The 60,948-nt window shown below is 41.9% G+C and overlaps 1 protein-coding gene across 2 annotated transcripts; it reads right to left on the bottom strand.

Annotated features, from left to right (window-relative positions):
• Positions 1-10,434: 10,434 nt before the first annotated feature.
• Positions 10,435-52,082, bottom strand: prox1a (prospero homeobox 1a). Of its 2 annotated transcripts, XM_040038602.1 has the most exons (7): positions 51,667-52,078; positions 48,306-48,727; positions 47,492-48,115; positions 45,908-47,134; positions 41,681-41,788; positions 31,369-31,563; positions 10,435-12,555 (listed from the first exon to the last, which is right to left on the bottom strand). In XM_040038602.1, the coding sequence occupies exons 2-7, from the start codon at positions 48,654-48,656 to the stop codon at positions 12,370-12,372; spliced, it is 2,691 nt and encodes an 896-aa protein (XP_039894536.1). In that variant the 5' UTR covers positions 48,657-48,727; positions 51,667-52,078; the 3' UTR covers positions 10,435-12,369. The 2 variants fall into 2 exon arrangements, with proteins under 2 accessions (XP_039894536.1, XP_039894592.1); XM_040038658.1 differs by lacking the exons at positions 10,435-12,555; positions 31,369-31,563 and adding an exon at positions 34,557-41,322 and having other exon boundaries at positions 51,667-52,082.
• Between the last annotated feature and the right edge of the window lie 8,866 nt (positions 52,083-60,948).

The raw sequence follows: 60,948 nt of genomic DNA, 5'->3' as shown, positions 1-60,948 counted from the left end.
AAAAGCATATAGAGAATTTTTCCCCACGCACCAGATATTGCAGAATTGGTTCGGTTTGTCCCCAGTATACCTATTTTACTTTCTTCCGACCACTACTCATGCTAGGGCCTTCATTTGGGTTGGAATTTTCTCCAGGACCCATGTCAGACTGATTACTTTTTCTTTTCAGATATTTATCTATTGCTATTACTCGCTGTGTCGTCTCACAGCATGACTATTTCTTCTTCGTCTTCTTGTGTTTTATTGGCAGTTGGCAACCCATTTAATTAGAGCAGGTAGATGCACTGCCCTCTAGTGGAAGAGAATGTAATTGTTCTGCCTGCTACTCACGCCGATTAGAGTACTAATCAGGTGGAACCAGATAATCTTCCACTGCACACCTGATCATTTCTCAGGGCACACCTATATGCCACGGCACAGTGGTTGGGAAACACTGCTGTAACCATATTTGGATGGATATATGTATTTAGAATGAGTTGAAATGAAAATATAGGGATAGGTTTAATGTGTATGTGGCCCATATTCTGATTCAATGCGATCCAGTTCCTTACAAACAACCTCAGTTGGGTTTAGTTGAAGTGAATGTGGAGGGCAGGTAATCAGATACCAATGTTTCACTAAAACACCACACTACCTCTTTGCTTTACGGTGAGAGATACCGGAAATTCCACATGAAAGCATGATTTAGTCTTTTTTTTTCTTTACTTGAGCCATAGCGAGTGTCTCAGGGGAAATTATATCAAGAATTTCTGTTATTTCAATCATACTCTTGGTGATGGTGAACACTTTGGAAATCTGCACCTTCTGTGGCTTCCTCTTGGGCACGATTGTTTCAGTTTCTTCAGTCAGACTTTCTCCTGGTTTCTCGCCTTAGTGGTGCTGACTTCCCTCTTACAACACCTTACAACATCACCACTTTTTGCCCTTTGAATACGTGTTTCCTTCGAGAAATATTTTAGTACACAAAATGTTTATGTACCTATTAATCAGAATGGTTGTGATTAGGGGTGGGTTTTGATTATCGATTTATCGATTAAAATCGATTCTAGCTTGGATAATGTGATATCGATTCATTAAACTCCTGAATCGATTTTTTTAATATAAATTTATTTTGCCCGAAACGCCAGAATCTCAGGTTAAACCTCACTAAATTTCAACAACCACCAAACAGCTAAAACAGTAAATGAGAGCAGGTACACGGATTCTGCACAAAGATGTAAACACAAAGCGCGGACCCGCCAACGGATCAGAATCAGTGAGATGTCGCCGTTCTTACCCGACGGCACTTACACGGTCGGGGCTGAAAGCCGACAGCTCACTGATTCTAATCCGTCGGCGGGTCTGTGCTTTGTGTTTACGCCCTTTTTGCACTAGATTCTGAAGCTGCAGGTTTTTATCTCTCTCCAAACAACATTGACTGAACCAGCAGCAAAAGAAGATCCAAACTATGCTTCACATAAACATCGTCATGGACTCCCTTTGACTTTTGCTGTTTTGCTTCCGCCACGATAAAGTCACACTTCATGCACAGCTCTCTCTCTCTCTCTCTCTCTTTCTCTGTATACTTCAAGAACAGTTTCCCGTCTAAAAATCTGTTTTCTGCATTATTCGCTTGCTTGTTATGCACCAGTCTACCGTTGTTTACAGCGCTGTCGGCCGCTGTTTTTTTTTTCCTTTTACTTACTTCCGAAAAGAAAACCTAATTTCTGCTGTTCAATAGGCTACTGAATGTCGATTAATGGTTTTCTTTCGTTTTTGATCTACTGCAGAATATTTTTATAAATCCCAGGCCAGGAAAATCACCTTCATGTTTTTCTGTGTTTTATCCTCAGCTACTTTGACACAAAGGCATCTGCTGTGATGCTACCACCTTTGATAAAGTCTTGTGTGTGTCAGCTTTCTTTTTATAGATATAAAAATATGGAAATGTACTGATGCATGATCTGAATTATAATATTTCTGACTGTCTGAGGCAAAATTTCCCCGAATCGAATCGAATTGAATCGAATCGTGGATCGAAACGATTCAGGACCTTGTGAATCGGAATCGAATTGATTCTAGAAATCAGTGACGATACCCAGCAACATACACATGCTGGTAAAAACAGCATAGACTGACGCGCATGTTTCAGATACACAACAGTATTTTTGTGTACGTACTTATTTGGTCTGTAGAGTAAGTATGTTTCCATGCATGTATAAGTAAATGAGGGCCAATGTTCTTTGAACAGAAGAAACCAAAGTGGAGATGTTTGACCATAAGTGTTGGCAAAAAACAAAAAGCGTTTCAGCACAAACTCCTTATAGCAACTGTCAAGCACGGTGGTGGAGGGGTCAGGATTTTGGCTTGTTTTGCAGCCACAGGACCTAGGAATCCTTTGTATACCAAAGTATTCTAGAGAGAATTGTGAGGTTGTGTGTCTGACAGCTAAACTTGGCTCGAACTGGCTGAAGTCCAGACCTCAACCTGATTGAAAAGCTGTGGTGGGCCTTATAAAGAGCCGTGGATAAACGTATGCCCACAAACCTCAATGATTTGAGGCAGTGACATGCAGAAGAGATGGCCACAATTCCTCCACAGATATGTGAGAGACTGAAAAAGTCATACAGAAAACCATTTTATTGCTGCAAAATGGTTCTACAAGCTACTGAATCATGGGGTGTACTTAGTTTTTCACACACTGTTTTGGCATTTTGGTTTAGTTTTTTATTTTTATGTTTTCTACTTTATTTTTTTAAATAAATGACACTGTGTAATATGTCATATGTTCATCTGAGGCTGCATTTACTGTAAATTAGTTTAGAACATAGTAAAGATCAGATTTTTTAAAAACTTATATCCTGAAATGTAAAACTTTAGAATTGAAAGATGGTGTACTTCTTTTTCCACACGACTGTAAATGTTAAACTAAGATAAAACTAACAGCCTAGCTTAGACTGGGGTTGTGAAAATGTGGGGGTGTTGTTAAAATGATGGCTCATTCAGGGAAGGCTATTAAACGTAGAACATTTTGTCAGAGTAACATCAGCGATTTTCATCACAATGAGAATTTCAGATGATGAGAACTTATTGCAATCGATCTGGAGACCTTTTCAATTTTGTATCTTCATTTCATTTCATGTCTTCAGTTTTGTACAACAATGCAGAAAATATTAAAAATACAGAAAAAAAACCTTTAACGAGTAGGTATGTCCAAACCTTTGATTGGTACGGTTCACTGTAATCATTAACAGCTATGAGGCTGTACATGAACTTTCCTTCTTGGTGGTATGGAAAGGTATTAGCACCTACCTGAACGCTCCACATGAACCACTGCATCCGTACTTACTAGTAGGAATCTTTTTCTCTTAATCCTTTCTGCCTTTGACTTCTGTTTCTTAGACTTCTATTCATGACTATCTCTTAAGGTTTTCTTTCGTCTGTCCTATTGTTGCCTCCTATTTTTCTCCCCTTAAACCCATTTTTCTCTTCCCTTTATGCAATGAAAAAGTGCAGCCTTGGCGTTTCAGTTTCATTTCAAAAGCTCGTATGCGTAAAGGGAGACAGACAAAGAAGCCAGTGAATGTTACGCTGTGTATAAATGCATGTGAGTGCCAGGAGAACATTGCATTGAAGCACCAGTGAACATCTGGCCTATGTGCCAATGATTGGTTGGGGAAGTTCCTCAGGATATAACACTTGAAAATGTCTTGGCATGTTCACGACAACAGCAGTGCAGTTTGTGCAGCGCGTGTGCGTGTCTGTGTGTGTGTTCTGGGTGAACATGTATTGTTAATTATATTCAAGATGTGTGTGTTTGTGAGGGATGATTGAATTGTTTGCGCGACAAGACGTGTTTGTGAGTTTAAGCTAATTGCGTTCTTATGCCGGTGCGTGAGTGGTGATTGTACAGTATTTGTGTGTGAAATTGTATTCTTGTGTGTGAGTGCTGGGAGCTTTTACTTCCCACCATTAGCTCTAAACTCTTTTTTTTGAGCAGGCGGCTGATTCTTCCCTTGATTACTATTTGGACTTGCACTCGTTTACTGAGCACCATCTCTCTTTGGTTTTATCTGTCCTTTATTCCTCTTTCTCTGGAATTTTATTTTCTTTGCTCGTGCTTCATAATCATCTCACTTAGGTTCAATTAGAGGTCAGTAGGACTGATTCTTTGTTCACCTTTTCATTCACCTCCTTTTTATTCTGCTTAATAACAGCTTCTCTCCTCTGCGAGTCTCACACCCTGATCTCTTAATAGGTTACACATGCGTGGTTTCGCACACCACCGATCCTGTCGTTTGCGGTCGCGTGCGCCCGTAAAGGAGGCGGTGGCCCTCGCTGGCGACGTCTGCCTGGTTGAGGTGGCGGGCGGCGGGCTGTGGAAGATGCGGCAGGGTTGTTAAAAGTGTTGTTAAGAGAGCGGCTGGCAGCTGTTCCTGACAGGTTGGGGATGGAAGGACAGATGGTGTTTGATTAGCGAACAGACCGCTGATGGAAGGAGGGATGGAGGAAAGAATGAGGGAGGGGGAAATGGATTCCGGTTTGTAAGGAAAGGGGGAAAAAAGGATGGATTGCATGACTCAAGTATGGATGGGTGGATTACGATAAGTGTTAGGCCCATTGATGTAGAGATGCATGCTTTCAACTTAAAGTTTTTCCTCTAAGTTTATGATAGACTAGGGTTGTTCAGACACAATTCATGTTTGACAAAAAAATGCTACAGGAAAGGTGTACAATGGAAAAGAGACTCAATCTGGGGTTAAAGGGAGCCCAACCTAATGGAGAAACACAGGGATGCGGTGCGTGTTGGGAGAAGTCAAAGTGCTTTACAGCAGCTGTTCCAAACAACAATTAGCTCCATTCACCTGGGTGCCATCTTAAAGAACTGATGCAAATAAACCTGCAGAGCTGGCTGATTAAAGTCTGTTCAACAAGCTAACAGTGATTGTTGTATGCTGTGATGGTCCGATTAAGTCAGCCGTTTATTTGAGTGATGCTTTCATGTCAGTTTGTTAAAGTAATAATTAGAGTCTGATTTTGGCTTTCCAACAGGTCAGACTGAGGTCAGACGGTGCCGAGGTTCTACCTGAGTTGCCTGAAAAGACAATGAAACGAGTATCAAACAGCGATGGGAGAGCCACCTCTGTTCTGCAATGGTGCAGCAGAGACAGTTTACACAAAGAAATACACTTGTCAGTTTCCAACTACATCATCTTTATTGGCAGCCGTGATCACAGTTTAAAGGGGCTGAGAGCTGAAGTGTTGTTCTCCATGCTTATGATCTATTTTCAAAGTTCACTAGATTGTGGGGGTCCAACTAATAACCGGATTCATTATTTATGCTACAGAAGTTACATTTTTTGTTATTATATACTGAAAAAATGAACACAATTATGTAATCAAGAAAGTGACTGTATGAACACTTGTAAAAGTCATTATTGGGTAATTTTACTCAGGCTAAAGAGAAAAGAAGAGCTGTATATTGTTTATTTCTAAAGGTAAAAAAGATTCTCTGTCATTACATTTTCTGATTTTTCAAATCAAGTCACTTTATTTTGAAAGGTAAAGACCCTAAAACCATACAGAGAAAACTCCAACAATCCGACAACATCTTATAAGCAAGCACTTGGCGACAGTAGGAAGGAATAACCCCTTTTTAACAGGAAGAAACGTGCAGCAGACCAAGGCTCAGGGAGGGGCGGCCATCTGCCAGTTCGAGGTTCAGGGGATTGTGTTGTCTCTGAAATGCTGGTCTTTCGTTACTGCTTGTGTGTCTGTCTTGGTTGGTTGGGGTGATTCAGCAGTGGTGGTGGTTCTTTATCTGATCTGAAAATATAAGGACAGACATTTTAGGTCCCTCACCAGCTGTATAACATGGTAATGAAATGTCTGTGCTTTTTATGTTGTCTCCTAGAGCACTTCTCAAGCAGCTGCTGTTGTTAAATCCCTCCTTGGAAGCCCTCTTCTGCATGTGTGCACTCGATCTGTTCCATCGTGTCAAAACTGCAACCTCTTTGCTTATGAGACAAATGCGGACAGTAAGGTGGTGATGAGCAAAGACTTTTTAGTTATGTAGAGTGTGATGGCAAGATTGCAGCCCTCATCGAGGTGGTTTGTGCCACATTTTCTCCCTCAGACACCTCAGAGTCGAACTCCACACTCACAGTCAGAACATGGGGGGAAATTCATGGTCCACAACGCTGTGATTTTGGAAACCAAAAGCAATGAGCTTGTTCCTGGTAAATGGACTGGTACTTATACAGCACTTTTCTACTCTAACAGAGCACTCAAAGTGCTTTTTACTACAAGCCTCATTAATCCATTCATACAAGTGCTTTTTTCTATACTTAAGCTCCTTGTCTAGCATGCGTACACACCCACACACACACATCAGAGACAACTCAGGGCTTGCTCATGGATACTTTGACTAGTTCTATCCTTGTCCTCCAGTTGGTAGATGGCCTCCTCTACTTCCTGAGCTGCAGCTACCAAAGACCTCAAAGCTTGCACTCTTCAGACTCTTCCAGTGAAAACGGCTGTTTGGCCTCTGGGTTCCGGCTGCAGAAACAGCTTTTGTTACCAGTGATGATCCTCGGCATGAAGGTTACGTGGGTTTGACACATACACACACGTGAAAGTGGTCAGCAGAGCACAACCAGGGACCGACATAAACATGAATGAGCAGTGGGAGCAGTTTATTGCTGCTCCCTGAAGGTGGAGTCAAAACGTTTTGATCATAATTCAGATACCCACATATAAAATCTGGTATTTGATCATTGTTAAGCTGAAATATGCACACAGTCATTGTTATAACAACGATAAAAAGTAATAATCTTTCATTTAATTTTGGTAGATGAAAACAGAGTTTCTCTCCATCTGTATACATCAATAGTTTTGAGTTAAATGCAAGTGAAATATTCCAGAAATATATAAAATTAAAGGTTTATTTAGTCAAACAATTAAAGAAAACATGCTTGGTATGAACTGAATGTATATCAATCAAATACACTGTATTTGACCAGATTCCATTAAATTAAATTTTTAAAATTGTACTTATGCAACAAAATTACTTGGAAATTTTTCATTTTCATGTTCTCAAATAACTTAAAGTCAGCACTTTGGGCACAATTTGGGTTTTTCGTTTTTTTGGAGTGTAAAAATCTATCTTCAACTGCAACTTCAATCTAAGTGTTGCACTTTTTATTCCTCTTACATCCCAGACTAGTGCATCCATCTCCCAGTATTGCAGTGGATGTGAATAAACACACACACGCACACACACTGCAGTCCACTTTAATAGCAGTTAACATAGAGAAGATGCAGCTATTAGAATAATGTTGAGGAGAGATTTTCTTCATAATAAACTGTCTCCCTACTCCATAACAGCAGCTATTACCCAAGATGAATCACTGTCATGCCATCTCTGTGGACAGTAAGTGTGTTTGTGTCTGCGTAAGTGTGTTTGTGCTTATGATGGGGTGATTGAGAATGAAACAATCATCAGGCCAACACAAACACAGCTGTTTTATTGTTGCGCTGCTCAGATGTGCTTTCACAGGCAGACGGCATGTGTGCGCGTACATGATCATATAGAAGAAAGAGTGACCCCACCTCCTGTTCAGCTCCTCCTGTTCAAATGAAAAGCTTTGGCAGAGTAAGCTAATGCACAAGATACCCTTCGCCTTCTTGCGCGTGTATCTGTGTTGTGCTCTTTTTAAGCTGAAATCTGCAAGTTTCTGTTTAATGTGTCTTTATTAACCCCATCTGCGGTGCAGATGCTGCAAAAGCTAAAAGAAACTTGTTTGCATGACACCAACCTCTTAGCATTGCTAAGGTTTGAATGTGCTCAAAGTATTAGGATGTCAAATGTTTATGTTGTATTTGCTTTGAAGCTCTTTTTGCCCTCAACAGCCAGGATGGAGGGTAGCTGGACAACCTTCCAAGATGTCCTAGCAAATTGGTTTACCAACATTTTAATAAACCTACTAACAGAATTTTTTGTTGTTGTTGCAAATTTCAGCAATAAAATGAAGAAAAAACATCCCCTGCAAAGTGGAATCAAACTTTTAATCTCATCTCTTGTAACAACACATGTTGTACTGAGCAAACCAGCCGTTGTGCACAGTGATAGTGCAGGGGGGAATGTGACGGGTATAACTGACATGTTAACATGACATATAAATGACAAATGTGTTTGATTTTTTTTGTTTAATATTTAAAAAGATGTCATCCAACCATTCATTCATACATCTATTTTCTGCCATTTATGTGGGTCCGGGTGGCAAGGGTAGCAGTCTAAGGGTGTTTTTATGCTCTCTGAATGTTCCACCATAATGTGGCATGCACCACAGTATTTGAGGTGCTTTGGCTGGTCGTGCACCTCTCGATATTTGGAACCTAGCCATCGCACGACACGAGTGTACGATTGTGTCAGTTTTTATTGCCATTTTAATAATATTCCAGCACAAAAGCTCAGAGACATACAGATATTCAGAGTAGGATGTTGCAAGAGTTTGAAAACTTGAGACTTTGAGGGAAAAGAACACACTCGGTAAAGTCTTTTCTTGGCTTCTTCTCTTCCTTCATCAGCGCTCATGTGGTGGTATTGTCTGCGTGGCGACACCTGTTGTTCAGGAGAATACTGCAGCGGCTTATGATGTATGATGTCATACTGGCACTTTAAGCAGAGACCTCTACCTGGACCCTCCTCCTCATTCTTTCTTTTTGTAGGACTGTAGCTAGACCAATAAATCGGCAGATGTGCTTTCACACTCAACTCTCTCTTCAGCACAACATACTGGTACATTGTCTGCATCATTGATGATGCCCCACTCATCCTTCTGCCAATCTCATACTCTACTTATGAGCAAAGCCCCTAGATATTTAGGCTTCTACACTTGGAGCAGTAACTCCTCGCTGACCCAGAAATGGCACTCCACCCTTCCATTAGGACCTCAGACTTGGTCTCATTTCCGCCCCTCTGACATTCAGCTGCAACCTGGAGGTCATCACCTGATTAAGCCAAGAGAACCACATCATCTGCAAACAGCAATGAGGTGATCCTGCAACCACCGAAGTAGAAACCCTCTGACACTTCCTGAGGAACCTGGTCAAATGCCCTGCCCAAGTCCACTAAAGAATGTGTAGGCTGGTTGGTCCAACTCCCACAAAACCTTGAATATCCTTGAAAGGATTAAAAAAATAATCTGGTAGTTCTAGTTTGTGTTTAATGTGACTGTCTGATCAGATGTTTCACAACCAAATTGTCAATTAAATGCTGTGCTAAAAAAACAAAGACACGATTGTAGAAATGACGTTCCCTGCGGCTGAAGTCTCTGTTGTCGAGCAAGCGGCCATTTGTTGGCAAAGGACACAGCGTCCCCGTCACAGTGATGTTTGATGGCCTTGTTTTGTGGCTATTCAGCCTCTTCTTGAAGGTACTTTTGGTTTTGCTGAATGCAAAGCAGTCACATTAAAGCCAGCGACAGCCACCTCCGTGCTCATCTTTGTGGTTTCAGATTTTCATGCTTGGCAAATGTTCCTGTGAATTTTTGTTTTGTTTAATTTAATCCCCTCTGACTGCTACATAGAGGCAAAAATGTTAATTGAGACTGGATTATTACAGGAGACATAGCTTTACAGAATTATAAACTGTTTTATTATGCAGGAAGTCTGGCAGTATTTATTTGTTGCGTGTGTGCGTCGGTGAGAGAAAGAAAGAAAGGGGGGAAAAAAAGAAGCACATTGAGTGCTGGCACTTAATCCCATGCTGGTGATGGTGGTTGGCATTGTGTGATGCCAGTTAGTGTTTGGCGCCAACACACAGAGGGCATGGTGTGTGTTTGTGTGTGTTAGGGAGGTAAGTGGCGTTAGAGGAGGGTAGATGAAATAAAATCTGTGCGATAGGAAGCGAAGAGGAGACAGTAGAGGTATAAAAGAGGGGAGGAGGAGAGTAATATCAGCGATGGAGTGATGGAGGGGTGTGAGAGGATGAACGGAGGAGAGAACAGGGGAGTGAGAAGCAGCGTAGGGCAACGAGGGCAGCCAGGCCTCGTCCCCGTGTTTTTGTGTGCGCAACTGAGAGCCTGTACCTATGTCTTTTTGTGTGTTGTGCGTGTGTGTCCCTGCGTCTTTGTACTGCCTAATCTAGGCGTCAGCAGCTTTTTGAGGCTTTTGTGCTGACAATAATCACATAGCGCTCCTCTTTTCAATTCATCAGCAACAACAACAAGGGATCACATGTCCCCCCTATACAGGATCCAGAGAGCGAGAGAGAGAGAGGGAGGGAGGGGACGAGGGCATGGACCGAGTTAAAGTGGCCATCGCGTTGCCTAGTTACTGCTTGGGTTGACGGTGAGCTGGTGCGTTCAAGCGGTCAACGCCCTCCGCACCTCAGCCGAGCGCAAACAGAGCAGGAAGAAAGTGGCGACGAGCTTACAAACGACCTCCGACTGATTTTTGTTCAAAGAATAATTTATTTCATGTTGCAGTTTGATGGATAAACAATGATTAAACCACTGGTCAAATCTGTAGCAAGCATTAATAATCATCATCATCAGAATAACATTAAAAGGAATAATTATTTCAGTTATAAATAATAACAATATCAGAGTGATCAGAGCATTTATTACATCTATACAAGCTACAAATATCAGCATTTTGTTGTCTTTTTTTTCTTCTTTTTTGCTTTGTTTTTTTTTTTCTTCTTCAGCTGTTAAAACCTTAAACACTTCACACATGACCCGGTCGGTGCAGCTGCCCCCTCTCAGCTGTCCAGAGCAGAGAGGAAGTACCTGGGGAACTGGTTTGGTGCTTATCAGGACATTTAATGATTACTTAAAAAAAAAAAATTTTCATGATTGTGTAACACAGATTTCAATTTTTTCCAAAGATTAGTCTGTGGCCAAAGCACCATCTGAGACATACCGTTGTTTTGTTTGCATCTATGAACATCTTCAACACTTTTAATTAAAAAGAAATGTGACACAGTGGCTTAAAGTGAAGGCCTTAAGGGGGGCATCATGGACAAAACCAAGCCTCAAACATATCACAAGAATTTGTTTCATGAATCAGTGCCACGTTTTTTAAGTATTGTAAAGAAAACAGTGACTCATCTTATCGTTTTGACATTGGTGCGTATGTAACAGCAGATTAGGAAACGTGCATTATATCATTTGTCCCCCAGAGGGAACTAAAATGATTATTTGCCTGTTCAGTACAGATCATGTACAGATCAAGTAAAGACAATGTAAGGAACGCCTGCGCAAACAGCATATGGAGATACAGGGTTGGTCCAAACAAACAAATAAAACATTTTTAAAAAGCAGCAACATTTCAGTCTGCTGACATTAGGACCTAAATGCAGCTGCTGAATTAATGCATGAGAACAGATTTTTACTTTTTTTTTAGTTACTGTGGATTTTCATCTGAAATTTTTGCAGCTGTCAATTCTAGCATCTGCTAAAAAAACCCAGTACTGACGAATCTCTGATGCTCTGGATATGTGAAGAGAAGGGGGCAGCCAGAGAGCGATGGGGCAGGGAGAGAGCCACACAGTCAATATAGACACTCAGTAAGTCTCAGTACAATAAGAGGAGGCTTAAGTAAAAACAGGAGGGGAAATGAATCAGATAAACAACAACTAAGTGGTTTTTTTGCCCAGTTTGTCTGGATTCAGATGAGGATTTGGGAATGCTACTGTGCTTTCCTATGAGGGGTGTATCTGTGTGCATGTCGTAGAAGAGAGGATGTAAGCTTATACAAAGGAAAGAAAAAAATACACAAACCACTTTTTTGTCTCAAAAATGTCCATGTAACTTAAAAACATCCACAATAAAAAGATCTTTTTTTCATATATTATCTTCTTTAATTTTTAGTCTGCCCCCTGACTCGAAGTCACAGGTCGAATCGTCATCTTCATCGCACCTTTGTTCCTCCGGAGAAGGATGGAAAAGTTTAAACAAGGCGGAGGAAAAAGAGAAGACGAGGGTTTTCAAGGACGAGGAGCTTCTCTGCCAGTTCGATGCGATTCTGTTTCTCACCATTTTGCTTTTTCATTTCCCCGACAAAATATGTTAATTTGAGCATAACCGCACTCTGGGTCGCAGCCCGGCACCTCATGTAAGAGGAAAAGCTTTTTTTCTTCATAGAACATCTTGTTTTTAAAAGACGGGCTGACCAAATGATAACCATAAGCGAAGCTCTCTGGCAGCCTCCGAACAGAACTGCATCAAGAGTCTGCATATCTTTATGAACGTCACAAACCTTCAATCGCATTTCATCACAGACCTCCGACTAGTCTAACTCCGAGCCTTTGGCGGCATTTTCCTACAGTCTTCTCACTGTCCTCGGAGGTCTGTCTTGCTTGCTTTGCTTCTTCCCTTGGCCTAGTCAGTCATGGAGGAGCTCTTGTAGACAGTTGGGGGATTTGAAGACCTCAGGAACCTCGCTGTCCAGTTTGCAGATCACTTTGTAGATGGCCTTCTTCCAGGATGGGTCTGCATCCTTTCCAGCCACGATGGCGTTGAAGAACTCACGAAGGGTCACCTGGGCCACCTCCAGGAATCGATCAGGAACCTGAAAGGAGAAAAAATGAAATCATGGGTGATATCACCACTTTGATCTTTGAAGGAAAAACTTCCCACTTGTGTTTCTGCATTTCTTTCTGCACAAGCACAGCATATTTCCACCTCAGAAAACCTGGAGTGCAAGAGGGAAAGTAACTGAAAAATGATGTGGACATTAGAACATTGCAGCCAGATGTGACTGTAGTATCCAGTGCCAAAACTATGGATATTAATCTGCCGCTGTAACAGTCCTCACCAGATGTTGGCGCTCTGCTGCAGGAACAGCTACAGGAGAATCAGGGGCGTTAATATTGTAGCTGATCTTAAATTCATATTAAATCCTGTTACATCACAGGACAACTTGAGACGTGTCTTTGGAAAAATATGTAAAAAATACAGCAGCACAAAAGGAGGATCGTGTACTTGAACTTGAAATGTGCTCAGAGATTCAGAGTAAACACGTACATGTTGGCGATTATTGCAAATTATTTATTTAATGTTTTTATTCAGTTTAAGTCATGCGCATACTTTATAGTTAATCAACTAATTTTATTTTTGCTTTATAAATGAGATCATTTTATTTCCGTGGCCATAAAAGTCCATAAAATAAATGAAGAAGAACTCAAAATAAAAAAAGACACATTCTTGCGTAACTGTTTGAACAGGTTGGTTTATGCCATATGACATGATACACATGTGCCGTGACTAATACTAAACAATACGCTGTCAAAAAAGGGAGAACTGAAATAGAGAAAAACAACACACAACTGAGATGTATAAATCTTTAAATAGTGAGCAGGCCGGCTTCCAGAATGCTGATGACGCAAAATGATGAAGAATCAAGTGTGCGGCTGTTTCAGGTGACCAAATATTACTATTCCTGTCAGTAAACTGTTCTTCAGAACTTCCCTTCCCTGTACTTCCCCATTCTTAACAACTCCCAGATGTGTGTGTGTGTGTGTGTGTGTGTGTGTGTGTGTGTGTGCATGCTCCTTGTGGACACGCACACACTCTCACATAATGGCAGATCACAAACACGCAGTCTTTGACGATGGCAGGTGAGCAGTGGTGTATGATCCGTCAGACTGTGTGTGTTTGTGTGTGTGTAGATTTTAATGCTGTGTGTGTGTCATTGTGACTCTGACAGCAGAACAATGGCACACGGAGAGGTACACACACACACACACACACATACACACATTTTTCAGTCTTTTTTTCCTGCCCTTTCTCCCGGGGGCAAGATCATACAAAGACACTAAACAACCTGACTGGGATACTCCCCCTTCTCCCTCCTCCCTGTCTCCTTTTATTCTTCTTTTTTGGCTCTTTTTCTTGCATGCAGATGCAAACACACACACACCCAAACACACACAGCTGACTCTTCAAGGCAAGGTACACCCACCTATACACCCCAACAAGCTCACACACACGTGGAGGACGGCACAGAGCTGTCTGGGTGTAACCCCCGTCACGCGTGGCAGGACATGCCAAGGTTAGCTGCCACCAGAACGGATGAATCACTCCACGCACACACACGCATACACAGTCACACACACTCGCAGTCTAAATGATTCCCTGGACTCTCATATACTCTGTCTACCCTAACCTACCCTCTCTCTTTTTTAGCTGGCCCCCTGAGACCACAGTTATTTCAATGAGACCCTCTGTCATTGTCTTAGTGTAGACGCTACTGTACACACACACACACACACACACACACACACACACACACACACACACACACACACGACATACAAGCTTACTCTCACACACATATAAAAGTTAAAACTTTCTAGGATGGTATCAAAAGTTTGGACACACCTACTCAGTAAAGAGTCTTCAGTAGATTAAAGCTTGGGTAGTCAAAACTCTACTGAGGTCTTTTTCAGGCTTTAGAAAATGTAGCATATAGGTAAGACTTTAGCCAATCACAGGTCACTTAAGACCATATCAAGTAATATAAAGAGCAGAGAGAGAGAGTCTGTGTGGGAAGTATGGCCTCAGTCACACAGGCCTAGAGACTGTTTGCTATGGAATAATGCTGATATTTGGCTTCACAAATTATTCCAACTATGCTCTTCTGGACGATGGCCATTTTTTTCAACCTTTTGAATTACTACAACTTAGGCCACAGTAACAGAGGTCAGAGACCACCTGTCAACCAACCATTCCCCAACTGGTTTGCAAGTGGTTGCAAGTTGTTACCTACACAGAGAGTCTGCACTGAAAACTTTGGTCTCCCGTAGTTTGCATAGAAGAAGCTAACTTGTCTGCAGACACTAACTAATTACTGAGTGTGACACTCAACACGAAGGAAGATTCACCTTTACATTTTCACTTTGAAGGCAGACAGTCTCTGTTTCTGATTTGTGTCTAACTTGACTATTTAGCTTGGAGACCTTCGCAACTTGCTAGCTTTCATCGCATAGAGGTCTGAGGGTATGTTACGATATTTATCTTTCAGACCAGTTTTACTTCCCTGCTGCCATTAATCTCCAGGAGTCAGTCAGGGAATACACATTTTTCCCTAGCGACCAGTGGTTGCCTGGTCTGTTAGGCCTGTGTGATTGGGGCCCAAGTTGTAGTGATGCTATTGGTTGAACAAAAGACTTTGGCACAGTTAGCACAAGCCAAATATCAGCATTACCCGTTTAAGAAGCATCTACCAGTCCTTACAACAGAGTGAAGGAGTCTACTTCTAAAATCAGATCTGCTTTTTCTTTTTTGATTCTGGTCTCCTACCACCTCACTGTGGAAGAAATAAAAAGTGGCATAATGCACAGAATTTTGTAGGAAGCAAAATTTTTAGGCAAAATATGCTTTACATCTTATTCTTCATAGTAGCTGCCTCCATGTTGATAACTCTTGGCATCCACTCAGAGCTTCATGAGGTCATCACCTGGAATGCTTTCCTTACACTCTTAAAGGAACGTCCACATGTGTGGTGCACTTGCGTTGGATGCTTTTCCCCTCACTCTGCAGTGGAGGCCAGATGCAGTGCACAGTCACTCTCTGTGGTTAAACTGTCCTTCAATTCAGTGCTTAATTCATAAGTTAGAAAGCCCTGTAGCTTAGGGAGGGTGAAAACGTCTTGAGACCCATAAAAACACACAGTACACTGGACAGCTGGAGGTGTGTCCTGTTGGAAAAACAAATGATGGCTCCGCTTAGTGCAAACCTAATGAGACGATGTGTTTTTGCACAGTGCTGTTGTGACCAGTTTGGATGAGAGCCTATTGAATTCTTAATCAGTCCCCAGCAGTGTCACCTGCAAAACAGCCCAAAACATCCCACCTCCTCCCAAATTCATGATGCATCGCATGCAGAGATGGAACAAACTCTCACTCTTGCTTTCCTGATGTGGTTCCATCAGGCTCATCAACAACTGTTTAAAAACTCCGCTTGGATAAACTTTGGAAATCCTTGACATTTTCCAGCTTGAATGAAAGTCAGCGCTGTGCGATAGCACAGATTTTGATATCGATCCAATATCAAGCGAATACAAAGCCAGTATTGCTGATACCAGTACCGATACCTTTAACCTATAAAGGCAGCTTATGTAGGTGAGAGCAGTGGGTCATGGTTTATGAGCTGAATCATAATCAATCTGCAAATTCTGAAAACATTTTAATAACCACTTAATGACTGGGTTTTCCACATTAATTAGTCAACACAAGAAAACACTTTCAGCTTTTCATGTATCTTGAAACAGTTTTTTTTTCCAGTTCTGGTTTGACTTTAACTGCATTTTATTGGCTTTGTAGCAATACTTTTATTAGCTGACTCTAATCTAATCTGCACTAAAAAGAAAAGAAAAGTTTCTCCATCTTCATTAAACATGTACAATTTGAACAAAATGCAACTGAAAGACATAAAATCAAAGGTTTTTTTATTTTATTTAATAATGAATCAAATATGTTATTAATGTGCTTGTATAAACAGAATGGATACCAATCAAGTAAATTTCATTTGACTAGATTCTGTTAAATCTCACATTTCACATTACTTACATTACTATGTATATAAGTATAACAGAAATACATGGAAACGTTAATCTAAATTGTTAAAGCCAGCATTTTGGGAATAATATATTTATTATTTTTTGTTATTTTTAGTGGAAACTGTGTAACTGGGTAAAAGCAGTTCATTAAAAATATTATTAACAAACTCTTAGCAGAACTTTGTGTCTTCATGTCTTAAAAAAGGGCAGTAGATCAAACTTTATGGACTGTTTAAAACTATTTTTGTTATAACTTTAAATTTGCTTTTACAGCTCCTGTACAGGCTTAGCCTCACAGGTCTAAAACCATCACATCATCTTGGATTTCTTAGTCTTTTTAGCCACATTAATACAGACAGACGCTATAACCATGACATCATTTATAAAGAATACAATATAATTCCCTTTCATAGCAAAAACTAGATTATGCTTAACCATCAAACCTCGGGAGGTGCTACAACTACACACTCGCTTTTTAGCTCTGCAGGAAATCAGAGAAAACCACTAAGTCAAGATGCTGGTTAATGGTTGCTGTGAAACTGCCCGTGGGACAAATAAAAGTTGAAACCTGAGCTTGATCTTTAAGATGAATGTGCCTTTGAGGCGTCCTCTCCCTCCCAGAGCACATCCCTTCATCCTTTACTTGTTAAAATCGGCTCTTATCTTAAACCAACACAGATCCCCTCCGTTTCAACATCTCCTTGCATAAATTGCATTTCCGCACTGACATTTATATTCTCTGCATGTATGTTAGTGGTGTAGAGCCTGTCGTAGTCTCCGATGCACCTTTAGCACCTAATGAAATGTTTTCCCACGTCTGCTGTTTGTGACTGATGATCTGAAATCGCAAAAACTGTCGAGTTGCACACTTGCACTGCGAGACATTCGCTGACCTTGACCTATAAGTGCCCTGCTGCGGGCGCCTCTTCAGCGTGATGATCACCGTGTGTTTTTTGGGATGACGCGTGTCATCGCGGCAGCGGTGAGAGAACTCAAAGTGCTGAAGCAAGACGACAAAAAGGACACCGCTGACTCAAAGAGAGGCAGGGGGAGAAACGCAGGAAGAAAAGAAGGGAACAAAGCAGGGAGGATATTGTGTGTCCGGTTTGGTGTCGGCTTAACTGGACAGCCCTGCGCGCACGCACGCACACACACACACACATACAAACACACACACACACAGACACATACAAACACACACACACACAGACACATACTTCGGTCCAGATGCCCAGATTTGTCTGGCCATCGTAAATCAGTCCAATAAAGAGATCTAAATTAGGCCATCATCAATACAGATGGGCATGTTTTCCCTGTGTGTGTGCGTGTGTGTTTGTGATTTACTCCTGGCTAGGATCTTGATTTGGTATCTAGTTGCCAGGAGAGAGAGAGACGGCGGAGGATTGGGGGAAAGTGGGAAGGAGAAAGAAAGCTAAAGAGGAAGAAAGACACTTCGTTCCCAGTAAACATAATTCGCATGATTGCTCCGGTTTGGTGGGTAAATATTGGATGAAGGGAGGCTCAATTACTCTCTCTTCACACACACAGACACAGATGTGCACACACACACACACACACACACACACACACAGAAGGACAAGAGCCTGTAAATCTCTAAATCGCTGCCCAACAAAGAGGCCTACTGGGACGCCCTCGCTCCTGCTTTCTCTCTTTTTTTGTCTCCTTCCTTTTTCTCTCATCCACTCGCTCTATCCCTTCATCATCCGCCTCACAGGCTCATCCTTTCCTGATCTCTTCCTGGAAGTTTATTCTTATGAGAAATCAGAGTTTTTATTGCCAGGCAAATTCATCACCCTCGCTTATAGACTCTAGTGAATATCTGAACTGCTGTTTTTCTTTTGTTGACACATTTAATCGCAGTCCATCTATTCTCTTCTTTCATTTGTACATTTCTATACTAGTTTAAAAGTAGGGATTTCCCAAAATTTTTTTAATTTTTTTTCTCCTAAATCTGATGCGTTTTGTGTTTCTAGTAGCGGTAAAAGCAACTCAGTTCACACTAGAGATGGACCGATCCGATATTACGTATCGGTATCGGTCCGATACTGATATAAATTACTGGATCAGATATCGGAGAGAAATAAAAAAATGTAATCGATCCATTAAATATCAAAAAAGCACCTCACAAAACTTGCGACATGGCGTAACTCGGCTCATAACCGTAGCATGTCGGAGCAGTGTGCTCACGTGATAGAGCGGCTGTGTGTATTTGTAGCCTCGCTACCAAACCAGCTTAAGCTTGAGAATCTGTTGTTAGAATTTATTTAATATTACTTTCTACACCAGGATCTTTTTCTACGTAGCTGACGGCTGGTAACTGTGCAGGGGCGGATCTAGCAAAGTTTAGCCAGGGGGGCCGATAGGGCATGAACAGGGAAAAGGGGGGCACAAAGACATACTTTTCTTTCTTATTCTCGTTTAAAATGTCTAGCTTTTAATGAATAATTGTCTGAATCTTACACCCAAAGTTTTAATCTTATGTAAAATATATAGAAGTCCATTACTATATATAGTAACTGTTAAGTCTAATATACCCTAGTAAGCTATAGTACTTTTTCCTTTGGGAAGGTACAATCTGTGCAGTCTGCAATTCTGTAGAAGGAAGATGTTGAATCTATTTAATTATTCTTGAAAAATAATTTATTTCTGTGCATTTTTTTTCACACTGCATCAAGTTGCAGTTGAAAAAATTAAAGTTGATTACGTCGATTAAGCATCATGAGGTGGGGGGTGGTTCCCTATTTTTTTTTTTTTTTGCTGGGAGTTTTAGAATCCTATTAGTTAGGTTGCTTACTCTTTAAAATACCAGAATAGGAAGGATGGAGTAGGTTTAAGTTTATTAGATTGATCAGTATTGCTGAACTATGAAATATTTTGGGTGCAGTGTATTTTTTGCATACAGGTATAACAGAATAGCTTTAGTGTTGTTGATTTTTAAACTTGAGTATGAACTTATACAAAATGCAGCAAGATATTAAAAAACAAAAACAGTTTTATTGATTAAAAAACACACTATATCGGATTCATATCGGTATCGGCAGATATCTAAATTTATGATATCGGTATCGGTATCGGACATAAAAAAGTGGTATCGTGCCATCTCTAGTTCAGATTGTGATAACTGTGCTGTTGGCAAACATAGTGGTGGCTGCTGTGGCTGAAAACACAAAGGAAAGATCACCAGCGAAAGAAAATGTCAGCACCCCGGCCTGAAAACACGAACACGACCGGTAACCACTTAGCAACAGTGACGCCTGTTTACTAATTTAGTCTTTTTTAACAGTGCGGGCCACGAGCACAAAAGGGCAAGGTTGCATTCAAATATTTTTAGAATAAAGGAGAGCCCTTCATAAGTGGGTTACTTTTTTATGTTTATTTTGTCCCATTTTAACACATTCAAAACATGAAAGCTTCAGGGTCACCTGGTCCAGCCCCAACTATATGCTTTATTAAGTCTTAAGCCTACCCATATGGAAAAGATATATATAAATCTTATAAAGTTTGTATCTGTCTTGTGTGAAACTTGTATGAAAAGCATATAAGTGTGAAAACAGATATAAGATCCCTTGAAAAATTATATAATGAAACTGTTTTGGATACTTACTAAAACAATGTATGAAAGTAATGAGAAAGTGGCCACTTTCATGAGTAAATCATGTAAGCCTTATATGATTTACTCATGAAAGTGGCCACTTTCATGAGTAATCACATATAAGTTTTTACTATTTCTTTTCCATATGGGTAAGCTTAAAAGTAGAGAGGGTGTCTGTCTCCTGAATCTAAACTGGGAGCTGGCTCCACAGCAGAGTGGCCTGAAAGCTGAAGGCTATGCCTCCCATTTTACTTTTAAATACTCTAGGAACCACAAGTAACCCTAACCCACAGTTTGAGAGTGAAATGCTCTAATGGGGCGATATGGTACTATGAGGTCTTTAAGATAAGGTGAGGCCTGATGTGACCTTGTGCTTTCAACAAGTGGAGAAAATCAATTTAACACAAACTATGAATCAAAACTCCGACATCCAGGCCTCTACAGGCCATTTTTGTGTTAAGATGCTACATTTGCACCTAGTACACCTACTTTAGGGCTCCTAAAAGAAGTTTCGGAGATGCTGTTGAACAGGAAGACCTTTGGTAACAACTGTTCCTGCATTTGCTTGGTGACGGGTGGCCACAGTGACAGCATCAGAACAACGAGAGCGTCACGCCATTGTCGTTCCAAAGAAAGAAGTCTTTGGCGTATTTTACCAGCTCTAACCCTCTGCTTCCTGTTTTTTTTTTTCTTTTTTGTTTTATGGTCTGCCATCCTCGTCATCTACAATGTGCCGATGTTTATCCATATTTGGCAAAATCCACCGACCTCCGCTGACACAAAAGGATGTGATCCTTGTTTCGAGGGTGTGCTTTTAAAAACAGACAGTACTTAGTCTTTAGCATAAAAACTAAGCAAGATAACATCTAACTGAGGTAACAAAAAGGCAGTTGTTCAGAAAATTATGAATTTAGGTCACTGATTTGATATCACTGATGTTGTCACAGTACTGGGACATCAGAGTCACTCAGCAGCAGTGATGGCACCGCCTCCCTCCATCCTTTTATGCTTTCCTCTGCATCGCTCATCACCTGCTCACCTTCTTTTCTCTCCTTTTCCCTCCCTCTTCCTCTGAATTTAAGCCACTCCTCTTCCTCTGACTCCCCGTATCCTCCCAGAAGGATTAATGCCTTTTCTCTTCATGTTGTCACCATGAGACCCAGAGTGATGCATACGCTCTGTGTGTGTGTGTGTGTGTGTGTGTGTGTGTGTGTGTGTGTGTGTGTGTGTGTGTGTGTGTGTGTGACTGTGTCTTCATATCCTCAGCTGCCTCTGCTTTCCATTTGTCTTCTGCTCGTCTATCTATGTTGTTTTTTCCTTTCCATCCTCACTCGCCGTCTTGCATAGAAAGAGGAAACAGACAGATTGTGCTCTTAAGAAATCACTATACAAACACCATATGTTTGACTATGAAGGTGTGCAAACAGAGACTGTGTGTGTGTGTGTGTGTTGTTCCTTCTGTTTTCTGTAAGTCTGTCTGCTTCGCTCCGTCAGTGAAGGAGATGTCTGTATTTGTTTCAAGATTCGCTTGAATGCTTTCACTTGCGTGCTTTGCTTGATCATTGATCATTTTTGACCTTGCTTGTCTTTTTCAAACCTCCTCTTTAGTCTCTTTAATTTCACATCAAACACACAAACACACACTCACGGTCTTCTTCTTCTTTGCTATTCACTCGCTCTGTGGCCTTGAGGTCCACTGTGCTGTCGGTCAGTGGAGTATTTCTCTATCATGGAGACAATACTGGAACTCTTTCATGTGCTGCTCCTTCTGTGGACTGAGCAAATGCTGTTATATGAGTGTGTGTGTGTGTGTGTGTGTGTGTGAGGCACTGAGTGGACGTATCTTTTTTTGTGCCAACACACAGGCATCTGCTTCCTTTTTCCTTCTCTCTCACTCTCTCGCTTTCACTGCTATCAGACCTGGCTTTGGTCACACACACCCTGGCAGGAAAATACACACACACACACACACACACACACACACACACACACACACACACACACACACGTGCAGGCACACACACACAAACACACAGCTAGCAAAGAGAGTCCATTCTCCCTCTACATCTTTTTCCTGTCACCCTTTCTCCTTTGACAGGAACATTCTGTATTTTAGCTCACTGCAATTTTCTGTTGATTAGAGGTCTAAGAGACATCCAAATGACACAGAGCTGCCCTGGTTTTTTTTTGTTGTTGTTTTTTTAAAGCGTTTCAATCTAGTTTAAAAGTAAAAGTTTGGTAGATGTATGCATCACCGCTAGCCATTGTTTCAGCATTTCAGCAGTTATATGCTGAGGGGAGAAAGAAAAAAGTCCAAATCAAAGCAGGTAAGCTTTAAAGAGGAAGTGGTAAGACGCCTGGGAGCCCAACACATCACAAAGTTATGTTACTTAATGTTAGACAATGTGACCGTCCAGAGCTCTGACCATGTCACGCACGAGTAGAATCTCCTTTTCTTCTACATATAGAAAAAGATCTAACGGCATTTTTAAATTGGAAAAATGGGCACTTGGTAAGTCTGAGTGTCAATCCAGTGCAATAGAGAATAAATCTCCTGTTCCTGATGAGCTCCACTGGTGCCCCCTTCTCTATCAGGACCCACTCGTCAACTATTCAACATCTGGAAGGAAACGTGAATGCAGACGGACACATTTGCTGGTGGGTATTCCTGAATCTTACCTGTTAACTCTGGCTCAGTCTTAAAAAAATCTTTTTTATTTCATATTTTCCTGTGGTGGATCTTACAGCGGTCTAGATTTAGCTTGTGGTGCTTAGTGTTACAGCGTTCAGCATAGTTGTAAGACTAACGTTTTAATAAAATATAATAAATAATAAAAACAAAGGTCGATCAAATGGACCAATACGGCAATGCCACGATGATCCATTTGGCAAAATAAATCCATTGGGTATCCTTGTTGGTCTTCAGACAACAATTCTGATGGCTAAAGAACCAAATGGGACAGGCAAAAAAAAAAAGACTAACGTTTGGTTAAACGCTGAGTCAGAGATTTTGGCTGGAAGATAAACTTTTTGACCGAACTGTGCAGAGAGTGAAACAAAGGGAACCACACATAGTAAAGGGTCCCGGCCAGGCTTGAATCTGAGCCTACTGACATATGGGTCACCTGCACTACCTAGTGAGCTATATGTGCCCCAAGATGTTGACTTTTTATCTCATCCGTGTCTGCATTCCTTTGTTTTCCTACATTCAAACTCATCCGTTCATCATTAAGAAAGAAGCCTCCTAAAGCTCACCTGCGTCTGTATCTTGCCCTCTGGTTGCATAATTTTAGCGTGACACACCTTAGAAGCTGTGAGTTTGGGGACCCCGAACATTTAGGAGCTTTTGAAAAAAAGCCACACACCATTCAGCCTTCCAGCCACTTCACATAAATAACATAGAGCTACCTAAGTCGCTCTTTGACACAGTCACTGACATTCGCAGTGGGCACGTAGCGACCATTCCCACGTAAATCAGGAAACATGATGCTGATTCACAGCTTCCTCACACACAGGTGAATAAATATCAATTTGACAGCATATCGATGCGTCTCATCTGTTTCTCAGCAATGTGAGTGCCTGAGTGTGAGCTTTTAGTCAGTAAGTGTGACATTAGAAGTCAGAGTGGAGACTGGAGGCTCCTCCAGGACATCGGCAATATGTTTCCTTTCTCAGCTGCTCTTTTGTCAATCAGTCACTGATCTCACTGTCAGCAGGACAGTGACAATAACGTTTCTCTTTGTTCAAACGGCATGTGACTGAGAGGAAGGGTCTGCGTCCTGAGATTGGGCCTGTGTGTGTGTGTGTCTGTTGTCACTATCTCATCAGTGTCTGCGTTTTGCGTGCTATCATTACAAGCGTCTTCGTTTCTCCGCCTGCTCCGGTTTCGCGCGTGCCTGTTCACACACGTGCTGTTCTTCCTCAGATGTGTGTGTGTGTGTGTGTGTGTAGTCTTCCTTGTGTGCGTGCGTTTATGTGTGTCACCCATAAAGAACAATAGCCTTGGTCATCTGACTGAGAGGCTGCAGACCACTAGCATCACATGATAGAGGCTGAAGGCCACGTCTTTGTTACCAGGCCTATTGTTAAAGCTAAGGAGACAGCTGGGGTAGGAGAAGGGAATCACTGCATGCTCAACACACACACAGAGTTACAGGAAGACCATACACAGTCACACACATGCACAAACACACACATAAACCGCCCCTCGTGACTCCAATCAGGCTCAGTGACAAAGATGATGCCTTCTTCTTCTCAACTGGAATACTAAGACACACACACACACACACACTGCAGGCAGATAGCTATAATTATAGTGACAGAAACTGGCAGGTGGCATTGTCTGCAGCATACCGCTCTCTGTCAACCAGCAATAGAAAGCAAGAGATGGCGGGGAAGACTCGGAGCTCATTCTCGGAATGACAGCAGCCTCGAGAGTGTGTGTTCATGTGATTTATGGATCTGCGTGTGTCGCACAGAAACGCAGTGTCACATATACAACTTATAACGAGTAATTAAAACAATGCACCTTTCAAAACTTCAAGGCTTTTGTAGAGAAGTGAAGTCACGAGGAAACTCTCGTTAAACTGTGTCTGCTCATAATTAGACACACACTCCAGTGTTTTGACTTCACCTTTTAGCACGACTCAGATCTTTTCCTAAGTGTTTCAATAGCCTGCAGTTCACAATGTGTTACAGGATGCTGGTGTCAGGTGTCGCTGTCCCGACCTCTGTAGTGCCCATCCCCCTCCACCCTGACCTACGCAGGCATATACACAGCAAAGCAAATAAGTATGGTATAACAGCTTCATAGAGGACTAACGCTTGTACTGTTAATCTGAGCTGGTTCCCTTACGCCCTTTTAAACATTTGTATTTTAATTTGTTCTTTTAATATTTTTACAAGGGCGGGAAACATTAAATACCTGATGGTGGTGTCAAATTAAAAGCTGGTGTCTCTAGAAGTGCTCAAAACCCAACATCACATGAAGCACAGCGAGCGTACTTTAAATACCAAGTCCAAAGCTCTGAATGCAGAATGAGGCCGAGATCAGAGCTGAGAAGAAAAAAAAAAGAGGGTGGAGAGCGAAAGAAAGCAGGACAGGTGTAGTCTTTGAAATTCACCTCCTCTCAAAAGGGCTGATGAATTACTGTGTGTGTGTGTGTGTTTGCCCCTTCTGGGTAGGTTGTGACTAGAAGAGGTGAGGACGGCAGACAGACTGATTAAAATTAAGGGAACAATGACAAACTTAAGGTTGACGCTGATACGGAGAACGCATATTTAAGAAATGGGGGAAAAATCTGCACTCAGGGTTTTGTTTTTATTATTGTTACCAGTGTGAAGAGAAACACGCCTCCCAAAATCGATTCCTGGGAGTTGAGCTCAGACCCCCTTTTCACCGGGCTCATGTGAAGAAGAAGCGGAAAAGACGATTGAATAGATGAATAACGAGAGCGAAAGGGTAACAAAGAATCTAAAACGGCGGAGAAAGACATGAGGAGTTTAGCCTTTCATGAAGTGCACAGCTTATGAAATCGGATAGCCCTGAAATGTGAGTGTGTGACCAGCCTGTGGCCTCCAGGTGTTTGTGAGTGAGTGTGTGTATGTGTCGTTCAAAGTCAAAGGGTAGATTTTAGCAGAAACCACACCCACCCTTCAAGGGAGGGCATCTCTGCTCCTTTCAGACAAATACAAATGAGTATCTGTGTGTATTTGTGTGTGTAGGTGTGTGTGTGTGTGTGATGTGCAGCTGTGCTGACAGAGACAGTAAGGATCCTTGAACTGGAAAGATGAGAACGTCCTCTAGAAGGCTTCATAAAAACATCTCATTGTACATCTTATCGCTCATTGAATTCTCACACATGGAAACGTAACAGCCTCGTCCCCATCCACACACCAGGTCTCCATTTTTCCACAGTTAAGTGTAATTTCCACTCGACTGGACTCGACCCAATTTCCAACATTTTCCATTTCAACTTCAATACAGCAATGCGATTAAAGTCCTGTGACATCATTTGTATGAGACACAAACACAGATATCAAGGCGATGCTGTCATTTTTCTTGTTGCTCTCACGACTCATCGAGTGGCGCCAATCAGTGGCGAGCAGTCTGCTGACGCCACATTTTCAGACCGACTGAGCTCGCTTGGAACTCTGGCCTCAGCCTCCAAGTAGATACGCCTATGGTATCAAAGTCCTATGTGACTTCCTTATTGAGTTATCGTGTTCAAAAGATTTTTAAAAAACTTGACCTCTGACCTTAAGGTCAAGGTCACTGAGATTCAAGCTTGTCTGAGATTTTTAGTAGATACACCTGTGGCATCAACTTGAAACGCCTATGTCACTTTGTTCTGGACTTATCGCATTCACCAACTTGGGTGTCCAAGTCACCCAGCTGCCCGCCCCGCAGGGTGAGAAGAATACCTCATCAGACTTTTATGGCTGAGGGGTAAAAATGTTCCTGGTACCAGGCACTACCACCTAACGGAAGACCCTAAAGCATGAGCCGAGATGAGCCGAGCTCAGCAGGTACTGGTGGAGTCAGTCTGCATGTTTAGGAATGTGCTCCCGTTTGCTCTGGCAGGCCTAACCCACCAAAGCATAAATCCTTAATAAGTTCAAAACACACACTCTCAGGCAAGTCAGGAGCGGCGCGCCTAATGCTGCTGGCAGCCTTAACCAACAACTCGTCAATCTGTTCTCGGTATACTAAAAAAGAGAGGAAACATTTCTCTCCCTCCTGGCAGAAGGTAGGAGCTGACACCTTTCCCTGAGCATCCTGGCAAAGAAAACCCCTCTGTCTTTTTTTTGTTTGGTTTTTGAAGATGAGACTATTCCCTGTTTCCTCTCTCCCTTACTCCAGTTTCCTTCTTCTTTTCGCCCTCCTCATTAGTTGGTGGGCAGAGCTGCAATTAGCACAAAATTGTTTCAGAGATTTGGGGGGGGTGAGGAGATAGTAAGGATGGAGAGACAGTGAGAGAGAGGGAGAGGTAAACAAGAAAGAAGAGTTGAAAGAACGTGGCTGGAGGAGAAGGTAATTAATGAAGGTGCTATAATTACTGGGGCCTGTTTACGCCAACACACACACACACACACACACACACACACACACACACACACACACACACACACACACACACACACACACACATCACTTACCTTTCCACTGCAATAACTATTTAAAATGCTGGCCCTGTAACTTTACTAATGACAGGCTTTTTTGTTTCCTCAACCGAAGCATGGGCCATTTTAAAAATTCACCACATAGAGCTTTAGTTAAGATTTTGCTCCATTTTAACCAGGAAAACATAACCTTGGAAGTACAAAGATGTAAAAAGTAACAATAATAAAGATGATGACACAATAGTAAGAGTAGACATAAGATGGGATGGAAGGATTATGGAGGGGAAGAACAAAAATTAGAGCAAAGGTGGAGGGAAAAGTTAAGGGGACAATGGGGAGGAATTGGAGGGCGATAAGAAAGAGGAGGAGAGGAGAGGACAAAGGCAAATGAAAGGAGGATGCGAAGGAGAGGAGGTGACGAAGAGACCATATCAATAGAGGACACATTCAGCAGGAAGAGGGGGAGGAAGGAGAGGGAGCAAGGAAAGAGCAAAAAGTGGAGGAAGGAGAGGAGGGAGGTGCGATGGGGACAAACCAAGGTGGAACTCTGATGATGCTAAATTTGGCGAAAGGAGAAGACTTCTGTGTGTGTGTGTGTGTGTGTGTGTGTACACGTCGGGAGACTTGCTGAATCGGCCGTGGTTCCAGTTTCACGCCTCTGAGTTTGACAGAGGGGGAGAGAGAGAGGGGAAAAGAGAAGGAGACAGAGAGAGCGAGAGGGTCCCTAGCCAGTAATGTTCCCTCAGGGCGGAAAAGAAGGAGGGAGGTGAGGAGAGGAGGAGGAGGAAGAGGCAGGCACGAATGGGGACAAAGTAGGGGAAGAAAATGTATATGCACAGTTACAAACACTTCATTGCTTGGAGAACACTCGACCTTTTTCTAATGTCCTTACAAGCATTATAGCTTTATAGTATAACTATAAACCTTCATAACTTCTAACACAATCTGTATTTATACTGATTTACTATATTTACTGTTCACCACAAGTCTTCTTAATCAGACATCTGTTAAGACCAACTAGGCTAATAATAAGTTATTGACTTTATATAAAAGCTGGATGTGGCCTCCAGGTCTGAAGAAAAATCTATCATGTAATTACCAAACAAGCTGAATCACCAGACCAAGGTGCTGGACCCATCTGGCGTATGTTTTAAGTATCTCGCTCTCCGCACTGTGTAGCTGCATGTGACCAAAACAGCTGGACAACAAATGTAAAATCAAGCTTCGGATACAAAAAAAATCACACCCCTTGCCTTCAACTGCAAAAACCTGTCATAATCGGCATTCTTTCCCATGGCCAGCAGAGGGCAGCTACTCCGATGCAAAAAATTAGGCAGATCACATAGGTACGGTGGCCCTGAGAGGGCAAATGCACTGAGAGCACAAAAAACACATTCTTTTGTATTTTGTGTGCTTTTGCAGCATTTTTCTATTTGCTGGTGTTTTCTTAAGGTGCAGTTTATTTGACCTCTCAGACCCGCCGTATATTGGAGTCAGTTGGCACAGCAAAAAAGCTCGTGAGTTTGAATCTAACGGCCAGCTGGGCTCTTTTTGTGTGGAATTTTGCATTTTCTCCACAGTACAAAGACGTGCATGGGTCGGTTTAACTGGCACTTCTAAATCGGCCATTAGTGTGAATGTGTTATTCCTGCAACAGGCTGGGGAACTGTTCAGGGTGTATCTCACCTCACTATAATAGCTAGACTTCAGCCCCACTATGACCCTAAACCGGGTTTTATTTCTCTATTATCTGTCGATCAATTGTGAGTTTAAAGTGAAAAATGAACACAATATGAAACTCATTTTGTAATATTTGTCCCAGTTAAACTAAAATAGATGCAGTAAAATATAGTTTATCAGCTGACTCTTTCCCTCAGCCCTAACAGATGGCTACCTCTCCCTGTGTCTGGTTGTTCCTGTTAAAAGTGAATTTTTCCTTCCCCCTTTTACCAAATGCTTCCTCACAGGGGGTTACTTGATTTTAGGGGTTTTCTCTTTATTATTGTAGGGTCTTTACCTTACAATATAAAGATCCTTGAGGTTGCTGTTGTTGTGCTTTGGCGGTACATAATATATATGTTATTTAATTGGCAATAAACTAGTACATACCACTGAGCATGCTCAACTCAAGACTCCATCTTTTACGTAAGGTTTGTTGTCTCGATAAGGCTCTAGTTTTTGTGTTTGTCTTGTACGCGAAAACCTAGCCACTGAATGATGTTTTTCCAGTTCTTTAATGTAGTCCCCTTATTTCAAAGTTTAATCAAATGCAGCTAAGAACAAATAAGATCATTTTTAACAGTGTTTGGTTACAAGTGCACAACATCACATGCTAATTCTTAACAAAACGTGTTTAATGGCTTTAATAGCTCAGTTTCAGGTTTAAAGAGTTTGTGGGCTGATTTTCAAACTGCACTGTGCAGTCAAATGGATGCAACTAATGAATGCATGAACGGTACAAACTCAAATCAAACACTTTCTGTCATCAAAAGCTTAACTGAAAGCTTTTGATGATTTAAAAAAAACAGCTAGTAATGATCCTACCACAGGTTCACCTACAGAAACCTTGTTGTGACTTTTACTTCCTCTAGAAAGTCAAATATGATTGTCTCCTTGGCCAAAAAGTGCAACTGAGCCCTGGTTTAAAGGTCTTCTGGACCCAGTTTGAACTTTAAACCTGACCCTCCTATCTCTATAAATAATCACACATACTCATTATTTGCATGTGTGTGTCCGCTTCCTGTACATGCTCTTTTCATACACACCTGTGAAATGCTACCTGACTCTTGTTATGCAAACTATGCAAAGCATTTGCTATTCATTTCTCCAAATAGCCTACTTCAATATCACAAACCCTTTGCAGCATGAATATGAGGGTGTGTCGTGTCTGCGAGTCTCTTTATCCATTTAGGCTTTGGCATTTGTATCCTTAAGCAAAAAAAGAAAAAACGAAGTGTGTGTGTGTGTGTCAGTGATAAGGTGTAAGCTAATGGACATCTAAATGCTGCTGATGTTACATTGGATAGTTTAAGGGCCCTCAGGTCCCCTTAGACCAATACTGGAAGAGGAAAAGTGAGAGAGGGAATGTGACTTCTGCAAATCGCTTTGACAAGGACACCCGTGCCTCGAGCGGCGTCCTCTCTCGCCTCATCGAGCACACACACAGCAACATCCACACCTCAGCAGAATTGTGAGGTGACTGTTGCACTCTGAACAGCTGACTTGGTGGAGGACATTTGTGTGAGTGAGTGAGTGTGTTTGAGCTACGCTGAATTCAGTTTTAATCCGGTAACGAGAGAAACGGGTAGAAAGTATGGGAAACTTTTCAGTCTTACTAGATCGAGGAGGCTTTTGATTTCTGAAATGTTTGGAGAAAAATGGTACTTTAATTAAACTGAAGACAACCTGACATTGCATTCCAAAGTTTGGCACACAGATATTTTTTATTAAAAAACAAACAAACAAACAAAAAAAAGACCTTTTCCAAAAAATGTCATGTTTTTGGAAGATTTTGTATGGGTTTAAGAGAGAAGTTAAACAACCAAACTTTGCAAGAGAACACCACTAAAGATAAAACATAAGTTTAAGAGGGCTTACCATTAAAGGTGGAGCACAATATTGAAGCAGCGATATATCTTATTGCTTCCACTTTCAATATGTGAGCTACACACTAGTGCAGGTGCACCTAAAGCAATGCTAAACAGTGACAGCCGACCAAAGCAAATCATTGAGCTGATTAAATGAAACAAATATCACACACACACACACACACACACACACACACACACACACACACACGCACACACACACCATGATACAGTGAATAAATACACAATTTCTGCTTTTTGTCTTTTTAAGGGTATTACTATTTTTTAGTTACTCTGATACTAATGCAGCATCATAGATAAACAACATATCAAGTAGTACAGACGTGCTGTAGAGTGACAGTTTCCCACTGTTGCTTACTTTGAGTTTCCCTCCCTATTTGCCATTTTCTCTCCATATTTTCTGTCGTTGAGTGGAACGTCTACTTCCTGTTATACAAATTAATACACCTGGCGTCCCCTAAAAAGGACAGCCCAGCTTACCTCAAAGTCGTTGGCCTTGTTGTAGTGCATGTTGAGTGCCCTGAAGAGTTCTGCATCTCGCCCCACAGTCAGCTCCTCGGCAGCGGTCACGCCCTCGTTGATGGCCTGCCGAGCAAACTTCTCCATCTGGATGTAGTAGAACTCCCTGAAGTTGCTGAACCACTTGATCAGCTGGGAGGTGATGCATCGATTGAACTGTACGAGAAGAGCATCATAAATATAAAAAAAAAGAGCTTTAACATTACATTTCCACTGCATGCACATGTTCCCGTAGAGCTGGGATTTTCCGCATGTGTGCAATAGAACTGTTGGTCTTAATAGCAAAATCACAACATGTCCTCTAATGTTGTGTGCTTTAATTCAACTAAATTGAATTAAAACTAATTAAAACTAATTCAATTTAGTTTTATTTACATAATCACAACGACAGTCACCTCGAGGTGCTTTATATTGTAAATTAAAGACCCTACAATAATACAGAGAAAGCTCCAACAATCACTCAACCCACTATGAGCAAGCATTTGGCGACAGTGGGAAGGATAAACTGCCATTTAACAGGAAGGAACCTCAGGGAGTTTGTTATTTATGTTTGTGTTCTCTTTTTAGCAGCATCAGGTTGTGTTAAAGTATTTTTTGTTGAATCATACCAATTAACATGATCCATTGTGCAGAAATTTTTGATGACTTTTGGTTGTAAGGTAACAAATCTTCGAAAAAGAGGCAGAAGACGGATTGCTTATTGCTGCTTCCTGTTTGTTGATGTAGACGTATCATAGCACAGCTGATGTTTTCTTTGGAACTTATTTGCCTGATGCTCTATCATCAAATTTGCCTTGAACTGGGCCTCTGTATGAATGCTCACATTACATCGTGGCACTACATGTTCAGATGAATTTGCTTTTTGTTCTGCAGCCTACATTTTCCATGCAAGTCTATGCAAATATAGCTCTAATTGTATGTCAACACTGTGCCGGGACTAAATAATAAGAAGGAATGTAGACAGTGTTGTTTTTTATTTGAATTTTTTGGTGTGTATACGTACACTGGAAGTTAGAGAAAAACAGGAACTATTGCCCCAATCAACCACCCCCTCTCCACACGTCTGTATTTGTCCTCCTCATTAGCCACTAGTACAACGAACACCTTTAGGCTCCTTGCTGGAGAAAAAACATCTCTTTAAACTGCAGCAATCACACAAGAATATCCCAAATATTAACTTATTGTTATGCCAGTGCGGGCTTTCACACAGAGCCAAACTGACATTAACAACTAGTTAAACCCTCATCCTCATCAGCCTTACGACCACTGCGGAAAACGTCTGTTCCGATCCAGTTTTTTAGTTTAGCGAAGTTGTTTTTACCAAAATGTTATTAAATAATTGAGCTTTTACTAAATTAACATCAAGCTAGTTGTAGTGATATCAAATACTAATTTGACTTTGGAAACAAACAGCTACAATTTCACGTAATTGGCAAATCATCATTTTCCTGCACCAATAAATGATTCTTTTTTGATAATTTTCCACCTTTAAATAGATAAACTTCTTGTATATTTGTATCACAGGATATAGAGCAGGAATAACGGAAGGAAAAAGGAAAGTATCAGTGCGTACAGTAAGCACTGTGTGTGAAAATGCACAACAAACTTGAAGGGCTGAACATATTTTAAGAGATTTCTGCAAGTTTTAAGAGAATCATTTGGAGGTTTTTAAGGCAGCATTACATATAAAATATGTCTGAGTTTTCATCGTTCTCTGGAAAAAGAAATAAAAACCCCCACACATTAATGTTTTTTAAAAAGCGCAGCGACAGCCCAGTGAAAGTGTATGTGGTGTGTTTGTGTGTGTGTGCTCAGTGGAGGGGAAAAACGGCTTTGACACAGAGATTAAGCTCAGTATTGTTACAAGACATTGTCTCACAGGAGCGAGGGATGAGCGAGAGAGATAGAGGGAAAGAAAGACAGACGGGGGAGAGCGAGCCGAATGGTGCGAGGCAGCGTGGAGAAAAAAATAGGAATGCACGGAGAGGGAGCGCAGCGGAGGACGGCCGAGGGAAAGAGATATTTTTTCAGGAACGGTTAGAGGGGGTGACATAATGGAGCATAATAGAGCGTGGTGCTGTGTGTGTGTGCAGGAGAAGGAAAGGGAGTTGGTTTTAAAGAGCATAGTGACAGGAGGGAAGAGTGTGTGTGTGAGTGTGTTGGTGACCCACAAAAGAGTAGCATGAAGGGAATCTGATAACTCAGCAATTAACACATACAAGAAGATGTCATCTGTAAAAAAAAAACAAAACATAACCATCCTGCCACAAACGCAAAGTAGGATAACAAGGATGCCCACATTAATAATTAACATATTTTAGTCTTATTTTCACGAATAAATAAAGGTTAATAATGCAACTGTTTGTGTATCTGTACCATACAGGCTTCCAGATATGATCCACCTAAGAAGTTGGAAGATGTATCACAGTTTATCTGAGGATGCTGATGTAAGAATTTTAAATCCAGCAAAATTTTCAAAAACCTAAATTTTGCTTCTTCACTGTCTGATCATTGAAGTAAATGGTGATAGGCATCAATTAAATAATCATTTAAGTCCCAATTTGAATTCAAATTGCCAGCATTTTACAAAGTCTCAAATATAACACGATTCACTCAAAAGTTTGGGGTCACTTAGAAATCGCCTTCTTTTTTTTGTGTAATCAAAGTTTTGTTTTTAATAATATTAACAATAACAAATAATCAGGGCATTGACAGTGGTTAAGACTTTTAATGGGCTTCATATGTCATTTTCATGCAGCCATCACACCGTGCTCCAGTGCCACACTGGGCTACGTAATGTAAGCATAGCGTGTTAAAAGGCTAATTGATTATTATAAAAGCCATTTCCCAGCCATGTTGGAACAGCTTTGATGACTAAAGGAGAACATCGGACTTCAATTACAGTCTCACAAAGGTCAACAAAAGTAGTTTTCTTCTAAGAAATGTGAGAAATGGGTAAAATAGTGAATTTTTTATACGACAGTATAATAAAATAAGATGGCACAAACTGTTTCTAATCAGTGTATAACTGAGTACATCAGAGAGTCTAGTATGAGAAACAGCTCTGTTAACTGGTACTCAAAAATCAGCAACATCAGCATCGACAGCCAACACTTGATTCTGGTGAAATTTCCCCCTTAAACTTTGCATCATCAAAATTACATTTTGGGTTTTCCAAACCTTATCCTCCACTCTGCTTAATAAAGTGTTTCAACCTTAACAGTCGTGACTTTATCATGTTATGCTGTCTATAATGAATTGATATAAACAAACCCATATTTAAGATGATGCTTAGTATTTTTATACTTAATGACTCCAACTAATCATAGATAGCTATAAGAAATTAAAAATGCAACCCAAAGAAGAGGTCTGGTCTCAGGAGGTTAAAGAAGAGGCAATCGGGGGTATTTTGCATATAAAAAGAGAAGTCGGCACAGTCACCGGATCCCAGCTCTGTTGAGCTGGTGTGGGAACAGTACACCACAAGTTCCCATCAGACTAATCAAATGTGGGAGGTGCTTCAAAACGCCTGATTACCCAAAGGAATTGAAAATAGATATGATCATTTTCATATTATTTTCACTGCAAACTTTTTGTTTGTTTATGTGCATTAGTTTTGCTTCCCCAACTGGACTTAAGAATAATGCATCCTTTAGATTTTCATTGGAAAATAAAGCCAATGTAGGATTTTTAAGATCGATACCAATACCAATATTTAATGATTTAAAAATCTGATACACTGGTTGATATTCTTTTCTTTCAGAAACATGAAACATAAACAGATTTGTTATTTATGAGTTCATACTGAGGTAACATGATTGCTATATAAAAATAATCGATCACAACAAGTCATGGTATATTCATTTATGTCTGACCCGACTCTGCTTGGACCTCTGGTTGGCAAACTATGCAACACTGATAAAATGGTTTATTCTTAATTCTTTACATTTCTGTCTTAATGTATAAAACCACCTCAGGTAGAGTTTATCAATATGCTGGTGGCTACAAAATGTAACTTGGGTAGGTACAGCCTGAAATCAGAAGCGTAGAAGCGACTTCACATGTAGTCAGATGTAGTCATGTCACCACCTGCCCTCTTATCCACCCACTATGTCATAAAGCTCATCACAATCAGCACAAACCACAAAAAACAGAAGGGGGGGAGGAGAAAAAGCGCTGAGGTGGAGGAATGCCGTTTTCTGTTTGCAGTGAAAAAGGGGAAAGAGAGAGTGTCAGAGAAAGTGTCAGGGTGGCCCGACTCTTCTTCCCTTGATGGTCCGTGACACCCCACCCCCCGCCCCCGGGCCACATTCGAAGGGCAAACGCACACATCCTTTAAGAATCTGCCCCCCCCCGCTTCAACCAGATTCACCATAGCTCGGCAAGTTCTGCGGAGGACGGCGTGAATGTGCACAATCAACAGAAATCTGCGAGTCGTAGCACTGAAGGTGTCTCGTGATTCCTGGAGGAATAGCTGTTGTAGGAACTTTCTGTTCAATTTATGTTGTAGGTCATTTCTGCTTTACCATACAGCACACAGTGTAGGGACTGCAGCTGCTTAAGTGTGCAGAATCCTTGCTTTAGCAATAAGCCGCTTAGAATTTTTAATCACTTGTATCCAGTTTTGATTGGTTAATCTTTGTTGTGTCAAATTTTTTGCTTAAAGACAGATTAGATCATTAAAAGCATAGTTAATCAGCTTCATGTTACACAGTTTTGAATTAACATCAGCTCAATGTAACTAAACGGTCTTAGGAAAGATTTAAGTAAGCTCATAAAATTGTTCATTTCTGATGTTCAGTTTAAGCAGCATCGGTAAAAAAAGCTTTTTCCCTCTTCATATCCTGACAAGGCAAAATTGGCCGTGTTGCTCATCGTGAAACTAATTGACAAGACGGGTGAGAGGCGGGCTGGACGCTAATTGATTCCTGCTGAGATGGCGGCATCCAGATATCATTTCAGCCTCTCAAGGCAAGAGTCTTCAGGGCTCTCGCTGATAAATGTGTGTGTGCACATGCATATTAGCGAGCGAGAGTGTTAAAAACCCTCAGCTGGCAGGCAACTTGCAAGTGAGAGTGCGCGAGTTAGACGGAGCTCCCCGAGCCAGCCAGCGTCTAATTAATCCTCCTCCACTCCTAACGAGGTCTTAATTATTCTTGCTGACTCTCTGAAGACGAGACGGCAGCGACCTCAGCGTCTTGTGCTTATATGTGTGATTGTCTGGTCAGAAGGCAAGAGTTTTGCACAATGCAATTAATGTCCCGGGCGTGCATGTGTATGTGCGTGCTTGCTCATCTGTGGCTAAAACAGTTGTCAGCTCAACCCACTTCCCACACCGAGAGAGGAGACAATTGTGTGTAAGAGGCTCATCTTTAAGAACCAGTTTCCCATAGACAAAGTCCATTCAAGTCCAATTAGGGAAAGCCATTCAGGGCCCTAATTCCCTTACAGTGAATCTGCCTGATCCTTCTAACACATGCTACTTATTGTTCCCTGGGAAGGATCGGGGGGCGCTAGGAGTAAAAGAGAGGGTGAGAAAAAAAAAGGAAAAAGAGACACTGACCCGGATTTCAGAGACATGGTAATGATGAGGATAATGAATGCAGTGGGACAATGAAACAGGACACACACACAGACAGACAGACAGCAACAGGGTGTGCTCACTCACTCAGTCTTCCACGCACACACACACTAGCAAAGGCTTGAAAAGAACAGCTTCACTCATCACAAATAGGATTAACCATGATTCATTTTGATTAAGCAATGTAATGTCTCCCACTCAGAAATATGCTGGATTAAGTGGGATTACGACTCAATTAAAACAAAATTTGACTAAACTATTATTTGCATAAAATATGAATAATAGGAAACCATAATTTCTTAAAGGCTAACTCTGTAGATGTGTACTTCTTACTGTCATCAAATCCCTTAAGTTGATCTCACTAACAAGTGCCGTCTGGGAACGAAAGCAAGTTATATCAAATTCTTTGACAGAGCACACACACACACACACACAGGTCCTGAAAAATCTGCACCATTTTACAAGTTTTTGTGTTGCCTTTCTGAAAATAACCGTATTCGTCATGTAAGATAGATGATTTTGCTCTAAACTGGATTTCATACAATGAGAATTTCTTTTGTCATAAAAATATTGCATCCTTTAGACTTTCATTGGAGCCAACCATAATAGGAGCTTTAAGATCGATACTAATACCGATATTTTGTCGTTTAAAAACCTGATATATCAGTTGATATTTTTTCTTCTTTTAGAAACACAAAAAACCCAGATTACACTAAAATTTGTTGTCTGCTGTTATTTATGAGTGCCTACTAAGATAATGTGATGGTGCGATTTAATCCTGCTTTTTTGTCACAACAAGTTGCCTGATTGGAAGTCTGCGATACAATAGTGTCTCCTGTTTCTTCTTCGCCTTTTCAATTTTCATTTATTGGCCAATATGAAAGCTGACACAATATATATATCGGCTGACTAATGATATCAGCCAACATATTGTTCTGCTGATATATCAGTCTGGCTGTAAAAGCCATCCAATGCATTTTCATTCAGTAACTACCTCTCTAAGCAGCAGATTTGTCTGTTGTTGACTTTGTTCCACACTGCATGAGGGATGTCAGGAAATAAGGTATGGAGTCTTCTCAAAAGTCTAATGTTAAGCTCTTCCAGCAGGGCTCTGTTGTGATGTGACAATGACACACCATACTGTCTGTCCCAGCCAACAAACTTGTATCTTTACACTGCATTAACTCCCACTGTTTGCGGTTCTGACTGCACTTACAGTTCGAGACTCAAATACTGTATCTGCACGCAAACGTCTCCTAATCTAAATCCATGTTTGTTGAGACTGAAGAGATTAATTGGATATCTTTTTGAAGATAAACCCACAGATTGCAGAGTAGATTAAATTTAAAAGCCAATATCAATCTCAAAAAGACAAACTCGTGAACCAAAGCTATGCATTAACTCATTAGTTCTAATTTATTCATTTTCCAAATTAAACCCCAAAGCCAGATTTTACTGGCCACATAAATATTGAGGATATTACTCAGATAATTGAAAATATGAGTTAAGCTGATTATAGAATAATATCGACGTCAGCACATAGCTGTTTTAAACTGTCTCTTCTTGTTCGTTTGTGTGTCTCTGGGTGTGGCACTAGCTAACTCACCCAGGCACCTGTACTATGAAGCAAGCTGAAAATACCTGTGATATCTCTGCTTCATCTGGCTTCATTAAACCTAAAAACTGCAATCAGGCTAAGCCTTGTTATGATGAGGATTTTCAGATCTGCAAGTAAAAGCCAAGTTTCCTGAATCAATCAGTGTATTTGTTGCCACTAGATGATTAATTGCAAATATTGAGCTGCACTTTTCTGATAAAAAGAACAACAAATCAGAGGAATTTAGAAATACTAAACCAGCTAAAAGCAACATAATTGCTGCAGCCAGAGCTGGAAAAGTACAAAGACGTGTTGAAGCATAAGGTATGAACCATTATTAGTGCAGAAGTAGATTTGACTGTATTTACATCTGTGTATTCTTATGTGTTGTAGGACATTAACTCCACTTTTACCCTGGTGTAGGTAAACGGCACTGTAAAAACATAATTTACATTGGAAGGTCGGCTTACTTGCAAATCTTCTGAGATCATCAAGCACTTAAATAAGCTTGCAAAAAAAGCAGTTTACTTAACTAAGAATCTATACCACCCAAAGCTGTAGATGCACACTGTTTGAGCCTCTCACAATCCACCCACAGTTCTTCTCCAAATAGTGATCCCATTATTAGAAATGCACCGTCAGTGCACTGCACTTTCATACGTGTCGATTTGTTAGCTGTCCTCAAGCAGTACAGGTGTTCAGCACAAGTAAAGATGACAGTGTACCACCTTAAAAATGCAAACCCTTCCTATGACACTTTAAACCCCGAGTTAAACCTGAAGGCACCTCGCTGAACGTGATTTATAATACACCCCTTGTCAAGTCACCGGCTCCTATTAGGATGATGCATTTGAATGTAGAGTTTTCACAGGAAGAAGATCCTGTTTAGTACAGCCATGTCAAACTCATTTTTACATCGTGGGACATATACTGAAACTCCCCTTTCTGTCAGTGTAAAGATGTTTAACTACACATTGAATCCCATTTAATTTAAGAAAAAGAAGCATGATTTTTTTCATCAGTTTTTCATCAGTTTTTCTACACGATAAAGAAATGTTGCTGCAGTAAATTAAATAAATCAGAGAACTTGAAAAAACAGGTAAAGTTCTGGTAGCTCTCTGCACAGACATAATTTATATTAATTCAGAGAAACCTTCACAGGAATCTTAAGATGATCCAAAAGCCGTCTAATGGGCCAGATTAGAGCATTTGCTGGGCCGATTCTGGCCCCCGGGCCACATGTTTGACACCCCTAGTTTAGTATATATGATTATAAGATTAGATTGGTCACCATTTATATTACAGGCAGCTAAATTGTATTTATTTGTATGTCTTCCACCATCTCTGAGGGTGAACCTACACTTTTATTGTGAAAGTTCAGAGAGATCTGTTGGCTCTCACAGAAGAGGCAACTGTTTACATTGCCCCGTTATTTATTTCCTGCAATGTACTTGGAAATTAAAAGAATCAAAATCTGCAAAGAAGAAACTGTTGGAAGCTTATGCCAAATCAGCAATATTGTAATGTTTGTAAGTTCTGAGAACATGTTCAGGCTCATCAGTGACAGATTCTCTTGTAGAGATGATAAACCTTTAAAGCACGTTGATAAAAATGTTCCTTTCTTTGCTTTTATTTCGACAGTAAAGGTACATCGGCTAATGACAAATCACAGTCTCACACACTGGGAACAGGTAGGCTTAGCAACCTTGTGTTTGCCTAGCAACCTGGTGTCCCGGCGACCCCTGTTGCCATGGCAGCCAATGAGGATGTGGCACTGCCACAAGGAAGTGGTCACCGCAGATATGAGCCAAAGGCCAGCTGGTGTGTGTGTCTGCGTTTATGCTCATTTGAATACAGCGTCCTGAATCTGTCGAGGAGCCGTATGCTCCTTTGCAAAACACGTAGCAGCCTGTAAACACGAAACAATCGGCGTCTTTGTTTTAAAGCTGTTGTTCTGTTATTCTGTCATCCATTTCATTTTGCTCTCCCCTCCCCTCTGTCATTTTCTCAAGCCGTCCAACACACACACACACACACACACACACACACACACACACACACACACACACGTTGTCTTCTACTTTTTTCTCTTTTTCTTGACTTTATGTACTTGATCATTTTTACTCTATTACTTCCGTTCATATCCCATCAAATGTCAAAAGAGCGCACACGCAGTGCTTGTTTCCGTGTCCGTGTTTAAAGAAAAGTTCAGCTTCTCATTTTGCGTTACTGAGAGTGAGAGTGAAAGCGTTAGTGTATATGCATGGGTTTGTGGGTGGCAGGGAGATAAAATGAGTATTACGGAGGGGGGGGGGCTCTTACAGTTTGTGTGTGTGTGTGTCAAGAGAGGGAAAGTGGGCGTTAGCACCCCTCCTTCCTACCCCTGGCCGATTAAGGCCAGAAACTCTAATTATGCTACAAAGACGTGACAGACTGGAGCACCCATCTGCGCTCCAGGGTCTCACCGCACAAACACACACACACACACACAGTTTAATGGTGCAATATAGCTGAATATAATCAGACAGCAAAATGCACACAAGTCAGAAAAATACACCAGTGCGTTTTTGGAGCCCGGACTCTAAGGATGCCGTTACATTCCCAACATTAACGTCCATATTTGACCTGAGAGCGACTGCAGTACTCATAGCTCTTCTTATTTAAAGCCACTCACTTTTTTCTGCCTTTGTTTGTCTCTTCTCCTGACAATTGCATGTGTGCGCCTTGAGGATTTCACCTTGAGAATTCAGAAACATATTAAAGCGCATAGCCCAACTTTTATTTTGCATAGTTTGAACAACTTAGACAAAATCTTATGCACACAGATCAGTTTGATAATACAAACTATAATCTGTCTTTAGTTTGGAGTTTCAGCCCTCACTAAAATAATTACCCTAGATTCCCAAGAGAATTACATACTGTGGATCCAGTGGGAAAAAAGTGTTGTAATCACTAAAGTTAAATGATACAACAAACTGAGCAGGGGACTTGAATGTGACTGACATAAAAGAGAAAAATAAGATTTGTAGAGAGCAGCTGCAGGAGGTTCATTAAAGAAAACAGAAGGAAAAGAAAAGTGAGGAAAGAGGTCTTACCTTGACGTCAGAGAAGTACATTTTGAGCATGTTGGATGAGGGATAGCGGGTGTAGAAGAACATCAGCTTGGCCTTCTTCAGGTGGTTCGGAGACAGGCCCTCTTGAATCTGAGCATTAACAGGGTCAAGGAACCAGTAAACAGTTTGTTTTTTGGGGACCAAAGCTTTTGAGGAACACAGCGGAGGGACATTTCCTCTGACACAATCCACATTATGCTTGTCTAAGCTTGGCTAAGGAATTGCCACGACAGCGGTGAGACCACACTCGTTACATCCAACCCACCTGAAGTCTGAAAACCTTTCAGTGTGTATGTATTCCTTTTTCTAACACAAACTCTGTAACTGTAGAGTGACCAATGAGAGGGGGATGATTTTCTTTTTTCAAAAGCATTTGTGAGAAAAGCTCACTACCACACTGCGAGGAAGGAGTGACTAGTTTTAAATGCAGAAACTCTGATAAGTCAAAGCCACTTCTGCGACGGGTGTGGAGCAAAAAGCCAGCACCTGCTGGCTTTTGATCAAATCCCAGCATCTCGCAGACTCTGCCCATCCCACTGTCTCAACAACGAAAATAATAATTGTGCAGGCCCTGGTTGTAGGGGCGCCAAGAGTATCCGTGTGTCCGAGTGGGTGTGTATGCACACGTGTGTGTGTTTGCATGCGTGTGTGTGCATGACAACAGCTGTGCCCCACCATGCTGCCATTTCCCCACCACATTAACAGCCCTATAATCTATCAGAGAAGATGAGGCAATCAATGGAACCCCCTGCAAGGTCAATTAGCACACAGAGAAACACACACACATACACACATAAAGACAACCCCAGGGGCCCTATATGGCTGGAAAGAGGGAGAGACTAGCATCAGCAATCAGGAGTGGAAAGTGTAAAAAAAAAAAAAAAGACGTGGAAAAAAAGAAAAGAAAAAGAGCAGCTTTGGGACAAGAGATTTAACTTTGTCAGCTTTTTGCAATTTGTTGTTGTATCTACCCATCAACCTTCAACGGCCAATAAAAAAAAAAAGAAAAAGACACACCGTCGTCTGTCTCGACCTAAAAAGCTGTCCTGACTTCGTGCTACTAATTAACATGACCCAACAACACGGTTAAAAAGGCCTCTCCATATCAGAAGCTAGAGGTGAGCCTCGCTGTCATCCATCATTCATTTAGCAGCAGATACGTCCGGTCAGCGGACAACAACACCATCACTTAGTTAACATTCATGCCAACATGTCACTGTTTGTGTGCATTTAGATCAACTGGTTTTTTTTTTGTCTTATTTTTTGTGGACACGCATACACATTTAAACACACCCAACATGACTCAGAGTAAACAGTGTGAAGCAATATAATAATGAATAAATGCCAAGTGATGTGCATGTGTGTTTGTGTGCATGTAATAGTAGCTAAAGTGAGTCACTGAATAAACACATTTTTTCTTTTATTCTTTCACTTCTCTTCCTCCTCCTCTCCTATACGTGCGCGTGCGTGTGTACCTGCCACTTCTGCTTAGGGACAGAGATGGTTTACGTGGGGGCTCACCATATCAGGTGTAACTTGACCTTGTTACCAGGTGTATGTGTGCTATGGTGTGTGAATGGGGGGATTGGGAGGAGAAAAGATTGAGGAGGGAATAAATTCATAAATGAATGGAGGACATCTGCTCAGCTGCGCACAAAGGCTTAAAGACACACAGACCTGAGTGTGCATGCGAGTCTTTAAGGTTAGCTATTATCAGTGCAAAGGCAAGTCTTTCTTAAGACCTTACAGCTACCAAGATTGCATTCACCATGTCGTCTCTACTCTGCTTTATACTAGACACAGAAAACAACATGAAAAAAGGCAAATTTGAGAAATGTGACTGTTCACAGCAGGATTTGTGGATTTTTTTTCTAGTTAACCAGGTCATGACTTGCAGACATCGTTGGTTGAGTGCAATTATGTTCAAGAAAAGGTGGACACTTTCTCCAAAACTGGGCAACACCACTCCAAATCAATCTGGATGGATACATGACACGAGTATGCTTTAGATTTATACCCGAGGAAAATCAAAGTGTTAGCCTGGTGGCACATCTGGTGCTCATTCCTGTTTGCTTCAGCAAATTTGCACAGTAAATGTTGTATGTAATTATTTGTTAATTGTATGTAATGACAAATAATTTAAGTAGGCTGGCGGATGGGTGTGTAATTTGCAAGTGTAAGGACAATCAGCTATCAGAATTGGACGCTTACATGCACACATACATTTTTTTCACTGAATGCAGCTCAACTGTTTGAGTTTAATCCTCAAATATCCAAAATTCTTCTCATGGCCTGATTTTATTATTTTATATTTGCGTACTGAAATTCATGACAGACTGTTTTATGAGATCTGTTTTATGAACTGTTGTCGTAGTATGTGTATGTTTGACAAACAGATACACGTGTCCTCACGGTCTTATTTCTCTTTTCCTGTGTTATTTAAAGCAACAGTTTGTGAGCCTGAGCCCAAGGTGAATGCTCTCTCTGCTTTGTCAAATTCAAAACGATGAATTTCTTATAAAAGTGAATAGTTTAAAGAAAGAAAGGAGAGAGGAGGGTTTGAAGGGTGGTGCTCAGTATGTTTGAAATACTAATGTCCACTTTCAAAGATTTTTCTTTTTTCTCGGCCAAATGAATGGGAGAGCATTTTGGAATGAAACGGCTCAGCAGGATCAAGAGACGTGTCAAATATTTCTCTCTTTTTGTTTTTTTTTCTAATTAAAGCAACATCTAAATTGGCTTTGAAGACGACGCTGTGATCAAATCCCCACCACAGCTGCAAGGAGTTCCCATTTTATCGGGTTCAAAGTCTTATTTTTCTTTTCACTTTGTTGTTCAAACGTGTGTTTTTCACGCACGCCCCCGTGTTTGCATGCATGCATGCATGCGTGAGTCACTGTGTGTGTTTGTGTGCACAGCGGCTGGGAGAAGCCCTCTCCATATGAAAGGTTAGCAACAAGAAGATAAACAGCTACCTGCAAACACCTGTCCCCATGCACACGCCATGAAAGATGATGTGTTTGTGCATGTGTGTGTGTATGAAGCAAAACACACAGCTGTTGAGCCACCGAGACCGAAGGCCAACAAATGAAAGTGAGTTGGAGTGTCCCAGAACAACCTGCTAACAATCATAAAAAGGAAACTAAAGTGTACATTTGAGATATTACACTTCTCCTTATGTGTGCCCACAAGGTTGAAGAACACACATTTAGAAAGTGTCTGTCAGTAAGGCCAAGCATTTGCCTGTTCCCCTCTCCTGCTCTTTGAAATATGATTAGCTTTGAGCTCCTATGTACGAGGTCTTACCTACCCTGCACACACACACACACACACACACACACACACACACACACACACACACACTGTTACCACTGTCTGAGACACTATTGTGCTGTTAGGTTCGCTTTCATCACAAAGACTTTGTACATAAACGCTCAAAGCAAATCATATTTCACTTTGTCTGTGTGTGTGTGTGTGTGTGTGTGTGTGTGTGTGTGTGTGTGTGTGTGTGTGTGTGTGTGTGTGTGTGTGTGTGTGTGTGTTGAAGAGGGAGCTCACAAGCCTTTCTCAGCACCTTTAAACACCAAAACCTGCTGCATAGACTTAAAAGGGCTTTGAGAGAGCAGCGTGCGACCTGTTTAATCTTCCCCCTCTTGCAAGACCGGGCGCGTCCGTTTCATCTTCCCCACTCAGCTAGGAAACAAGAGGCTCAGACGAGGAACCAATTAATGCAGATTAATTGATATTAAAGAATTTATGTGACTATTGCCGCCTCCTCCTCCTGCTGCTGCTTCTAACATGTCTCCGTGTTTGACAGTGTTGACTGAAGATGTGACTCATGTGGGAAAGAGAAATAAGATCAAATGCGAAAAACAAAAAAATAATCTCATTGTTGTTCTCATCCTATCTTTGTTTTTCTACCGACGAAGCCCCTCATTTCCTTTGTGCACTGCAGTGTGGGACTATACCGTCCATCAGCCACACACTCTAAAGCCTAAGTGTTGCTATTAAAAGTTTCAAGTAGGCAGATTGTTGCTAATTTTAATGCACAAAACCAGCCTACAGTTCAAGCCTGGTGCAGAATTTGGACGGCAAAGTGGAATTTGAACACAATGTTTTCGATTCTAGCGCTAAAGTGTTTGCAGATGTAAGGCAACACAGGTGCTCACACAGACTCACAAGTGCTAAACCTTTCAGGAAAAAGGATACGGTGCTGCCAGAGTAGGGCGAGATGTCAGACATGTCTTGCAGGTCCCCGCACTCAGACTTGATGAGGGATAGCGACAGACCCTCTGGGCCGTGTTGGTTTGGGGAGCTCTGCCTGTGGTGATGGTGACCAAGATGGCCTCCCGCCAGGGACGCCATTTTGGTTCTGAGGCTGGTTTCCCGAGTTATGTCCATCGAATCGGGAGAGGACCGGTGGTGGTCCTTGGGCCCCGGAGGGTACCCGGCTCCACCCCCATGTGACCCCAGGGGGCTCTGAAAGGGATAGCCCATGAGGGGAAGAGGGAACGGGTGGCGGAAGGATGGAGGGCTAAACCCGAGCGAAGCTGTGAGGGGAGTGGGGTGGAGAGAGGGATGGTGAGGAGGAGGGGGAGGGGGAAGAGAGGGTTCGGCGTTCTCTCCTCCTCCTCCTCCACCGCTCTTTCGCACCACCAGAGGCAGTGCTTCTGTTTGGTCGTTGGGCGTTGGCACACCACTTAGTCTGCTGCTCAACCCGCCGAACGAATCCAGCGGGCTCGGGACAATCACGTCCCCGAAGCAGTGCAGCCTCTGGTTGGAAGAGTGGTAGTTAGGAGTGGGACTGCCATCGCCATTCAGACTGAGGGCCAAAGCGCCGCCACCGAATCGAGAGTCAGGGGTGAGGGAGGGCATGGGGCCAAAAGGTGGGGGGCACGAGGAGGACGAGTTGGAGGAAGAGGAAGGCGCAGCCGGCGTGCTGCTGTGGCAGCCATGATGGTGATTAATGGCCTGTTTGGGCGAGGAGAAGCCTTTGACAACGGTGTCGACAACCTGCGACACGGCACAGTTCAGCTCCTGCTTCAGAGTCTCGGCTAACTGCCTCCCCCCTCCTCCTCCTGCCCCCACCGCCCCCCTCCTCTTCATTACCCTCTCCCCGTTTCTCTCTTCTTCCTCCCTGCTGTCCACATCCTCCTCAATTTCTCCATCTATCAAGGCCTGTTCTCGGAGGAGGGCCCGTGCCCGGTCCAGGAACAGACCCGGGTCCAGCTCGGAGAGGTCGTCGTGGCCGCGCCGGCCCCTCTCTCTGTGCCGCTCCTCCAGGCCGTCAGAGCGGATGCTATCCTCTGACAAGTTGCCGTCCTCCTCTCTTTCTCCGCCTCGGTCAGGCTCACCATTCTCGCCATTGTCTTCCTCCTCCTCAGTCTCCGAGTCGTAGATCTGGTAGAACTTCTCCTGAAGCTGACGCAGCTGTTTCTGAGCACAGGAAAGAGAATGTAAAGAAGAACCTCTTCAACTCATGACATAAAATATTTTCTTGTTGCTGTTTTGTACCTAACCAGCTAATAAGTAACCCAATGTTTTTCTGCATCACCTATTTTATTTTTCTCGTTGTAAAGAGCAAAGGAGCCGACATTAATATATTAAAAGTTTGATTCTTTGTTATGCTTAAAAGACAATGGCCCTTTATTAGACTGTAAAGGTTAAAGCGTCATGTTTCTCGGTGCTTAGACCCTCAAACTCTGGCGAACATCCTAGTTTAAATCATAAAAACTACAGAGGAAGGGACCGACAATGTATTTGTTATATTTTAGTAACTACTCAACTACCAACCTGCATGTCTTCCAGCTGTAGCTTGAGCTGCCTTCTTTCTTCCTGCCTCTGCTCCTGCCTGGAACACACCAGCTGGGTGAAGCTGTGCTGCTGCTGTGGCAGGCGCTGCTTTCTCTTATTCTCCCTGTAGACCTCGCCGACTCCAACCATGCCACCCCGCGAGCCAGGCGAGCTCAGCAGAGAAGAGGGGCAGTCGCTCCGGCTGTGACTGCTGGTGCTGTGGCCGTTGCCGTCGCCTCTGTTGTCGTTACTGCTGTTGCTGTTGTTGCTGCTGTTCTCATTTTCGCGGTTGCTCTCTTGGTTGTGGTCGCCGGCATTGGGTCGGACCAGCGGAGAGTGGCTCATGCCACGGATGATGTTTTCCACACGGGCGCGCTTGGCACGAAGGTGCTCGTCGGACAGCCGGTCCAATTCGAAGGAGGAAAGGGAGAGGGGCTGAGAGGGAGCGTGGGAGTTGAGGGTTGTAGGAGGGGGTGGCCGCCCGAAGGAGGAGGAGGAAGATGGAGGGGGCAGAGGAGGCCCAGGAGAGAGGCAGTCAGACGGGCTGTCCCGATCACGGGAGGAGTTGCTGCAGGCGTCCTCGGCCTGGATCTCTGAGCCTCCACTGGACAGAGCACCACTCCCCTGTGATGAAGGACAGCAGCACTGACTTAATAACAATGAATAATTTAACATATCCATGAAGGAGGACTTAAGACTACATTCTTGGTTGATTGGAAGGGTAAAAAAAGAGAAAGATTCAATGAAACAGTGTCTAAATAGTGACATTTATTCATTTTCTAACTACTTCCTGTTTCCGTGTGTTTCTCTGTACCTGAAAACCTGAGTCACTGCCTCCGTTCTTCCCCATGTTGTTTTTCAAGAGCTGAGAGATGATCGTAGCCCCAGGGAAAGGCATTATGGCATCCTCGTATGAGTTCGCCCTCTTCAGCAGCTTTCTCAGAACGTTCGACTTCTCGCCGTCACCGTTGGTTGCCCCGTGGTTGTGACCGACCAGCGAGCAGTCGTCGTCCTGATCGGGGCCGTGGGATTGGTTCATTCTGTCGATCAGGGTGTCCCTGGCGCGGGCGAATATCGCGCTACCCACAGTCCTTTTCACCCCGATGTCAACACGTCGGCGCTTGGTCTGTCTTGTTAGGAGGGTGGTGCTGTCATGATCAGGCATCACGCAGGGCAGCTAAGCAGACATGACCAGGGGTCCTCACAGACACACGCACACAGGATCAGAGGAGTTACCTGATCAACAACAACAAACACGAGGAAACACCTTTTACTGGCAGTTAATGAAACTTCTCATTTCCACCTCTGATCTGTCTTACGTGGCTCCGGTTTTACAGACAGGAAGGATCTGAAAGAAGCCCACTTGCTGAAATTGGTAATTATATTTAAAGACAAAAATTCAGTGGCCTTCTCTCCAAATAAACTTTCATTTTGAATTAGAAAATTACACTAACAATGTAAATTTGACACATTTTAGAGACACTGGATGACGACAGGTAATAAAAAAGGAATGTGCTGTTAAAAAAACAAGAAACACCTATCTCTGTCGTCTTTATGAAGCATCAGAGTACACAATAATTAAAGGAATTTAAAGAAAAAGAGGAGAAGCTCTTTCTTTTATTGATCTAACAGTTGGAGAAATACAAAAACAGGACACGGTTCATTTCTTGACCAAAAGCCAAGGGAACCACAGCGAGAAACAACACACTCTTTAAAATAGTTCAAGGAGATATTCCCGCAGAGAAGGAACACCTGCCTGTAATAACCAAAATAATTTCCCATTTCCTCCTCGTCTCCTGAGGGCTAACCTTGATTTCTGCATCTTGTGAGAAGCTGTGAAGAATTGACAAGCTCTCTCGTATTGACAGAGGGCATTCAACTCCACTGTGAAGAAAAATAAACCCGTTTTTTTCCCCCTCACTCCTGATTTTTTTCTGCTTCTTTTTGATTTTTATGTTGTATTTTGCAGTGAATTTAGTTGTTTGTGAAATTATTTTATTCCCCCCCCCCCACGAAAAAAAGTTATTAACACATGCTGTATGAGCTGAATAATTAAAAGTGGGTTTCTCATACTGCCATGTGTGAGTGGGGCTTATCTGCTATATGGCAAACACAAAGAGGGGCACGCACAGTGACCGTGAAAGGTTAAGTTTCTCTACTGAAGCATTGGAAACACCCAGAGCTTTCACTACCTGTGCAATAGGTTGCTTTTCATTCCTACAGAAGTCGCCTCATAGCTGAATCACACAAAATGAGATGCACAAGAGTGCAAACCACAAAGTTTTCAAACTGTGAAGGAAAAAAAAACAATTAAAAAATTTCAGCTTGTCTGTTTTCAAGCAGGCGCAAATTGTTTGCACTTGTACCTCCACTGGTGAACACAGACAGTGTTTCCCATGTTACGTGTTTGCATCTGTTTTGCAAAGGATTTCAGTTTCTAGACTAGGGAAATGATTCACAAATTAAGAGTGTCCAGCTTTACAACAACAGTTCTGCAGCTCGTACATCGGCCAGAAACGGGTACGATTTCAGGCCCATCTGCAAAATACACTCAAACACTGCTGGAGAAAGGATTTAAAAAGACTAAACACACACACAAGCATACGCTCGGAGAAACAAGATGCTTTTGCATCAGTCAACAGCAGCCGATCAAAGCAGACCCCGGCGTGTTCCTGCTGGGGCCATTACCAAATGAGAATGGTTAGTTTGAATATGACTTATGCCAGTTCTGCTGCTGTTAGGTGTTCAGGAAAAACACGTCCCCTCAGCACAGAGCCAGGGACTGACCCAGATACACACACACATATACTGAGCACGCATGCATACACACATTGGTCTGTGTTTGCATTATTGGTTCTTCAGCATTACTCTGTGCAGTGGTCTGTCTCACACACATGCACACACACACACACAGGGACACAAACAGTTTACATTAGTGAGGTCCAAAGAGCTCGACAACCTATTTTGAAACTGGCGTCTTAGTTCAAGTTGAGAGTGCCCGGGTCTGACTCCTTTAATAAAACACTAAACAAACAGAAGACAGGGACACCTCAGAAATACACAGCAGCTCCAAAGGTTCATCTACTCACAGATGAATTTTAATAGAAGTTGGATGAACTTTTCTTTCTTTTTTTTTAATGAGCTTCTGTTGAAGGTGAGGTGGAGGAAAAGGAGATGTGAGAGTGTGTGTGGCTTTTTTGGATCAAAACTGAAACTTTTGTTTTAATCTGAAATTAAAGGGCAGGAATGTGTGGCTCTGTATTTGAGAACTGAAATGGGAAGTTAGTGATTAATACGTGTAAATGTTAGATTTCAATTCACAAAGGAATACAAAGCGCTAGGTGACTTTTTAACTTTAAACTGCCGTTTAAATACCTTTGCCTTCATAATTTAAATGTAATAGTTCCAAATCATAAATACTTACAAACAATTAAATATTACACTTGTTTTGTTCCTTCTTTTAGTTCGTTTTGTCTCGATTGAGTTAAAAACGGGGAAAACTTAAAAAGTGAAGGCGATCACAGCTTGTTGCTGCAGCTCGCTGTGTGCGCTCTGAGCGGAAAGCGAAGCCGTGCACAGTCCGAGGGGGAAACAGACTGTGGACGACACTTACACAGAGATCTTAGTCATATTCCAAACAACCATTAACCCAAGATCATGACACGACACGGACTTTTCCACTCACCCCGCCGTTTATTTTCTTAGTTTAAAGTAGATAAACTGGATAAAGAGCAAAGAGGGAAGAGAGAAACCCGCCCGCGTTTGGCTTTAATTGCAAAACTGATAACAAGAAACTGGATTTTTACCCCTTCAAAAATAAAAATTATCCATCAATCTGCCATAAAACGCGAAAGAAGGGAATGTGTGTGCGCGCACACGCGCTGACAAAACCAAATAAAACCAAGAGTCTGAGTTCAAATTTCAAACAAACTTTCATGTATCATTTTTTTAAGTCCTTCCTCACAGTCGGCCTGTTTTTGTGTTTTGTTTTTCAGCAGAAGCAGATTGTAAAACAGTCCCGAGATTAAACTGAGCCATCTGGATCGAAGCTGTGAGGCAAAAGATGTCCACGAACTGGAGGCAGTGCGAGTGAAGTTGCACTCGGGTTATTCACAGCCATGCGTGTTCCTAACAGGCAGCAGACACAAACACGGAGAATAAGAGTTTGTACTTACTTCTCTCTCTCTCGAGCCTTTCTCCAAGTCGCTCCGTCGAGAAGGGGAGAAAAAAAAGAAACGGGAGGCGAACACGAGAGACAGATCCGCGCTCGCCGTTGAGATCAATGCCGTAATTTACTACGGCAAAGTGGAGACGTATGCAAGAGCGTGCACGCGCGCGGGCGTGAGCGTGTCTGTGTGTGCGGGAGAGAGAGGGAGACAACAGAGAGACGCTCGCGGAGAAGTGTGCGCACGATAGAGAGCGATAGGAGAGATGCGGAGAATGAGAGAGAGAGAGAGAGAGAGAGAGAGAGCGAGAGGGGGAGAAAGAGCGCCGCTCTCCTCCCGGGATGGGAAGTGTTTAGTATCGAGCGCACCCGCTCCGTCCTGCACTCCTCGGCTCGTCTCTGACCGACGGCAAGACTCTCAGTGAAGAAACAAGAAGAGACGCGCGTGAAGGATACGTGAAGACGCTGCGTCACCGGCCGACACAGTGAGGTAATGGCTCCACCTGACCAATAAGGAAGGGGAGCCGGGGACGGTGGATTTTATTTATAAGGAGCCCCGCGGTTAACAGCGAGCTCCCAGAGCGAGGAGAGGAGAGAGGAGCACGCGGCGGGTAAACTGAAAGTCAGTTCACCAGTCTTTCTCCAAAAGTTCCTTTTTTTAGTTTTTCTAGAATAAATGTATACTTTGAGTTCAATCTAAAAGGCATCACGTGACTTTTATTGATTAAATATGGTTAATAGCAAGATTTAAAAATAATTTGTTTTTCAATAAAAAAGAGTTCGAGTGACAGCTGGTTTGGTGCTGGATGTTCTCAGCTGTGTCATTAACGATTCAATAAACACTGGCTTTAATTCGTTTAAAGTTTCTTTGCGTTCATCGTCTGCATTAAAAACAAAACAAAACATTAATTTACTACTTTTTCTTCATCTTTAATTGCGCGTGCGCAATCGGAGACCTCTGTGCCGCTCAGCGTAAAGAAAGTTATCGAGACTCAGACAAACACCCCGCTGCTGCTGGTTGATGGGAAAACTCCCTTCTTATCCAGAGATCAGAGGTCAGGGAACACCTGGAGCTGCGAGGGACGCGCTGTTGCTCAAGGGCACTTCAGCAGAGCAGAGGCTTAAGAGCTGGAGGTCTCTGTGTTTGTGCCGGTGTCTGTCCTCTAGCAGGCAGAGTTGTAAATAAAACAGAATAACGGGGGCGAACGCATAATATTTCTAAGCTTAAATCACGCACGTGGGCCTTTAAAAAGCCACGAGCTGCTCACAGATCCAGGAGATTCACCCAGATTTGAACTATCGCTTTAAAGCTTCTAGCTTTTACTGCGGTTTTTATGTGAGAGGTGTAAATTATTTGCAGAAGGAAAAATCTTTTGGAGATGTGTGTTTGTTACTGCCGTCACGTTCCTACAGTGTGGAGGTTCACGGAACTTCACTGACCGTTTCCACAGATCAGACGAGTAAATCCGACTCACAAGAGGTTAATGAAAAACACCAGTGATTTTTTAAGAGTCTCAAAATGAGTCTTTTAATTTTATACAGTGCGTATTAAACTGTTTGGAAGTCTACATCACTTCTCAGGGGAGGACTTAAAATAAAAACTGAATTAAACCCAAGAAAAAAAGACACACAATTTAACTATTTGGCTTAACAGAATAACAATAATAATGAAAAACGTTTTAAGACGAATTCGATTTAAAAAACATTTAAAAAAAAATTTTCCTTAGATTGAGGCGAGGCTGGAGATTCCTGCGCTCTCTTTTTATTACGCGTTTCGTGTGTGAAACATTTCCTTCTCTAAAAATTGCATCTCCAAAGTTGCTTTTTTAAGGTGCTTTTTCAAAATCTCGCCTTTTAGTTTCCCCCCAGAATTAAACCTCAGCGTCACTTAATTCAATTAAAGAAGTGGACATTTCATTCGTGGCGCAATTATTCAAAGCGCTCTGTGGCAGCTTCGTGATGCAGAAAACAAACAAATATTAAATTACAAATCAGCGAGAGGGAGAAAAAAGAAATCTCCCCCGAGGAGACACGAGTGTGTTTCGTGCCATGCGGGTTGTCCTCGCGTGCAAAGGCATTCAGGGCCTCTTATTTCATTTTTTTCTTTTTCTTTTTCTAATGATCGGCTGCCACATTATTAAGCACAAAGAGAAACGGCAGCTGAACTTGACCAGAATACAGCACACAGATCTCATTTTTTAACCAACCCCCACTCTCCCTCTCTCTCTCTCTCTCTCTCACAGACACACACACACACACACACACACACACACACACACACACACACACACACACACACACACACACACACACACACTTAACAATAAGCTGTAAAAGCTGTGACCTATTTGAGGCACGGCGCACTGGGTGATGCCATTTAGAAGTTCGCTAACTTCAACATCATTGTTTTGTCTTAAGAAAATGCGCACGCGATTTTGCGCCAATCTGGGAGATCCGGACACAGGAGCAGAAAGTTGAAGAGATAAGAAAAAAAACCCTTTTGGCCTGTACCAAAAAAATAAAATACTAATAAAATAATAAAAATCCTCAGTGTGAGGCCAGAATAGGTGGAGAATAATGATCTTATCTTACAGAAGAGGAGGGGACGGTGCTGCTGCTGAAAACTGTAAACAGCGGGGGAAAAATGTCAAACTGAGAGAAGCTGCTGTTGAATTTCAAATACAATAATTAGAAATACTAATATAGTAATACAAATATATATTTTTTAGATGGCGTATCGTGGCAATTGCGTGCTGTCATTTAAACCCACAGCAGTAACACAGACACGAAACATGTTTCTCACTGCGATGGGTTGAAAATAAACGCTTTAATGTTTAACTCGCTGACTTCCCTTATATTTACTTGCCTGATGTGGCGATGACCCCCCCAAACTCGTGTCTGTGGTGTGCGCGCCTGGTGCTGGAGCGAGAGCGGTAGCGCGCAAACGGGCGAGAAGACTCAATGAGGGAGAGAGAGAGAGAGAGAGAGACTTGAGTGAAACAGAGAGAGAGAGGGGGGGGGGGGGGATAGGAGGTGGAAGTTGTGTGAACTGTGTGAAAGAGAAAGTGTGTGTCTGTGTGTGCTTCGGTCACGGTCAGTCACCATGATCAGTCTCTATAGTTTACTCAGTACATCCCAGTGTGACCTTACAACTCAAACAGCAACACTGAGGCTTTTAATCAAACTGACCCCACTGCTCGTTTTTTTGTTGTTGTTGTTTTTGGTTTTTTTTTTTAGGATTTAGCCAAAGAGCCAAACTGACTGTCCAAACACAAGTCGTGGTCAAACAGCCCACAGTGCAAGTCACCTTTATAGCTCGGATCCACGGCAGGGAAGGGAAATAGTTGAAAACACCACCTGAGGCAGCCTGAAACCAGTAAATCTCAGACACTGTGGAGGAATCAGAGTCTGCAGGCAAACATGTGGAAGAAGCTCCAACATGTTAAAGCTGGCTCTGTGGGTCACAGCACAACTGTAGTTTTAGTTGTCGTCAAAGAGCAGCAAGTACACGTCTTTAATGTGAGAGGTGATGCTAAAGAAGAAGAAAACTGTTGCAATAAATGGAATTTACCACAGGTTCAGAAAAAGTGATACTTTTCTTTTTGGCACTAAAGAGGAACCTGCGTTATCTCGCACGCCTCAGACAGTTTTCTCCCAGTTCCACTTTTCTGTTTCAGCCACAGACTGAAGAAGCGGCGACATCAGATCTGCTGCTCAGTGGACTTATGTTAGATCTTGAGATCCAAATTATGTACAGAATAAAGGTGTGGGTGGAGTGGGGGACGCACACACAAAAGAATCTTTTTCCTCTGCACTTTAAGTAGAGAGGTAGATTTTTTTTCTAGCAGCAGTTATTAAAGGTGCATCTGGAGGATTTGCTGCAGTGGCTTCGGCTAATGTCGCTAAAAACAGCATAGTCCCTTTTTCTTCCAAATAATACTTGAATGTCATCAAAATTTCACTTTGCTAAAAGGCTTGCTATGTCATGTAAGGACTCCTTATGTGCACACATACACTGGCACTGTGTCTTTTTGCAAGAACAAGATATATGTGGATTATCATCACTCTGAAAAAATACACAAAAAGGGAATAATGAAAATAGAAGGGCATAGTGAGGGAATAATGATAGGCCTGCTACTGATGGAGGTCTGGAGGTAAAGACAGATGGATGCAGAGGTTTCTCATTCTGTCCCCCCCCCCTCCTCCTGACGCACTCTTTCTCTCTCCCTGTCCTCACCCTTTCCCTCTTTCTCCTGTCTCTTTTCGTCTGCTCTCCATCAAGATGCCATTATTCAGGACATTAGCGAAGAAGAGCTAAAAGCTCTCACTGTCGAGGAGGGTCCCAGGGTCCTTTCTGAGAGAGCTCTGATGCAAACGCACACACACGCACGCGAGCATGAACGCACACTTTGACTACAGAAGTAGCGTATAGTATAGGTGAAGAGGTAAGAGGTGGTGAAAAGGTCTTATTGCAGACATTACCAGGTATCTCGGCTCCTCTACTCTCCTCTGTGAGCAGAAACACAGACATTAGCTGGCACAAAGGAAACGAACAGTGCTCAATAAAGCAACACACGGTGTCCCCGCGGGTCTATTTATACTTGTGAACTTTCTGATCTTCTCTCTCTTCGCTTTGCTTTCCACGTGTTTTCTTCATCCTGCCACTCGTAATGCATCTAAAAATATTCAAAGTTGCACCAAAGTGAGAAAATTAGGAACAGTGTTGATGCATTTATCTGTATTTGCTTTATTCTACTCATCAGGTAGACTAGAAATGATGCAGACAGCCTTAAATGTGTCATAAACTGTTGGATTCCTTCAGTTATTTCTAATTTGAATGCCTTAATAGTTCAGTTTAAATCAAGGAAAATACAAATTCCAACATGATAATGTGTAACAGGCATGTCAAACTCCAGACCAGTGAAGCTTCCACTTCCACACTGCAAAGAAGAGACATCTTTAATATGAGAAAAAAAATCATAAAACAAAACACTCAATCATAAATCATAAAACTGAAAATGTCCTGTTTTTTTTTTTTCTTTGAATGCATTGTTTAAAAAAAACACACATTTTTTATAGTAGATAGTGGAATAATAGAACCCTTGCTGTCATTTATTTGTTTATCTATGACTTAATTACTTTGGTGTAATACGAACAGCTATGTGAGGAGTCTTTATCAGAAGAAAAAGCTTTAAGACTTATCAAAATACAGTTAAAAGGCCAACATTTTTGCCTTCCTTCACATTTCCCAATCAGTCACGTGGGCCGGTTCAGAGTCTTTGTCACCCCTGATGTATTAGACAGTTATTTGTGAAATGGGGCTCACCAGAAGCTAACCACAGCTTATTTGTATGGGTCCAAAGATCAAATAATATACTGCAAATACAATGTAGATTTTCATGTTATCCTAAATCACTAAATATCCTAAGATTCGACTAGGAATCATAACGTAAACTAAACTAATACTAATCCAATTCATGTTGACCGTGGCACATGAAAGCAACAGTATAATCCTCATATAGAATTAACCATAGTTCAGTAGCAACTGTTATTTTAGATGTTTAGATATTAACATTTTTAAACTGCTTTGTCCTAAGTTTGTTGTTGTCTACACTAAAACTTACACACTTAACTTTGTGTTTCTTTCGCTTCAAAAGTTGCTTTTTTTTCTCATGTTGCATGTGTGAATAGGCTGTTGTTTGTCCAGTCTAAATACTATATTATACATTATATTCTGTTAGCCTCAGAAGTTTGTAACCACAGAGAAGAAGATCAAACTTCAGGAATCAGATGGCTGACTAAAACTTGTCCCATGTTCTCAGAAACAAAAGGTGGAAGTAGAGTAACTGTGCAATGTTAAAACCCCACGTATATTTTTATAGTTGTAGATTGAATAGTTACAAGACTTGATGTACTCGACTGCACCACTTAAAATGCTCACGTAGCTTCAGTTACTTCTGCGCTGTGCAGCTGCCGAACTCTGAAGTTCTCAAGATCTTACAAGGGAAGCCGCTTAAAATCATAAGCTGGTAGAGGGTTTAGTGTTTTAGAGCACATGGACTTGTGGATGTGATATCTATTGCAAAATGTGTTCATGTGTGGAAGTACATATAAACAGTACAGGGTGTATCAAAAAGAATAATCTGATTTCAAAAGGTTGTATTTTTTAAGTAATAAACATAAAAGCATGTGGTAAATGTTAAAATACATGGTGGAATATAAAACTTTACATACAAAATGTGTGTCAAATTGTCCCACAGTTCTGTGAACATGTCTGCAGCCACTCTAGTTGTTATGCTACCAACCGGAAGCATCGTGAAACTCACGTATCCGGTTTTCCTAAAAGTGTTTGGATTGTTCCTGGTGAACGGCGGCAGCATTAAAAGCATAGCAGACGATTTTCTTAGATAAACCCTGTATGTTATACATAGCTTTAACAAACAGATGAGTGATGGATAAAATATAAGGTAGAACTATATAGGAACATAAAGGCTGACAACCTCAAGCAGCGAACAAACACAAAGCTTGTGTTGCTGTAAATACATGCGCAAAAAGGATGAAGTAACAGACCTAATATGTAAAGCATTACTTTTAAAGTATTAACTTTTAAAGTCCATATCAAATCGATATGATTTACACACTGTAAACCTCAATGCTTACATAAATTAAGTGATGATAAAAAGCAGTCCTACTGACTCAAATAGTTTATCATACATTTCTTTCTATTTGAGTTACTTCATATTATTATTGATCAATTTCAATTATTTTGCATATTAAGCTACTAAATTAAATTCTAACCTTTTCATGTTTACAGTGTACCTTACATTAAGTACCACAGGCGGGTGGACAGTGGGCTAAATTAGGAAACATCCAGAAAGACAGAAACCAAACAGAACCTTGATGTCTTCAGGAAGCCGGTGTGGAGACTAAAGTTTTCTGCTTATGCATGACATATTCATATACATACTCTCATGCTTAGTGATACAGAAGCTAGTGGTTGTGCTGTTAATTATATTAGCTGTGCTGGTTGTAGCAGATGTTTAGAAAGAACTGCAGCACAAATAACACTGCATTATCTGCTATAATGAATTAGAAACCGATTTGATAACACTTGCAACAGAACCAGTCTGTGTTAAAATGATTACAGTTGTCATAAGTAGCGCAGGGGGACCATCTAGTACGATTTTTAAAGAATAGCTGCATGTTGCGATTGAAGAGCACAACCATCAGCAGCCAGTGTTGTGTGTGCGTGTGCTGCAGTAACCCTGATATAACTTCCACCACAGCTCAGAAAGTTTGTTGTTGCAATTAATTTTCAAACTGGCTCTTTCCTAACTTTTCCTAATTATTCCATTTTGTGAGCTCAGGGGAACTGAGGATTTTCATAATTCATCCTCCTCCTTACCCCTCGTTTTTTTTCTACAATTACTGTAGTACAAAACCATCGAAATTATTCATCTGTTCCTCTTTTCAATTTACCATTCTTTCTTTCAGTCCCAGTAATTCATGTGTGTTCTTTCTTTTTATCAGACCTATGGAGCCTCTATGCTGCTCATGTATTTATTCATGCTTTTCTGCCTCTGATGAGCAACATGGACGAAGCTGAATAGAGGCGCTGTGTATGTGTGCATGTGTGTGTGTCTGCACAGAGCTTCGCTGTAGACCTTCTCCATTGTGCCGATTCTAAGAGAAGGTCTTAATCTAGCCACCGCCATTACCGCTGCTGAGACCTCCAGCCTCCAGCTCCTCCCCTCTTGTCCTGATGTTGTGCCCAGCCACGAAGGTCCTTTAGTGGGTTGACTGGCAAGCCAGATCAGGGTCTTGGGTCTGGGACTTGGCCTGGATCCCCGGTCCTCATCCTCCAGCACCAACGCCCTCTGCAGCCCCACAATGAAGCCTCCATCCTGGCCTGACTTGGCCCCCAAAGCTGCCTTCTTGGCTCGGGGCCTGGATGGATGGAGAGGAGGGGGGAAGAAAGCCTGTAGCTGGATGTGCAGTGGAGTGAGGAGAGGTGGAGAGGCTAACAATGCTATCAGAGAGTTGGCGTCCGTCTCTCAGACACACACCCACACACACACAGACACTGCTGTGTTTGTCTTCATTTATCAGTGCTCTTCACACATAAATGACAACAAAAGAAGAAAGGGGGTAAGCGGAGTAGAGAGGGTCAGGAAGAGGAAAAAAGAGTGAGAGGAAAAAGTGGCAGCGAAAAAGAGAAACAGAGATGCTTTAAAAAGACGAATAAGCGAAAACAAACGGTAAAGGCAGAGACACAGAGGGGGAGGCTGAAGAGTTAAACCAACAGAAAGAATTCATTAAAAAAAAGAAGAAAAGAAAATGGAGAGTGGAGAAGAAGAAACAGCGAATAAAAGAGGGGTGAAAAAAAAAGAGACAGCAGTGCTTTTCGCCAGTCTGTTGGCCGAAGCCTCTGTGACATTGTGAGGCCTTCTGGATCCCCATGGAAACAAAAATCAACATGTTTGCCTGAAACGCTTTCATTAACACCTTGTAGCTCAGCCAAAAAAGCACGATGAGGGACGAAGAGGTGCAGAATAGAAAAATCCCAGCACAAATAATGCAAACAAACAAAGGATAAAAAAGACAAAAAAAGAGCAAAAACAAACTTAGTAAAAGCAGTTTTCTCTCTTCCTTTTTTACCCTGTTTCAGATCTGCCTATTGACCCGTGTCATTTTGCAAACAATGTAACAGGCAGGCAGACTTTCAGGATGTTTTGAGTCGCCATCACTTTGGGGATCAAACTACACTCGATGTAATACCATGGCCATATTTGCATGGGGTATTATAATGATAGCCCTTGGCACATTAGAATAAGCTCTGGACAGGGACAGAGGCTTAAACAAACAGTTGGGTTGAGTTTGTTGACTTTTTTTCTTTTTATTTAATAAAAAATCACAACAGATAAAAATGAATTAACCTCTCAGCGTTTCTTTTATCTCGTGCACATCGCTGTTCGGAGCCGTTTTTCAGTCATTTAGCAGATGTGGGTGGGGAGGGGGGCAAGAGAAAACACGAAGCAGACATAACTAATTACATTTTTTTTCTTGCATTTCATGTACAATTATATAATTATAATAAATAAAATGCAGTGGTAATCTGAAATGTCACGCTTGGTTCCCCAGCATAAACAGGAAGCAAGCTGAGTATAATCAAGCAAGGATAAAAGTAGGACATCTGTGTGTGTGTGTGTCTATAGTCAGCATGGCTCTCTCTCTCATACACACACACACACACATACAGGAAGAGCGAGAGAGCGAGCTTTGGCATGGCGGC

The sequence above is a fragment of the Simochromis diagramma genome, unplaced genomic scaffold (genome assembly GCF_900408965.1).
Source record: "Simochromis diagramma unplaced genomic scaffold, fSimDia1.1 OVJJ01000411.1, whole genome shotgun sequence".
Classification (NCBI taxonomy): Eukaryota; Metazoa; Chordata; class Actinopteri; order Cichliformes; family Cichlidae; genus Simochromis; species Simochromis diagramma.
This window is presented reverse-complemented; position numbering and strand designations above follow the sequence as displayed.

What these genes read in the sequence shown, in the direction of transcription:
- prox1a (XM_040038602.1), bottom strand. Translation starts at nt 48,656, where the DNA reads ATGCCTGATCATGACAGCACCACCCTCCTAACAAGACAGACCAAGCGC. An exon ending in TACAGCTGGAAGACATGCAG is followed by an intron (nt 47,135 to 47,491) that starts GTTGGTAGTTGA and finishes TCCTGTGCTCAG; the next exon opens with AAACAGCTGCGTCAGCTTCA. An exon ending in TGTACTTCTCTGACGTCAAG is followed by an intron (nt 31,564 to 41,680) that starts GTAAGACCTCTT and finishes CTTCTCGTACAG; the next exon opens with TTCAATCGATGCATCACCTC.